Genomic DNA, 72,089 nt, shown 5'->3' on the forward strand with positions numbered 1-72,089 from the left:
AGCCGAGTGTCGGCCGTGTAGTGGAGAGAGTTGTCCCATTTGAAACCATGTCACTCCTTCTTATGGTTATATATACTTTTGAAACAGTATTCCCACCTTTAAAAAAACAAATGTGTTTTCTGCATTCGCATTTGCGTGTAACAATGCAATAACAGGAATATAACAGATTTGATCCAACTTTTTGTCTATCTTGTTTAAACATGTTTAAATATTCTTACGCATTTCAGACATGTTGTCACTAAAAGCACGCGCAGTAATGAGTGTAATGTGTTTTATCGAGATATAATATATTATGTTTCATAGTTTATTAAAGAAAACTCAGCCGCAGAAGACTGCGTAACAGGAGCATATTATGCACAATATAAATCACAACATATTTCATAATACAAACAGAATACATTTTTAAATTATACATCTTCAGAGATAAATCTTTGTTTATTGCAGTTTTAAATCAGAAAAGCATCTTTTCTACCTTTTGAATAAAAATTGACAGCTTACACAGCACATTATTATTACAATATTTAAGCATGCCCAGTACTTTTTTAACATTTGGATATTTTAAATAATAAGGAGGTATGAACTTCCCCCTTAAATCTTTAACTTTATAATTGGTACATATACATATATAGTGGTACACATCCCCAAGATGTGCCTCCAGATGTATGTCTGGCAATCGCACGAATGAACTCCTTTGGAATAAAATAAGATATAATTTACCATTAAACATAAGCAGAAGATTCAAGATGGTGAAAATACCACACCAAGTTATGATCATTAGAAAGGGGCGTCGAGTCATCATACCATTAACTATCAAACTGGGTACTTGTTTAATCTGAAATACAACAAAGTTCTTTTTAACTCGTCATGAGATATAACTACTACTAATTCACACTCAATGAATTTGCATCTATATCAAAAATGTTTGTAATTCAATATGAAAATATGATATGCAAATGCACCTACTTGTTCTTGCGCAATTACTTCGCGGCGTGAAACAGTGATTTGTTTTTTTTATAAATTCACCACTGTCTAGTATGAACAACTTTTGAATTCTTTTAAACCTGTATAATGTCATTCCAAACGCATTTCTGCCTCGTAAAACCTGAAAACTGGTACTGAAACGTTTCTTTCTGTACTGGATGAGTAAACTTTTTCATCAGGACCTGTACTAAAAGTACGAGCACTACCATATTCAGTAAAAATAAAGGTTATTAAAGCGGGACGTAAATAGCTTAACATACTTTGTGTAGTCTCATATTTCGGTAATGTCCGTCTGTAGCTAATTTGATCCCAAAATATACCTCAGAGGTATTCTTATCGTTCGGCTGCTGTCCTATTGACGTATACGCAATATCTCCGTGTTTTTAAATCCTCTGGATCATAGTGGGTTTCATATTTCTTATTAGTTTTTTGATAAAACGTGCCTTGTATACAGAAATACGAAGATGAGATATGAGTATGAAACGTCGGAACTGTCTTATAGTGTAAATATTTAATGTGTTCTGTCACTTTGTCTTTACGTCCTGTCGTTTCTTCTTTATATTATGTGCAAATGTCTGTATTTCTTGACACGGCATCTCTGTGTTATGTCAAATTAGTTATTTGTTTGTTCAAACAGTAGTATTATATGTCATTGCTAAACTTTGTTGTGTACAATAGGCATTACATCATGCTTTTACTACTATATATTCTGTGAATACTTCGAAACTTTATGATCAACCACCTTTACATTCTCTCATATTTTACCTATGTTCTGTCTATTCTTCTTTTACGTAAGTCAGTTAAAAATTGCGTCCTGCCTCAAGTGTTATTGTTATGCCGAATGTTCTAAAGGTTTTGTTTTGATACACCTTTGTTCTATGTAAACCTCATGATATTATAGTCTTTTGGCGTTATGTTGTGTTAATACATATGTATCTCCAGTGAAAAACACAACACATCATGGTATAGTTCCTATGCGTTTTGCCGAACAATTGATACTCTCTGTGAGCATTCATTACGTCATGTGCAAATGCCATTTACATTATGTGCAAACAACTTATACGTTTTGTGCAATTCTCGTTTATCTTATGAGCAAACATCGTTCCCCTTATGTGCAAACATCGTTTACCCTATGTGCAAACATAGTTTACCTTATGTGCAAAGACCTATTGCGTTATGTGCAAACACCGCTTACATTATGTGCAAACACCATGTAAGTTATGTGCAAATGCCTATTACATTATGTCCAAACATCTATTACGTTATGTGCAAACACTTATTACGTTATGTTCAAACACCAATTACGTTATGTGCAAACACCTATTAAGTTCTGGTAAACGCTTTTTTGACATAGATTAAAACAAAACGCATCAGTGATATACACTTTGAAAATTAAGAAAATTATAAGTTTTAGCTTTCTAAAAAGCTCTGAATTACTTCGTTGTATTCTTTTTCAAGGTAATATCCATTGGATGCTGAATGTGAACTGAAGGTTATATATGTGCATCGGGATGTTGATTTAGTATTGGAAATGTAGTATTTTTATATATTGATTGATATAAAAATGTTATATAAATATTTAGTTTTTTGTTCTATTTAAAGAGTGTGCGTTATACATCCATTCTTTTTATATTTTGTTCACTTTACTTGTTGAAAATTAAAATATTTACAAATATATAGACACGATTCTCGAGGTGTGTCTCTCTGGAGGTATGCCTAGATTGACAAAAGTCATAAAATACATTTAATGCATTTTTGAAAACATTGTACAGGAACATTTTTAGCAAACAAATCGTGCATATTGCAGGTTAGCAAGGCATATAAACACTTATTAATGATTGATATTTCAATTTTCAATTTCAGAGTGTAATATATATGCATAATAAAACGACCATGAATTAATAACATTTGATCTGAAATATAATACACATAGTTAAATTTCCGGCATTTGATGGCTTAATATCCTCAGAAGAGAACAGTTTGTAATTATTTATCGCATTAAGCCACTAGTTGTTGCTAAATATCAGCCACATCATAAAGCAAACAAACAGAATTTATATGTGACAATTTATTATTTCAAGATGGCGTGTATATAGACTGAAACTAAAACTCTGTCCTGTTATTCGAAGCAAAAAAAGCTACATGTAAAAAACAAAATGCAACCTCATTTCTTTACGGAAAATGTGAACGGAAAATAAGTTGATTTAAAAAAGAAGACGTGGTATTATTGCCAATGAGACAACTCTCCATAAAAGACCAAAATGACACAGAAATTAACAACTTTAGATCACCGTACGGCCTTCAACAATGAGCAAAGCCCATATCGCATAGTCAACAATAAAAAGCCCCGAAAAGATTATGTAAACCAATTCAAACGAGAGCACTAACGGCCTTATTTATGTAATGTTCTCTTTCGTCTGCACCAAGCGGGTCATTTCATAGGTCGCCATATCTTGCATACATATTCATAACATATGGTTTTAGAAGGCGCCGAATTACACTTATGAATTATAGACTTTTGACAAGGTCAACACATTATATATGTGTCTATTCAGATGTTATTGACCGAGAACGAAGATATTTTCCCGCCACCTCTTATCTTGTATTTGTTTTTTTGAAGCAGCAGGGAGTTGTGGCAAAACTGAGCCCAGAGTCCCCTCTTAATCAAACTGCTTACAGAACCAACAAACGCAGATCCATTCTTTTCAAAATTCTGGTTCCGCCACTGGTCATGGAATAGGAAATCAAAAAGAGAGAAAAAAAATAGGTCCGTGTGTTTGTTTATCTAATGATATCTTAATGAACAACTTCTCTATTCATTTTACATCGGATGACCGTGAGGGCATTAATGTGTATTGCTGTCGCCCAAAATTACCATTACGTAACCTTCGTTTTGAGATTGTAACCGATCTATAAACATGATAATAATAAATACGCGAGTGCAAAATTACATTCCTTATCACTTGTTCTTAATTCATTTCAAATGGATACTCCTAAAAATATATTTTTTTGAACATAAATTAATGATATGAAAATGTCGTTAAACTCGTTAGAAACATAAATAAAGTAAAAAATCTTTAATATTTATAAGAACGTTTGCAATCTCCCATGCAGAGTTATCTGTCTTTGTTCCTTCTCTCTGCGTGGGACATTGAATGTTTTGCTGGAAAAAATGAATGCCCACTCAAATTCAATCTATCAGAAAAATCGAATTATTACAGCAGAGTGTCCACCATACACTTGTACAGCACTATAATTAATATAGTGCAATATAATGATATACAAATGGATAAAAATTATATATACCTATAACTGTAATTTACAAATATTAAAATAATGTATAACAAAAAAAACCCAGAGTTTACTGATTTGTATCACTTCTACGATGAGGTTGAATTTATCCTCCACGCACAGAAAAAATATATATCTGTACTTTAACGTCACTTTCAGGTAAAGAGATGTGATTTGGTTTTCTTAGACAAGTGCTTGTGACCGTCCACTAGAACTTGCGGTCATCCGATGTTCAGTACTTCAGTACTTTGATTAATATCTTCAACCTAAAGATGTTCTCAAAAATTGATAAAACATAACAAGGGTTTTATATTTTTTATAAATGTCTTGTTATTTTTATTTTATCTTGATTCATTTTGAGAACTCAAACCGTATCAATGACATACTGCACATTTAAAGATTTTTGAAAACTGGGAGTAAGCTGGCAATTGTTTCATGGTGCTTTAAACGGATGAATAAGAGGGTTCCGAAATTCCAACACTACAAAACATGACTTTCTTAATTTATAAATGGTAGCAGGAAAATTACAAAAGAATTTAAGCCTTCCCTTTCGTGTTAAAGTCTTCACAGTTTTCTTTTCGTTATATAGGTGATTTTATTTTAAGAATTTTGACTAAATATGTTACGTCGATTTCAAGGCGAACAAGATTGCATCAATTCAAGATTGTTAACGCACTTTGAGGATAATTTGGATTGAATCATATGAACTTCATGCCTCACTACCTATTAATAAAAAAAAAAACGTTTCGCTTTAACAGTAGCCGAGAAAAGGGGGACCGATATATCTAAAAATGGCAATATTTAACGGAAACTGTCAAAACATATTTTAGAATGATAACATTTAGATCCAAAAGAATATATTTGTATGAAATTTTATATTTTTTAACAGAAAATTTCTTAAATAATGATGTACAGTAAATCCCTATTATGAACATTTGGCTTAATTGTGTATTTAGCTATATTTATCGAACCATTCGCGTTCATTACTAAACGCATCGAAGCTTACCGTTTATACCGTATATCCCGCAATAATATTCATTGAATTTATGACTCTCCGTTCGGAAAATAGGTTGATGTTTCTAGTTTATACGACGACATTCGTTGAAATATTGAACAAAAAGATGAATGTATAGCAACAGGCCGTACGGTGACCTATAGATGTTTTAATGTCTGTGTCATTTTGGTCTTTTGTGGATAGTTGTCTCATTGGCAATCATACCACATCTTCTTTTATATATATCAACAACTGTGGAATAATGTATTGATTATAAATGTACTTTGTCGGTAAACGTGAAATTTTTTACTACGAGCTTTAGAAACAGGACGAAAAGCGAGGCTTACCGAATTTTCCCCTGTTTTGCAGCGAGAACTAATACATTTTATATTTTTGACAATGTACATATATTGTTTACAATTTACACCTGATATTTGAGCATAAGTTGTTTAAATCTTAACCATTGTCTTTGATTTTTACAATTATTGAAACGCGGACTCGAAGAAAACCCCGAAATGAAGATTGCATCTTACTTTATTAAGTATTATTTCAAACGTTCTCTTCTTCTACACTTAATCTCCTCAATTTACAACTTCTAAAAAAAAATTCAACAGGAAAAACGTACGTCAACGGGAACTGAATTTAAAAAAAAACCATTAATACAGGTCATGTACTAACGAATTCGTTGACTTTCATTTGAAAGAAAAGTATATGTCAACTATTTAAATTTCAATAGTTGACATATACTTTTCTTTCAAATGAAAGTCAACGAACATTAAAAAAAGAAAATTGTAGTTGATAATAATGTGTGTAAATAAATGTGTACACCAATTCGTTATATGGATTGTAATTTGGAAGGTGTACTCGATTAGCAAGTGATGACTAATAATCTGCATTGACCACTGTGGATAGTAAACTATCAACTTATCATAGTACATAGTAATTGGCTAAAAATACCCTGTACCCAAGTATTTCTGATTAAAAGTGGATGAGAATGTCTATTTACATAGTTGTTACATTTTTGAGACAACTATAATGTCACTTCAGTCTTTACGGGAATTTTCTTTTTACTCGTATTCATCCGATTAGAAGTAGATTCTAAAGCTATCGCATATATTGATTGAGTTTCAATTTTTGTCTCGCTTTGGAGGTATATATATATATAAAAGTGACAACTATGCGACAGATCCAATGACAGGATCACCAGTGAAGGTGTTACACGACTGAAAAAAATAATTTATATTCATGATTATATACTTATATATTGGATTGACTGGTAGCAGGCTAGCCTCGAATACAAATTCAATTATTTTGTTGGACCCCCTGATCGAATGACTTTAAGACTGTATTTTACGGCTTCTCCACCAAGCATGATGCATTCACGAGCAAGAGCAGGTATTGGTTTACTCGTAAAAAGACTAATGTGTCTTGATAGTGGTTACACTCTCTTGTTACCTAGCATATGAAAATGCGACTCTTAATTGTCGGGCATGTTAAAAAAGGTATATGTATTAATCATTATAATTAATTTTCATCATCCTCAATATATATGTAATATTTGTCGCTGGATATAAGACATACATCAGTATCATCATCATCATAAGTACTATAGCTTGAGGCTTAATCTTCGTCGTAAGTACATGTATTATATATAGCTGTAGGCTTCTTCGTCGTAAGTATAACGTGAGGCTTAATTCGTATCTAATATTTTAGCCAGATTATGTCGAGACCTTATTTTACGCATGCATCTCTATGATACATAGTTTTTATAAATATCCAAATTAAAGCCAATGGAGATCGTTTATCAAATGATCTTGTCACAATTAAAACAGATATATATATAGAAAGGAATTGACTCGTGAGACTGAAACGAAGCATAAAAACAGCTAGCCATTTCTAGTATTTCCAAATAAGCTCCATGTACCGAAATGATAGTATCCACAGCTGCTGAACACTATCTTAAAAACAACTACAAAAAATAATTATCCCGTTTATAATATTGATCAACTATGTCGTACTGTTACACCATTGTCCTAGTATGGATGTGACTGTCCCAAGTCAGGAACCTTTAATTCAGTGCTTATCGTTTGTTGTTGTGTTTTCATTGATTTTTTTTAACATTAATTTGGCTGATAGTTTTAGTTGTTTTACATTTGTCATTTTGTGGCCTCTTATAGCTGACTATGCTGTATGGACTTTTCTCATTGTTGAAAGCCCTTCGTTGGACTATAGTTGTTAAAATTTCTGTGTAATTTGGTCTCTTGTGAAGAGTTGTCTTATTGACGAATCGATCATACTACATCTTGTTTTTTGTACATCACAAATTAAGAATAAAACATTCATAGACAGTCTAGAAAAGCGAGACCTTTTGTCATGTCAAAAGTACAGAGGACCATTAGTGGTCATAACTGTTTAGCAGATTTTATGTATTGCCCATGTGTCCATTAGATTACACGTCAGTTTCACATGTCTGTGTTCAGTGAGCTACTAAATCACGGGAAAAAAATCCAATTCAGTATGTAGTCTTAAACTTTTAAATTACATGCGAGATGCCTAATGTTCAGACATTGTTGTTTTTAAAAAGTATTTATCAAAGTCAAACGACAATCATTTAATGTTTTTTTTCGTGCAATACAATTTGTGATCATGGCCGGATCCAAGATATTTGAAAGAGGGTGTAGTTTTCTATAATAGAATTTATACTGACGAGCGGAGCGATGCAAAAATCAATTTGGACAATTATACGCTAGAAATGATATGGATTTTAAAACTTATTTAGCGATCGAAAAGGGGGAGTACGCCCTCTACCCCTGTATCCTCGGATGCAAGTTTAGGTATACTTAAACAAAAACCTCGCCCCATAATTTGGTATAGGTAAAGACGAAAAAGTACTTTTGAAAAATATATCATTGATATGAATTTCTGCCCACATCAAATTATCTTCAGTTAAATTATAAAAAAATATTTTTTTTTAAAAGTCAAGTACACCTTTTACATTCGGGTGTGTTGGAATTTACTTTAAACGTCAAATCTTTTTAAAACAATAAAAAGGCAACCTTCTCGCTTCGGAATTCGTTATTTTAATATTTGCGTGCTAAATTTCGTCTTGGTAGTTTTTAAAATTCATAATTTGAGAAGAACTAAAATATGGGTCAAGTGAAATGACAAGAAATGATGGGTGTGTTTGATTACAAGTTGCTAATTTACTTGTTCCATTATATTATTTGTGTCAATAAAATCATTCAAAGTTTAATGACAAAATATTTAAAGAGTGAATAATTAGTTGGGGTTGATTTTTACTGACGGTATATTCCAGCAAACAATGCTTGTTCAAAGAGCAAAACATGCATGCAGTGTATGCTCCCCTCCGTCATGCTTCAATACAGTAGGACTAAATACGTTGAATTAAGTCGGTTATGTCGAGTAAAGTCATTTTATTGGAAATCTCTAATAGGTGTTTGCACATAATGTAATAGATGTTTGGACATAATGTAATAGGCATTTGCACATAACTTACATGGTGTTTGCACATAATGTAAGCGGTATTTGCACATAACGTAATAGTGTTTGCACATAATGATGTAGTTTTTATACATAACTTAATAGGTATTTGCACATAACGTAAAAGGTGTTTGCACATAAGGTAAACGATGTTTGCACACAGGGTAAACGATGTTTGCACACAGGGTAAACGATGTTTGCACACAGGGTGAACGATGTTTACACATAAGGTAAACGAGGTTTGCACAAAACGTATTAGTTGTTTGCACATAATGTAAAAGGCATTTGCACATGACGTAATGAATGCTCACAGAGAGTATCAATTGTTCGGCAAAACGCATATGAATTATACCATGATGTATTGGGTTTTTCACTGGCGATACATATGTATAAACAAAACATAATGCCAAAATACTATAATATCATGAGATTTACATAGAACAAAGGTGTATCAAAACAAAAGCTTTAGAACATTTGACATAACAATAACACTTGCGACAGGACGCAATTATTAACTGACTTACGTAAAAGAAGAATAGACACAGCATAGATAAAATATAAGAGAATGAAAAGGTGGTTGATCATAAAGTTTCGAACTATTCACAGAATATAAAGTAGTTACAGCATAATGTAATGCATATTTTACACAACAAAGTTTAGCAATGACATATCATACAATTGTTTGACCATACAAATTACTAATTTTACATAACAAAGAGATGCCGTGTCAGGAAATAAAGGCATCTGCACATAACATAAAGAAGAAATGACAGGACGTAAAGGCAAATCGACAAAACACATTAAATATTTACACTATAAGACAGTTCCGGCGTTCCATATATGAGTGCCAAATGAGGTATCTCTCCATCCAAGACACAATCTTTTAAAGTAAGCAATTTCATTTAGGTTCAATGCTGAAAAGAAAGCTATAAAGGACCAAAAATAACCTGTGTAAAACAATATAAAAAAAACACGCAAAAACAACACCAACAACGGCTTTATTTAATATACAAAAGAAGAAGAAATGTATCCAATAAATAAAAGAAATATAATAGCTTTATTTCCAACGCTGCAATTTTCACAAAATATATCAATGCTACCACCTTGACGCACATAAAATGGATAACATCATTAAATAGGTACAGTAATGTACGAGTCCGTTAAAAAATCCAATGTCTCTATCAGAAAATAAACTGTTATCACAGAGATATGTCTCGCCTTTTTGTAATTTTGATTCTGCAAATGTTGAAATCAAAATAGCAATACTTTAACATCTTACACAAGTTATGAAAATATTCAAAGTCAATGAACCATGACTGAGTAACACGGCTCAACAATCTCCATGTAAATAAAATGTGCCAATGATAATATAACTGCATACCAAATAACATTGACTTATTATAAGTCGTTCCCAAACCTAAATACAAACGTTAACTTGTAAACTATGAAAAGGTTTCAGTCATTGAACCATGAAGAGGGGGTGGGGCTAATAAAAAAATCCATGGAAACAATACTTGCAGATGTCAATAAATATAAATACCAAATATCATTGACTTAACATTAGCAGTTCATCTTAAACTGATCTAATCACAAACTAATACATGTAAACTAAGATAAGTTTCAAAGTCATTAGACTGTGGATTGAGGAGCGAGGCCAACTATTTTCCATGGAAATGAGATGTGCAAATGCTTATACAACTGAATACCAATTAGTTAACATTGGCCTTCCACTAATGATTCCCCTTGAAATGGCCTAATCACAAAATAAGACTGATCACTTTGAAACATTTTCAAAGTCAATAGACCATGACCGAGGGGTGGAGCCAAATTATCTCCATGGAAATGAGATATGCCAATGCTTATACAACTGCATACCAAACACCATTGACCTATCACTTGTGGTTCCACATAAACTGACCTAATCACTAACTAATCCATGTGAAATAAGCAAAAGTTTCGAATTCAATAGACCATGAATAAAGGGGCACCATAAACTAGAGCTAATCACAAACTAATACATTATTGACGCCATCGCCGCCGTAGGCTCCGCCGACACCGGAAACAGCATATCTATGTCTCGCCTTTTGACTCCGTCAAGGCGAGACAAAAAACGAACTTTGCAAAGACGAAAAACAAAATGACACTACAGTTGCTGCTTCATTACCTTCAGAACAAAATGACCAGTTTGAAAGTCCCAAATACAGAAATATGTCAACAATCAATTATACCTTTAGATTTTGTTAACATGTCAGACAAGAATTTAAAAAGTTCTTCTTTAGTTTCGATGAAATATGATGAATGATATAGGTTTTGTGCATGTTCTATACCTTTTAAATTCTCAAAATGAAAAAAATACTTATGATAGTATGATACTAAACCCCTAACGGGAGGGATTGTACCTGATATTCATATGATGAAGACATAATCTTTCAATCAGTTTAATTGAGGTCTGGAGCTGGCATGTCAGTTAACTGCTAGTATTCTGTTGTTATTTATGTATTATTGTCATTTTATTTATTTTCTTTTGTTACATCTTTTGACATCAGACTCGGACTTCTCTTGAACTGAATTTTAATGTGCGTATTGTTATTGTTTTACTTTTCTATATTGGCTAGAGGTATAGGGGGAGGGTTGAGATCTCATAAACATGTTTAACCCCGCCGCAATTTTGCGCCTGTCCCAAGTCAGGAGCCTCTGGCTTTTGTTAGTCTTGTATGATTTTAAATTTTAGTTTCTTGTGTATAATTCGGAGTTTAGTATGACGTCCATTATCACTGTACTATTATGCATATTTTAGGGGCCAGCTGAAGGACACCTACGGGTGCGGGAATTCTCGCTACATTGAAGACCCATTGGTTGCCTTCGGCTGTTGTTTGCTCTATGGTCGGGTGGTTGTCGCTTTGACATATTCACCATTTCCTTTCTCAATTTTATTAGTGTTCAACAGACGTTAGTAGATATATTTCATAATGGAAAAGCAAACTTTCTGAAAAATGTTTGCAGACAAAAATAAGGAGAGGTGGTATGATTGCCCAATCTCAAAGCCTAAGCTCAAATGAAGTGGATGTAAGTATTGATAGGCATCTGTAATGCCTTCAACAATGAGAAATATCCATACCGTATTATCGGCTATAATTGGCTCCGACTGATAAATATTCCTTGTTGTTTAAGACAAAGAAATAAACACATTCTTTTCCTCGATTTAAATTACTTTTTAATCATAAAAGAAGGTACAATATCATAAAATAAATTTTGTGAAATCTTAGAAACTTTTGTACTTTCATCAGATCTTTAACAAATCTAAGACTTCGCCTTTTTACGAACGTAAGGGAGTGTTCCCGACCTTTTGAAGGGGTGCAATTGTTGCTCATATGAATACCGACAACTCGTCGATGAAGTTTGTTGCCGAATGTATATATAATTGTATCAAGGAGAAAATAAACAGCTATAATAATGTCATCACATCTCAAGTAATTATATCTAGCATATTTGCCTTTCTCATTAGAGAATACGGCTTTAAAAGAGTTGCATGACATTTATTTACATTCAGATTTACCAACGATTATTTAATAATGTAGGAAAACTTTTGTTTGATAAGATTGTGTGGACGTGTAGTGTACAAAATCAAATGTGTCAACAAAATTAAAAGGGCCATCTAAAGCACGTAGTTCATCAAAGAACTTTTTTACACTCCAAAACAATTAAATCCACTATTTTCACATATTCTTTTACAAGACATAATAAGTTCTTTGATAGTAGTTAAGTGACTAGTCCAAATCACTGAAAGATTAGTATTAGAGCATTTACTAGAGGCTGAGATAAAACGATGTTTTACTGGTTTATTTTATGTAGTTTTGTTAACCGATACATAGAAGGCACCTTAGTCCACAAGGGTATCATCAGCTAAGTAGTCAGTACTTCGATACTGACAGGATTTAACAAACTTTTCTAAAATTGTCCGTTTATAAATTTTTAAGTTATTAAGAAACTAAGGTTTCAGCTCCCTCATGTAAAGTTGACTTTAGATGAATTTGGCTATCAATTTAGGTATTTTTGTTATATAGCTCTTTAACGGTTTCGGTACTTATACGTCCTCTGGTTTCAAATGTTTGGCTTTGAGCATTTCTGATGAAGGGAAATCCAGAAAAACGCTTCGGATTCAATGAAATTTTTAAACGTGTTGTTTTCATTTTATTCAAATATTCAGAAGATACTTAAAGCTGTGATGTGGTTACTAAATATTTGGTGACTATATGACTCTTCGTGGAGCACACAGACCTGAATGTAGATGAATTTAAAATTTCATTCTTAAGAAAGTCTTGGAGTATTTACGGCATACCACCACCACATTGTTGACTACTTTGTCGGCTAGCAAAAACAGAAACCGCTTTGAAATTTTTGAAGTTTGTTTCTTATTCTGGAAAAAAGCGAGGTATATACTTTTGTATTTATTTCTGGGATAATTTTCAAGTATCCACAACATTCATAAAATTGAGAAAGGAAATGGTGAATATGTCAAAGCGACAACCACCCGACCATAGAGCAAACAACAGCCGAAGGCAACCAATGGGTCTTCAATGTAGCGAGAATTCCCGCACCCGTAGGTGTCCTTCAGCTGGCCCCTAAAATATGCATAATAGTACAGTGATAATGGACGTCATACTAAACTCCGAATTATACACAAGAAACTAAAATTTAAAATCATACAAGACTAACAAAGGCCAGAGGCTCCTGACTTGGGACAGGCGCAAAATTGCGGCGGGGTTAAACATGTTTATGAGATCTCAACCCTCCCCCTATACCTCTAGCCAATGTAGAAAAGTAAAAGAATAACAATACGCACATTAAAATTCAGTTCAAGAGAAGTCCGAGTCCGATGTCAAAAGATGTAACAAAAGAAAATAAATAAAATGACAATAATACATAAATAACAACAGACTACTAGCAGTTAACTGACATGCCAGCTCCAGACCTCAATTAAACTGATTGAAAGATTATGTCTTCATCATATGAATATCAGGTACAATCCCTCCCTTTAGGGGTTTAGTATCATACTATCATAAAATATATGAGAAGAACATAACCCGTGTCATGCCAACAACTGTTTTTTTAGAAATAAATGTGTTTAGTTCTGATGCAAAGACCCTATCAGTGAATCAATGTTAAAGCCAAAATATGCAATCTTTAATGACCTGACAACAGTATCGTAACTATATCCCCTTTTAATAAGTCTATTTAAAGGTTTTGTTAGTTTCTGAGGAGAATACTGACATTTTTGTGCTTTATAAAGAATATTTCCAAAAAATTTTGGATGTGAAATACCTGAACGTATAAGATGTCTGCATGTTGAGTTATATTTACGAATTATTTCCTTATACCGGTGATAAAATTTAGTAAATGTTTTCACCAGTTTGTGATATCGAAAACCCTGGTGTAATAATTTTTCAGTAATACATAAATTTCTCTCGCTAAAATCTAATACATTGTTACATACACGAGCGAAACGTACAAGTTGAGATATATAAACACCATAAGATGGTGACAAGGGAACGTCACCATCTAAAAATGGATAATTAACAATAGGAAATGAAAAATCATCTCTTTTATCATAAATTTTTGTATTAAGCTCATACATATTTTTAAATAAAAACCAAGAGATTTTTATCAGGTTTTTCCTGTTTGAACCATTTTATCCAAAAACTAGGGAAAAGTAAAATAGCAAAAATACATAACTCCGAGATAAATTTAAAACGGAAAGTTCCTTATCTAAAAATGGCAAAATCAAAAGCACAAACACATCAAACGAATGGACGACATCTGTCATATCCCTGACTTTGTAACGGTATTTTGATATGTGAAAATGGTGGATTAAACCTGGTTTAATAGCTATCTAAATCTCCCAATCTCACAGGAAGAGCAAGTTTTGTTTCCTGAAGACACTGTTGTCGATTTGTTTTTGATAGAGGACGACACTTTTTTATTTAAATTTTTAACCAGTGTGTCTTGGACGATATTAACGTTCCCGTAATAACATGGCCAAGGAATCATAACGAAACTTCGACAAGACATTTTAAAACTAAAGTATTACATTGACGTCTGATGTTATTGACGTATAATTTCAAATTTAACTTTTGCTGGTTGTTTGTATGTGAACTAAATAATAGGTGGTTCTGTGTAATCAAAATTGTATTTTAACTAAAATCAGTATAGGCTTACCTGTAAAATGATTTTACAAAATGCATGAAAAAAACTGATTCCAATATATGCATAAAATGAAAATAAACATAAAATTAGTTTATCCTTGAATCACAAAAAAAGAGAAAAGATTATAAAGATAAAAAAAAACACATGGTGGCATATCACTTATTAATAATCAATAATTTTTAGATTATATGACAGATCGATTACAAAAGAAAAGTGATTAAAAGTATATCATAGAAATTAAGAAGGGTAAAGTAGAACTAAAGGTAATATGTCATTACTTGTAGATAGGTATTTTGTGGAATAAGTGGTGTCTGTTCGTTTAAAAGAGTTTTGCATGAATGAAAAGCTTTATCGTTGGCATTCATTTATTTCAAATATTTGTCATGTCAAAAGGTATATCGATGTAAAAGAAATCTAAACAAGCGGTATAAACTCTTGTACTTCAAGTTATATGTACACAGAGGGACGTATGAGTAGGCTTAAAAAAGTATATTATAAAATAAGAAAGGGACACTGACAATTTTCTTGTTTATTATACTGTATATCGCTTTTTGTCCTTCCCACTTTCTAAAGTTTACCCCTCTCCCTTTCCAGTTACTCCTACGCCACTGATTACATATTAACAGTATTATATTCTGTTTCAATTTGTCTCAACTATCACACTAAAGTCATGATGACATTAAAGTCGAAGGAATTTAATATGATCAAAAGGTATTCGAATTAATTGTTAGACTCAAATCTTAATTCGTAGAATATCATTATAAAGATGGCTTTGTGTAGATTATTTTGACCCTGAAAGTAAATGATTATCTGTGATGATTATTTTTACACGGTCCTTTATTGAAATGACTGATCTATTTTATGGTTGTATGTAGTGATTACAAGCTGTTCAACCGAATGTAAATACAATCGATGGATTGTCAAATAAAGAAAACCATAATCAAGATTTAAGTACTTTTTTCTTGCAAAATATTAAATTTATTATATTTTCTCAATTACAGTTTGAATTGATTTTTATATACGTATTACACTTATCAATTAATAAAATGCTATTTTATTTATTGTTAAAACTCCTCGGAAATCTTCTTTAAACTCAACTTTTATTTCGTGTTTCTTTTCATTTTTTCCCGTAAAATGTAAGAAAGATTTAGGTGTATGTGCGTTTTTTTTTTTTTAATAAGTTGGTTAGGACTCATGATAACGATAAAACAACTGATGTACTTCATGTACATACAGTTCAAATAAATCTAAAGTAATCTAACGTGTGTATGCAGTGGAATAAGACTTTGCAAATATAGTGATTTAATCCTGAAAACAACCCTGATCCTGATCCTAAGGTCAATAATTGCCACGACTTGTCTCTCTTATACTTTATATTCCTCGTACGATGCACCATCTCTCCTGGTAATTTCTAGCGAGTACTTGAAAAATTAGTTTAGGCGCAGGATCGGGTATCAGGACTTACTAGTTCTTGAAAACGCCCTGATTTAAGTATATATGCCCCTATAATTTGTGCAGTTATTTCACATGTTTCTCTCTTTGATGGTGAAAGTAGTGATTGGATATCCAGTGGGATGTGAGCTATTTCCAGTTGTCTTTTTAAGTCCTCTCCTTCTTGGTGTTATCTTGGACAGTATATCAGGTAGTGTTCTGTTTCTTCTATGCATTCGTAATATGACGTGAGGGATTGACCTAATTGGTTTCTGTATTTATTTAGTCTGCAGTAGTCTGTTTTTAATTCTGATAGTATTAGTCCAACTTGAGTGTTAGGGATATCTAGTTGAACTATTTTTCCAACAATAGGTACCATATCATATGGGTGTCTTCCTGTTTCATCAATTGTCCATCTGCTTTGCCATTTCAGTTTTGTAGACATCTTGACTGCACTTCTGTCATCCGACAAAGTTATGACATTATATTGTTCGTTTAGTGATGAGGTCTCCTTTGCAGCATTTTTCGCCAACTGTTCTGCTATCTCGTTCCCAGCTATATTAGCATGGCCTGGAATCCAAGATAGGGTTGTTAGTTTACCGTGTCTCAAGAGTGTCCCCATACTTTCTTTAATGTCTGTTATGGTGTATATATGAAGTTTGAAGATTTCCAGTGCAAAGTCAAGATGCCTACATCAGTCTGGCTATCTGATGGTATTTTGACCTCAGAAAACTGGTCCTTAATTGATGTAATACAGTGCTACAGAACCATAAGGATAGCTACAAGTTAGGCAAGAAGTATTGATCCTCTACTAGCTACTGGCCTCGTTAAGCTATTTTCGGAATATAAAATCGCCCCCGTTCCACACGGTCCTGGATTACCCTGACAAGAGCCATCAGTATATGCCACTATAGAGTCGGTACTGTCTCCGAGTAGGTCTTTTACAACCTGTTTAATTTCCACAGTTTGTTTTGCAGTTCTGTTATTTGAACTACCAAGTCGACTCTAGTAGCTTTATGCTCTAATCAGCATAAATCTGCTCCAGCTTTGTATGTAAATTCTGGTTCAATGAGTTTAATATCTTTCTTTGTGGCTTTGAACATGTCTACAGATTGGTTTACAACTTTACCCTTGTGTTGATTCAATGCTGAACATGTATGGAAATTTATAGAAAATCAACAGCATTTATCCTTGTATTCTCATATTTGGCAATTTTGATGACTGATATATATAGGAATACTGCATACAGTGCTAGCATTGATTTCCCTTAAACAAGTTTATTAATGTAGTTATTGGTTACAACAAATTAATCAAAGAGCTGAAAACTTTGAGGTGGAAGAAGGTGAATAAAAGGTAACTTGAATAACCATAAAAGCAGCCCCACTAACCCAGTCTGCTTCGTTCCATTATCGTTATGACGTTTTTTTCTTCAAACAAGAATGTGTCATAAGTACATGGATTGCCCATCCGTACAATCATTTTCTATGTTCAGTGAATGTGAAAATTAGGTAAAATCTGTAATTTAGCAGTAAAATTAGAAAGATCATATTAAATTATAAGGAACACATGTGTACTTAGTTTCAAGTTGATTGGATTTCGACTTCATCAAAAACTATCTCGGCAATAAACTTTAACCTGAAGCAGGACGGACAGACAGATCAGAAAACATAATGCCCATAAATCGGAAATAAAAATAGTAAGACTTGTTATATACCCGCCAACTTTTGAAAGTTTCCATGGCGGTTTTTAGTGCGCGACAAAAAAGTTAAAGGTTACAATTTATAGCGAAGTATTTTGCACGATCTGGATTGTCTAGAAAAGGTGTCATATTTGTACGATGAACTTACATGCCATTTTATTAAGTCTGTTTGCATGATTCTAGTTATTAAATCGGTAGAAAAGATGAACATGTAGCTAGATGACCAGGGTTTATTTGCTTGTGTAAGAATATTAGATGTTTGTGGAAATTTCCAATTTTTAATAATGCACAAAGATGGACCTTTAACAGGTTGGGAACAACACTCCAAATGAGGGGTAACCCTCATTGGAAGAACATTACAACCCACTGTAAAAAATTAGCACCTTTGTATTCATATTATTTGATGGAACTTTTCACCAGGAACTATGCATCTATCAAGTATTAAATGGTCAAAATATGTCAAAAGAATTTTTTGATGTTTCTAAACTTATATCTTCTCTATTAATTTGACCCCTCATTTAGAAAAGTTGTTCCAAATGTAATGAATTTTCCCACTTTTGAATTAAAAATCTTTAAAATTTTCCTTCTTTTTTTTCAACAGTAAAATGACCCCTTGTTTTAAGAACAGTCCCTCATTTATGGGACACCACTCATAATGGGGAGCACAACAAACTGCTCAGAGTCTGAATTGACCAGTTTTTGTGCTCGACCAGTAAAATCAAGCACACATTTTACTCGACTGTACTTAACTGTACTTAAGTGTGTACTCGACTAGGTCTCGACTTTACTTAATTAGTCTGCTTCAGTACTTGATGATCTTTGTGTAGTCTGAAATGGTCTTGACCAAGGCTCGACCTGTCTTGACCTGCCTTGACTAGTCTCGACCTGTCTCGACTAGTCTCGGTTCAGTCTTAACCAGTCTTCACCTGTCTCAACTAGTCTTGACCTTCAAATTTAGTTTTGACTGATGTAAATCAGCCCATCTTACTAAATTAAATATTGATTTTACAAAATTCAAGCTTATTAGGTAGTTTGATTTATTGCTGTGAAATGAAAGAATTTAATTTTACAATAGGTAGAAATAAAATTATTATATAACTTCAGATATGCATCTTTAATTCTTTTTTTAACTTTTTCAAATCAACTTGGATTTTCATCAAACTATGCAGCTATCTTAGATATATATTAAGCTTACTGAATTCCATGTCATTCAGTTTTTTGTTGTATTGCTGTCAAATTTAAGAATTAAATTAATCTAGGTCTAAAAAGCTACTTTCACTTCTCAAAGTTTTTCTTCTTCCATGTGTAACCAAGAAATCCACAGTCTAAAACTAGGAGACTGATATGAGGATTCGGTCACAACTAAATGTTAAACCTAAAATAACCATGCACCATAAACTAGCAGTAATACACAGAAGATGAATTCAACTTTATTTCCAAGACTGATACTTGTCACCAACGCTGTGACTTCAACACTTATATCGTTTACAATCATTTTACAATATATATATATATATATAAGAATTAAACAATTAGCTAAGATCAAATATAAACAGATTCAGATTCAGATTCAATATTTTATTAAAGTCTCACTACTTGCAATACATAAATATACAGTACATACAGAGTATATACACACTATAAAACAGACAATACACAAATATAAATTACAAGTACCATTCTATTAAGAATTATGAGAGACTATAAAACAATTTCTATATAAAACTAGTTAAAATACATACGATTACAAAAATAATTTCATTTTAAGAATATAAAAAGGTATTTCTTCTACTTAAAATATCAAAGCAGGTTTTGGCAACCATATCATAACAATTAATGTTTTTAAATAAATAAACAAATTTATCATCATCAGACAAATCATTAAAATCTACATTATATTTCATAGCTTCGCTATATAAACAAAAGCGCAAATCTGCATATAAAGGACATGATAGTATTACATGTTTTTCGTCTTCTATGTTATCATTACACATAAAACACACTCTTTCGTCTACATTTTTATTTTCATACCGCCCTGTTTCAATTCTCAACGGAGCTACTCCGCATCTAAATTTAGCAAAAGCACTTCTATATCTATAAGATAATTTTTTTGATAAATATAATTCACTTCCATAACTGTCTTTAAACAATTTATAAGTCCGCAATTTTTTACCAACATATTGTGTTAATATTCTATTTTGCCAGTTTTCTATATACTTATCAAGTAAAAATTCTTCTATCTGCATAATACTTTGTTTACACAGTACATTATTTAAATCAGTATACAAATCTAAATTACATTCTTTAAACTTAGACATAATCCTAAAACACCAATTTCTTCTCTTATTAAGAGCATTTCTATAACACCATTTAAATATTCTATAATTTAATCTATCTGTGCACATTATATTACACCTAGCCCAGTGTCGAAACACACAAGTCCACTGCTTAACACTTGGAGGTCTCCAGCCCATATCCCCTTGAATTGCATCGTTTGGGGTATATTTACCCACACCCATAAAAGACCTGATAGCTCTGTTCTGGACAGCATTTATACATGAAAAATCTCTGGTGCCCCAAATGGCTGCACCATAACTTATTACTGGCCAGACCAGGCTATCAAATAATTTAGTAAATGTACTGTACTGGAAACCTCCATGGGCCTTACTCTTTACAATAATCAAACTTAATGCCCTGTTCGCTGATTTGGCTACAGCTTTAGCCATTACATCATAATTTAAAAATTCAGTTAATAGTAAACCCAGATATTGATAGCTTTGTACAATACATATCTGCTTATCATTGAATAAAAACAATGTTGTTGTCTGCTGTACAGAAGGATTTCTAAAATGTACAATTTTAGTTTTCTCATGATTAACATTTAATAACTTATTTTTACACCATATATTTAAAACATCTAAGAGTAATTGCAAATCGCTTTCATTCTCTGCAATCAATACAATGTCGTCTGCATATAACAAAATGCCAACTTTTTCACCATCAATATCAATACCAATATCTAATGCTTTAATATTTGTAACTAAGCTGTTTATAAAAATATTGAATAAAATTGGCGACAAAACACAGCCTTGTTTTAGGCCTGAATTTACACTAAACCATTCAGTCATATGCCCATTTAATTTAACAGCACATTCAACTTGAGAATAAATAGCTTTAATAACACACAAAAAATGTTTACTTATACCAAGATCATTTTATCAATTCTCTGTAATTATCAAACAATGTCAATACTGGCTGGCCACACTACCTTTTCAAATTTCTTTAAACTTATTGTGTGTAGTCACACTACATTACCATTAATGTTTTCAATAAAAAAAAATTACCAAGATGATGGGTTGCTATGGAAACGGTGTTACCTATTTTTCATACAATGGCCTCCTGAGAAAAAACACAAAAACTGCAATTCTGACCAATTTAATTGACATAATATAGTATAATATTTACAATACAGTGGAATATGCTTTATTTATCTTAAACTACTGTATTTCAAGTTTCTTATCATATAAAAAAATATTCCTAAAAATAATTTTGCATAATTCAAAACGGCACTTTATATATACAAATTTTGGCATTTTACCAAATCAAGAAAATTCCCTTTGGGAGCCTATTTTGAATAGATTTTTTTTACCTTTGCACACTGATTTGAAATTAAACTAATGGTAATATACGTAGATGATATATAGTTGGATTTAAACCCCCCAAAAAAATTGTGGGAAATTTCAAGACCTTTCTGTACATAAATCCTAAAAAATGACAAAAAATTGCAAAATATGCATATTTCCATGGAAATGGTAGTTCATTTCAAATTGCAATATATTGTCTCTTGGCAAAATATTTCACTAAACAATCAACAAAAATAATGATACTCAGCCACATTTTATAAAGGTTAATTATTTTTTTTAGGTTTTCATTAAGAAACTTTTAAAAGGGTGGGGGTGGGGGAGAAGGGGGTGCAAAACTTGAAAACTTGAAAATAGCATAATTCTCACATTTTTTGTTCAATTTAAATGAAAATTGAAGGAGACTTTTGTTTTTTAGTACTGAAACACTGTGTAAAGTTTTAAATTAAAGGTTTATCTGTTTTCAATTTGTCATCTGGACCCTTCCAAAAAAGGGGGAGGGGGGTCAGATGCAAAACTTAAAAATAGCATAAATCATAAAACTTTTTGTTGGATTTAGATGAAAACTGAACTTGATCTGTTGTTTATAGGATTAAAACACTGTGTTAAGATTGTTACACATTTTTTGATTGGTTCTCAAGTTATCATCTGGATTCATCAGGGACTGACAAACATAACTTCAATTAAAGTTTGTCTTCGTCTAAAAACATGTCTCCTTCCGTTTAGTAGTATCAGAGGTAAAGTAAGTTCAAAAGGGCATAACTTCAACAAATTTAGCTGATCAAAATTTCCTGTTAACATGCACAACTACATACCAAGTTTCATCATAAAATTCAGTTCTTTAGTTCAACAGGAGTTGCACTGATAAACTGTGAGACGGACAGACAAATAAGCCAAAACAATATGTCTCTCCATTAAATTTGTGGTAGTGGGGAGAAAAAATATATAAATTTTCGGGTTAATAGTTTTTTTTATCTTTCAGTGCCCTTTCCCTGCCAAAAATCAGGGAAAATGTCATGATCAGGGTTGTGTTTTTATGCATAGGTGTTATAAAAGGTATACTGAAAATTAAAAAATTATTGTAATGTTTTTATTAATGCGAAAAATGTGAAAAATGTAAGAATCAGGTTTGCAATAACCTAAATTGGCATTGACATTTTTAGTGGCGATTTTCCTATACAAAAAAGTTTGTCACTGGTCAGAGATTTGCAATAATAAATACATTCATTACTTTTTGAATTTACAGTTAATATAAATATTAAAACAAACAAGTATTTTAAAAAGACTTATAAAATACAGATATTTCACTGATAAACATCTTAATCTAAAATTATAGAGAACATTCTTTCAAAACCTTCCTTTTCAAAACAGAACATTTACTGTCTGCAGTTGCAGCTATTAAATCTGTTTCATCGATCTTCTTTTCTTTTTGCACAAGTCTTGAGAAATAGCTAGCTATTTGTTGTGAGGTTAGATATTGAGATCTAGTGAACCTGTTTTCTTCATTTTTTAAGACATATCGCATCTCCTCAGCTACTTTTGATGGGTCCTCTTTTCTTCCAGTTGTTTTCCCAATCATAAATTTTTCATGCAAGTAAGTCTTTTGGTCTAATGTAAAAATGGTTTTTGGTTTGTTCACTTTTAATGCCCATCCTTTGTTTAGTTTGTCAGTAGCAGCATTGTTGTTGTTGTCAGATTGTTTGGTAAATGACACTCCTAAATTCCCATCTTCCAACTTCTGAGCATATAAAACCTTTGTTCTATCTGCCAGGCTAAGTTTTTCTTCCTTCACATTACAGTTCCCCACCATGATGTGTTGATCTAGTGAAGATGAATGTTTAAAAGAACGTGTACATCCTTCCTCAGGACAAGTAAAGATTTTTGATATTGTCCGTCTCTTCTTAGGAACTGGCTCTGTAATTTTATCTTCATCATTACTCTCATTTTGTGTATCTTCATCTTCATTATCATCCTCCTCATCATCATCACCATCATCATCCTCTACAAAAACATTAATAGAAAATTAAGTGTTTTGTTATACTAAACAAATCATAATTTTCATGGAAAGACATCATGCAAAATATATAAAAAAATCCATCATAATATAACATAAAAGTTGTCTATACGTGACCTTGTAAGTGTTGTGCCATTAAATGGTTGTGAAGGTGTGAGCTTTTGTTCCATGTTGAAGGCCTAACTTTATTACAAAAACAATAATAAAAACACTTTTTATTTGTTTTTTTTTGGTCATGTATGTACAAGGATTCTGTATCATGAATTTATATGTTAAAACTTTTTTATTGTATCTTTTGAAATAATTTCACAAAGAAACACAAATTGTTACATATACATTGTACACAGTTTTTTCAATAAAACATAACTACCTCTGTCAACAACTACTGAACCCACGGTAGCAAACTGGGTATACGACCAATCATGATGAACAAAAAGCTGTATCACAGGAATTTTCTTATCAATAATGCTGTTCCATGATATCAACTTTCCTAAAATGCAAAATATAAGCAAATAAATTATTTTATATAAATTAATCAAAAGGGATCTTGTATGGATGCTAATATCAATATACTGAAGTACATATAGCTCAGGTGGTCGTGTGGTCAAGCAGGACAGCTACAGTGCAGGCGATTTGGTGTCACGATATCTCAGTAGTATGGGTTCAAATCCCAGTGAGGGAAGAACAAAAAAATTCTGAAAGCAAATTTACAGATCTAATATTGTTGGGTTGATTTTTAGGACTGTCAATTACAACGGAATATTGTATGAAACATGAAGATTCATGTATAGAGCAAAATTTCTTTAGTTGTGAATTTATAACAGATACATGCTGAAGGTCAAATGACATAACCCCTAGGGTTTTTTTTTTAACTGGTCACCTGTAGTATCAAAAATAGACATTATTTCTTCCCTTTATTATCTATGCAAGCCATTTTAGTTATGATTTTGTCAATTTGGTTAAGAGATATCACATTGTGTAACAAGATAGAGGTACCATTATTGATTAACAAAATAACATTATGAGAGGCAACATATTGTCGTTCACTTAAACTATTTTTCTAGAAACAATTATGTGGGTAGCAGAAATTGATACAGTTGAAAATCATAATAGAAGGAAACTTTCTTCCATTCTCTGGAGTAATGAAATATTCTTGAGAAATGTTAACATTGATATCCAAAGTGAATAAAATGGCTCTTCAAGCTACAGTTGAGCTGATAAGTAAATCATAAATTATATTACCTTGACCAATATCATAAGCTCTCCAAACTTGCAATCCATTATCAGTAAACTTAAAATTATGGAGCATAGAAATCAATGGAATACTTCTAAGTGAGACCTTATCATCATCAGCATTAAAAACAGGACTTATCACTTTCACCATGTACTGGCCTCTTTGTTGCGAATCAATTGCCTGAAAAAAAATAATAAAAGAAATAAAATTTCACGAAAAGAAGTTATCTTCTTTGGTCCCTACACTAGGTGACATCATATGTATGCTTCCGACGTCAAACATAAACACCAGGCGTTTTCTGGCTTCTGCAGTCAGAGCTCAGACATAAATAAGTCTGAATCTGCTTTTGACTTATAGATGTCTAAATTTGTAAGTTTTAGGATTTGTCTCCCTTTAATGCAAGACAAAATACGACTTAAATAAGTCAAATATTGTTAAGCAAGAAATGATTGACCAGAATCAAAAAGTTGCAAATATCAACTCCTACAAGTCGATAAGTTACCAAAATTGGTCAACTTCAAGACCCACGCATACTTATAAAAAGGTCATGCATCTAAATCAAATAATGACAACATTGAAAGCCAATGCCTTGTCTTCTAAAGAAAAATATGAATGAGAGTCTGAAAAATCGGGGATCATGTTAATTAACCTTACAATGCAACCACCTGGATCCACACTTAATGAGGTAAAACATCTGTGTTTAGTAAGGATGTTCAATTAGATAATTAAATATAGACATGATAGATAGATCAAGTCCTTGTGAACTCTCAGACAGGTTTTTACTGTCAAAGGTGGTGTAGTTTGGCCACCAAGTCAAGTTAAGTTTTTTCATCAACATAAATAGACCTAAACAAGTCTGTCATTTTGTGACTTAGATAAGTCTAAAATTGAAAACACATTTTTATAAAGAATACATGTTTTGACTTCTTTAAGTCAAAAACAGAAATAGACTTGTTTATGTCTGAGCTCTGACTGTTCTGTGCAGCTTCAGAATGTAATAAAATTTTATAAACAGAAGATTTTGAGGTGCAACATGTGAGGTTTTGTTTTGCTTATTATAGTAGAAATTACATGTCAATACATTCAGCAATTCAAAATGTCGGCTTTCTAAGTTACAGACAAGGAGATAGAGAATTTTACGCTAACTGTCATCCAATCAGATTCATTAATACAAAATAATTGCATTAGAATTTGGCATGCACTTGATAGGTTAAATACATTTTGAGTGAATTTTACAAGTCCAAGGACAATAACTCTGCAAAAAAAATCATCAGACTGTAACTTGTCATGGTTATACTATATACCAAATATCAAACCAATATCTTCAAGCATGAAACGTGTGGAAAGCTGGTTTGCTGGACTGACAGACCTCATTCAAGCTTTCTAGGGTTATACTTTGACTTTAATTGCATATCAAATATTCTTAAACTCATTACTATAATTAACATACCAGTTTCATTTGGTGTGCAGTTGTCACATTATTGCCCTCGTTTTTTCTTTTTATAGCCGACTTGATATGGGATGCCTTCCTGTCACATGCGCCCTTCCCATCCTGAGCCTCACAAAAATTGTAGGATTTTATTTTCTTGTCTAGCTCTTGATGTAAAGTAGCAATGGTCAATGTACTTTTGTAGCAACCAGCATTATCTGACCATATGTTGACCTTTTTGACAGATGGAATATTTTGAACCACATCGACAAGAATAGCTCCAGTTGTAGCTGCATCTTGAGGGGTTGGTTGTTCAAATATATGCACATGTGTAAGAAATTTCACACTTCCCTCTGATTTTAACATAGTAACAGTGATGTGCCAATTAATGCCTCTCTTTCCAAACCAATCTGTCTGGCCCTCTCTAAACTTTCGCGGTAAAAATTTCATGGCCCAGTCAGCTACCATGAAAGCCTCATTTTCCCCAAGACAGTTCACAACTGCTTGTCTTGCCTTTTCTTGATTTTTTGATCGAAGGATATGACTCTTCCATTCATAGATATCAGCTATTGCTTTTTCAACCTAAAACAAAAACAATTTTGAACTTGTTTTTGTAAATTTATAAGAACAAAATACAATAACACTTGTGCTTATGTTCAAGTTCATATTCACCTCATTCTCACAATTATATCTAGAATTTACAGTAGAGGCTCTAAAGAGCCTGTCGCTCATCCTTGGCCTGTGTGCAAGTAGCATATTAAACAAAGGACACATAATATAGAGGAGAATAGAAATGTAAAATTCATGATCAAATTTTGTTTTGGTGATGATAATAACAAAAAAATGCAAAATTTTCTTAAAATTACCAATTCAACTGGTTTGTCTAAAAATTTCAGGGCGGTTAGATCTTTACTTAATGAATAATTTTACTAATATCAAATTTGCTCTAAATGCTTTGGTCTCAGATATATATACTAGCCAAAAACTGCATTTTACACCTTATGTACTTTTTTTGGCTAAGTTGGTCAGCTCGGTTGGTGGGCTGGGTCATTGGACACAATTTCTATACTAGATACCCAATGATGATTGTGACCAAGTGTGATTTAATTTGGCTCAGTAGTTTTGGAACAGATTTTTGTAAACGTTTGCGGACCACGGACACAGGACGCCAAATAATGAAAAAAGCTCACTTCGTCCTTTAGGCCAGGTGATCTAAAAACCAGAGAAATGTGTAATGTAGGTCAAATTTACATGTTTTGGAAGGATGGTCTCAGACTTGCGGTGCTGCATCTCCTATACCAAGTCGCATACATGTAACTTTTTTCTATATTTAGTACTTGAGAAAAGATTGGATCTATCTACACTAAAACCAAAAACTATCATGAGGAATAAAATTTGATAAGATGTTGTCTCACATCTGTATTAGTCACACAGTAACTTAGTAATGAAGAAGTTGATATTTTATCGTATGTTTTTCTATGTTGTGATGTTATGCTATTGTTTCAGAAAAAGGGAGAAGGTTTGGATCCATTAAAACGTTTAATCCCGCTGCAAATGTTTGCACCTGTCCTAAGTCAGGAATCTGATGTACAGTAGTTGTCGTTTGTTTATGTAATATACGTGTTTCTCGTTTCTCGTTTTGTTTATATAGATTAGACCGTTGGTTTTCCCGTTTGAATGGTTTTACACTAGTAATTTTGGGGCCCTTTATAGCTTGTTGTTCGGTGTGAGCCAAGGCTCCGTGTTGAAGGCCGTACTTTAACCTATAATGGTTTACTTTTTAAATTGTTATTTGGATGGAGAGTTGTCTCATTGGCACTCACACCACATCTTCCTATATCTATAGGACATAACATTTTACCAGAATTTAAAAATACCTTAAAGAGCACAGCTTCAGGATTATCCCAGTGTCTTTCAATTGCACTCTTTGAAATAAAAGATAGTGTTTCATCAACAAAACTACACTGTTGGCATTCATCAGTATGTGAATGGTTATCACATTTTTGGCAGAAGGGTCCTTTTTCTTCACTCAAAGCATACGAACAACAAAGGTCTGCTATGGATGATGATGTATTTACATGTAGCTGAAAAAAAAATTAGTTGATTCAATCTTTGGATTGGTTTCTTAAAAGATATATATATATATATATACCCTTTCTCTCTCTATATATATAAATATAAAGAATAATATAAAAAAGAAGATGTGGTATGATTGCCAATGAGACAACTATCCACAAAAGACCAAAATGACACAAACATTAACAATTATAGGTCACCATACGGCCTTCAACAATGAGCAAAGCCCATACCGCATATAGTCAGCTATAAAAGGCCCTGGTAATGCTTGCTTTGAAAGTCATATGCCTATACACCCCCAAAAACTTTGTATTGAGGGGGAAGGGGACAAAAGTACTATATCAGACCTTGGCATATAACCAAAGTAATATGCCAATAAAATGTGTAAACATTTCATAAGGCTCTATTAATTACCCAAATTAGACACAAAACCATAATTTTTATGGATGGATAACAGACCCATAACCTTATAACAATGTACAACCACAAAATATTTTGAAGTCGTATGAAAAAGGGAATATAAAAACTAATAAAAACCTTATAATCTGTTTTTAGGTAATGCTTTGCTACCACCAAATTATCCAGTGTTTTCTTCTTTTCATCCAAGGTTAAATCTAACTGTTCTACAGTTTCTGTGAGATCTGTAAATGCTCGACTTCCCTCAGAAATATAGTAGTCAAGACCCTCCATAGACTGTCTGACTAAAGCACTGCAGTCGGTCAAAATCTTGTACATAGTACTTGTGCCTGCAAATGGAATTAAAATAGTTTAAGAAGAAAAAAAAGAACACCAATCTTTGACATTATTTCACATGAAGTGTATGTATGTAATGAACATAAATATGAAATGAAGCCTGCTTTGTACTAGTCGGACAAGCTGAACCTGATCTTTAACTTAATGCTACCACACAAGGTAACAGTCTACAGGAAGACATGCCACCCCAAGGCGAGCATGCTACCACCAAAAAGGGCGGTTAAAAATAAAATGTTTTTGGACATTATATTTTAAGGTAATCCAATGAAATGGGATTAGCCAGAAAACCTTAAATTTTGTTAACAAAATGGCTGACGTCATCAGCAAACATACTAAATTCATAAAATTCAAACTGTTAATGCAGAATTGTAATCCAAATGAAATAAATACCTAAACGCTGAATGTTTTCATCCTCACAGAGCTGTGCATACTGCCTGATGATTGTTGCAGGGGCAATACTTCTGATTACATTTGGTGTTTGAATGAGTTCTCCAGTTGAAAGCTGTAATGTTTTTTCTCCAATTGGTAAATCTTTGATCAAGTGGTTTGAAGTAATGAAGTCTAAAAAATGGTCAAGCTGTCCATCATTTATTTTTGAACGAGGAATCTTTGATGTTTGTGCAGGAACACCTAAACCAATATTTTGTGCATGTTTCTTAGCAGAATAAAACTTGTAGTGAGATAATCCTGGTATACTGGCACTGACTTCTGCAAAACTGTAATCATTTGTTGCTATTGATAATAACTGTCTCCTCAACGTTGAGGTGTTTGCAACCATGTATGAGCTGACAATAGCATCCAACAAAGAGCTTGTGGTTTTATTTTTGTCATTTTCTTGCTCTCCAAAAAGAGATTTTTTGATGAACTCAGAATCATCAGGACAAATAGTGTTCAGTAGAGCAGTTATACAAGTATTTGCTTTTGATAAATATCTTCTTTTTGTTCTCTCACTTGACTTCTCTAAAGATTCAGTTAGACACTTTACAGGGCTTATGTCACATGTTTCCAAGAATTCATTGAATTTTCCAAGTCTATCAATTCTGATAACAGATGCTTCTGTACCCTGACTATCAGTATTGCAGTAACTTTCAGTTTCAACATAACTGGTTGTTTCCTGACTTGATGATGTGGAAGCATGTACAGCAAACTGAAAATAAATGTTATTTTAAAAATATAAATAAAAATTCACAAATTTTATTAAATGTGTGCCTTTGAATAATACAGACAAAATAATTTTAATGCTATATTTATTTAACATGTCATGTGTTTAATGGGATTTGAAAAATTACTGCTGAAATAACAAATGCATGCTTTTCTTACTATGAAGCTTGTATATAAATTGGAAGTCAATTAATTAACAAATAAAAAAGCTAGAATGTTTACAAATGAAATTCATTAAAAAAAACAATCAAAGGGCAATAACCCCTATAAAATAGGAATTTCCCAAATTTGAACTTGGCCAAGAGATTTTCACTTAAACGCTTGTTTGTAAGTTTAAAGTCAATCAGTTAAGAAATAAAAATTCTTGAGTGCTTACAAATTCAGGCAAACAGAACCCACATTTCCATATATATCCTCTACATTGCACAATAATTTAATTTTGGATGTAAAGTGTCTTCTGATTGGCTGGCATAATTTTGTTATGAGCCTATAGACATAATTTAGTCATTTGACCGTAACGTCATCAACGTTTTTTCATGGTTTTCAATGTTTAAAATGGAATCTGAATGGAATTTAGAATTAAATTATAAGAAATGACTGTAATATTTTTTCTGTCTATTCAAATAACAGAAAAATTTGGTGCACACTGTTAAATAACCTGCCACACGTGTTATTCAGTGTGCACCAAATTTTTTATGTTATTTCTTCAAAGACAGACAAAATATTACAGTCATTTCTTAAATGTGCCAGGAACAAAAGTCAGATTGAATAAACAGCCTTTACGATCAGAGTGATCTCAAATGAACCAAATTATCAAATATGCAGTTAGTACATTGAAAGTTCTTGAAATCTTTTAGTCTTTAGTCATGACGAAAAGGAGATGCTTCATCTTGTTGTATAGGGCTAAGATACGGTCTGTGGTCTCGTTATGTAGCAAAATAAATTCAGAGTAACATTCAACATATAGACAATTTTTTATATAACTTCCTATTCAATAGAATCAATTCAAACATCATTTATTGAAAACATGATGTCATTCCGTTAACGTGGACCCAACCAGCGTAAGGCTGTGAGTGGGCCTACTTTATCGTATCTAGCTTTAATACTGCAAATTTTGATATAAATGAAATTTTCAATGATACTTACATTATATCCACTATTAAGTCGATGAGGTCTGAGATTATACTGTTCTTCATATTGATAGCTACACGTGTCACCAAGGTTGTCACTGTTCATCAAACACTGCATAAAAAAAATGTTTACTTATATCAGATGATAACTGAGTCTTTAAAAACATAAACCACAGTAAGCTTATCCATTAACAGGCTATCAGGACTCTGTTAATTTTACGTTTGTTTTTGTTCCATCATATGTCATGTATGTGTTCAACCCTCATGTTCAAATTCAACAAAACATTTTGATGAGTTTATTTGTACTGAAAAAATGGGATAACACAATTTGCATAATGATATATATGCAATATATATATGACTAGAGGTTTTAAAGTACTGAATGAACCCACATATTCAATAATAATAATGTTAATATTCTGCCATTGCTTATTGCACTAATATTGATTGTAATTTGTACATAGTTCAAGTTTTCAATAAAACTATGAACTGTAGAAGAAATTAATACTACATGTACTATGCACTTTAAAATAACACACATAAAACTTGAAGTATATTTTTTTTTTCTCAATATATATATTAAAAATGCTGAAGTATACTGAATGTCAATAGAAACACAACACCTACATGTACATGTATGTTGCATTGAATAAAAATTCACTGTCAGATCTTCTAACAAAATTCGCCTGTATCTGTCATTTTTCTCAGTTCAAAATTGATAGAAAAATTAACCCAACCAAATTTTTGTTTAACTTTAATTCAATATTCAACAAATATTTTAATATCTTTTTAATAAAAATAAATTGGGAGAATCATTATAAATTATTTTGGTATTCAGACTTTCAGTGCTAGGGGTAAACTATTTTAATGTATCATGATGTTTGATATACCCCTTTATATGACATGTATGACAGTCGGACTGATACAATTAAGCCCATTAACAGATAGAGATATGATACATACATGTACATTGACTCTGAATAAAATAATAGCATGTACTAGTATTATAACTTACATTTGTATTTGCACAAATTTCAGCCACGCTACATGAAGTGGATTGCCCACAATAAAGGGTCTTTCTGCATCTTGGACATATTGCTGAAACATACAGTTCAAATTATTTTTTTTATAAATAAAGATACATTTTTAGTATATGCAAATTAAATAGATGTTTGTCCCATAAGAGAAAAAAAATGAATTTAGGAGAAATGGATTCTTATAAATTCCTTATTAAGTTTATAGTACACTATTGATTGTGACAAATTTAAATATTTCGAAATAAAACCTGTCAGTTTTTGCTGAACTTATTCTGTACCTTTGTTGTTGACAGGTTAAGCTACATGTTTTTGGAGAGAAATTCTGTTTCTTGTTTACTTTCTTCAAACATCGGTAATATTTTGGGTAGGGGAAAGAAATGGATAAAATCATGCAATTTAAAGGTGTTTTTCCTTCTTTAATAACTTTAGAAACTGAAAGATTTCAGCTATTTATGCAATATCCTGACTGTTCCTTGTAAATTTAATAATAGGTCTCTTATTTTGGAAATAAAAGACATTTTGATTTAATTTATAATGGTCCAGTATTGCCTGGGAGGTGGGTTGGGGTCCACTTCAATACTTAATTGATAGGGGGTGCCGCTGGGGTTCTGTTACCCTACCCTTTTCATATAATTTAGAAAAAACTGAAATCAAATACCCTTTGCAGGGTCGGTTCCAGCCATTTTAAAAGGGGGGTTCCAAACCCAGGACAAAGGGGGGTTCCAATTACATGTCCCCATTCAAATGCATTGATTGTCAAAAAAAAAGGGTTCCAACCCCTGGACCCCCCCCCCCCCCCCTTTTTCTGGATCCGCGCCTGCTTTGTAGGTTTTTTATGTGGAGGGGGGTAAACTTCTGCAAATTTAGTATATCTAAAATCAATTTTTACATATATATCCCTATTGTTCAATCAATTTTGCCCAAATCAAGTTAAGAGGGGGGGGGGGGTGGGGGTCAGTGAAAAAAAACACTATGTGAATTAAGTTTTTTATCCTACATTGAACTTTTGATGTTATCCCCATGCTGGTTAATAAATATAAATAACAAATTATGATACTAAATTATAAAAAAAGAAATCATTTTAATTATTTTACTTACGAGTTCCAACTGGAACTATGATTCCTGTTCTAGCATGAATCTCTTTCACTTTTTCCAAAGATCATTTCTGTCTGCCTTTACCCCATACCATCCTCCATATATTTTGTTGTCTTTGTTGTGAGAGGAAATTATATCAGGTATTCCACATATCTTTGATTTGCAACCTGCTTTGTTTTTATTCAAAAACCTGTGAAAATGTTCACTGCACACTTGAAACTTCTGTGTAATATCACTTGGCAGTAGACCAGCCTCAGTAAGAACAATGGACTGCAATTCTGATGACAAAGAAGTCAGTGGGGAATTTTCACCTACACATTCACATATCTGTGAGCTTTTAAAGCTACAGAAGGACATGGTTATTTACAGACCATAACTATTGTTTTAACACTGACTGTTGATCACTGATATCGTCTGCAAAGTTTCTCCCATTTGTGTATACTTCCTGTGTACATGTGTGCTTTAGATCAGAAGAGTTCTACCAGGGGAGATAACTCTATATTATCAATAATGAATAATGAAGATTTTCTAAATACTTTTTTAAGGACATGGTGATGCTTGAATATCCCATTCAATTTACAAGTTTACTTGGTTATTTTTATAATATAGATTATATTTAGGTCAGATAGTACTTTGAAATCAGTGTGGAAAGGAATGAAAACATCTACAGATTTTAGGGATCTATGGAACACTGTAGAACCACTAAATTCTTTAAAATGTAGAAAACCTTGATAAATCTGCATATTGGCCTATCAAAACTTTTGAAAACATTAAAATAAGCTTGGAGAACATTTTTCATGACATTAAGCAGTCTTCAAACAAAAATTTAACAATATTTTAATTACCTTTATTTTTACCTGAAAAGTCATGTTTCCATGGCAACAACAGGGTGACACATTATGATTATGGAGTGGCAAATATTTTTTTTTGAAAATTAAGACATTAAATGTATTGAGGCGAAATTTGGTGGAATTCTGTATCATGTCATGGCCAGCTCATTTTTATATTTACAGAGAATTGATATTAAGATCGTTAAACAATAAATTTCTATTAACCGTGTCATATGCCTTTTTAAAATCTACAAACACTGCAAACGTAGATAATTTTCGTAATTTTCTGGTTTCAATAATCGATGTTAGCGTACTCAAATGATCAATAGTACTTCTACCACCACGAAAGCCGTTTTGCTCATCGTGTAAAATATTTTTAGTTTCTAACCAAGATACTAGTCTATTATTTAAAATGCTACAAAATAATTTATAACTACATGGTGCCAATGTAATGCCCCGATATGACAAAGGATCCCTAGTGTCTGCTGTAGAACACTTAGGTATAGGTGTTATTATCCCTTTACTCCACATAGATGGGATTTTATCACATTTAAAACACTTATTAAATAAATTATGTAAAACATATAAAAGTATATCATTTCTATATAATTCTATAGGTATCAAATCAATACCTGGCGCTTTGCCATTTTTTGCTTTAATCAATACATTTAAAACTTCATCAATAGTAATTTCACAATCTAAAAAATCATCTGAAATATTATTTGTTATACTTTCATTCGGCAAGTTATCTTTATCTTTACAATTCAATAAATTATCAAAAGAAATTTTCCATTTATTTAGAACTACATCAGTATCAGTACAAATTGAACCGTCATCATGTAACACTTCCATAGGAATGTTCTTCTGTCTTTCATTCCCAACACCAATTCTTCCTATTTTCTTCCAGAACTCCCGGGGGTTACCATTTTGGACGGCACAAAGTTCTTCTTGGCTACGATACCAGTATTGTCTTTTCGCTTGTTGGCAGTTTTTGTCAAAAGTTTTACGTGTCTTCACAAATAGATGACGTGCACTTTTCCTTTCGTTACGGTTAGGATTTTTACGCCAAATACGTTCAGCTGCACACACTTCATTCCATAGTACTGTTAGGTTGTCATTCCACCAAGGCTTCTTCATCTTCCTTCTCTTATTACTGATACCATCCGCGCAATACACCTTCCGCTTATCTAGTTTGGAGTTCATTTCATCTTGAATAATATTAACAAGCTCGTCGTATTTATTGTCTATTTCTAATTGATTGTTTTCTGAATGTTCAAGATCAAGTATGAGTTGGTTTAACTTAGATACTACTTCAACATCTGTTAACCAATCATTTGGCACATTTCGTGTATCAAATTTCACATGTTCAGTTGTTTCGTTATCGGTCGACTGAGCATGACGAACCATAATTTGGTCATCATAAACTAAAGTATTAAATGTCCAGCATATCAATGAGTGATCAGGAATATGTTTTGGGTCGTACGCTCCTGTGGTAAAAGTACTATTAACAAGGCTTTGAGCTCTAATAACTTCGAAATCTACAAATTTATTCAAATATTCATATGGCACTATACAGTAATCAACGACAGATGTTCCTCTAGTAGATATGTAGCGGAATCGGTTTTTATATATCTAAAATTATATGTTAGATTGCTTATTTCAATTTACAATTCATTTTCATTGTTATTATTTTGCTTACATGTTCGTATCTAGGGTAAACTAAAAAGTGTAGTTGATTTCCATTGGTTAATCACTAAGGGTTCTCGGTGTTTTACATAAGATAAATGATAAAAAGCTTTTCTTTCCTTCTCGGTAGTAATCAATAGTTGTTTGGATTAAAATATATTCGAGTGCACCTTTATATACAAGTTTGTATCGAAGTACGCGGTTGGTTAAAGTTGTTATTTCTTCACCTGTAATTAGTATATAAAGTAGATATTTTATTAATTCGGCCGCTTGATCGTATAAAGCCAAGGTCTGTATAAGACATAATCGACATTTGGTTTGAATAAAACCGCCGTTGTTTATCTTTATTATTAAGGGCTTACGGGTGTATTATACCCCGATGTCTGAATAAGACACTGCAACTTGGTTTGAATAAAACCGATATGCTTTATTTCTTAGGGTGATTGTTCGTTGCTTTATTTGGTCCGCTTTTAGTCCATAGCGTGTTCTAGTAAGAATTTAGTAAAGAAGCTTTTATATTTTGGGGGTTTGAATTTAAGATTTAATGAGATTACGATAGAGTTTCACCGTTTAGGGTATTTACGGTAAAATGCCATTTGTTTAGAAGCCGAAACTTAATATTCATTTTACATTTTTATAGGAGCTTTTACATTATTTTACAATGTAATATTTAATGTGACTTTGATACTTTGTATTGTTATTGCAATATAATTTACATCTGTTGATATTTTGAGAGACCTTATTAAATTATATAAACTTACTTATCTCGATCTCTTCAGCCAAGGAGACTCAGGGCCCAGTGGTTCGAACCTTTACATAAGGTTAATAGACGGTTTTATACAATTTATAGTCGGAAATATCAAGTAGACTTGTGTTTCGGGAATTAATCATTTCCGAGCCATAAGATCAATTACGCTTGATTTAATATAATTGTCCGATTACAGGTGTTTCAATTTGTAGTTAACTTAGGTATATTGAGGTCAATGTCAAGTATTGATTTGTCTGTGTACTTAGAGGTAAAGGTGTGTTCGAAGAGTAGACACACGTATTTACAGTATTGTTGATTTGGACACACGATAAAAAGGAACTCGTCATTACAATGTAGAAATACCTGTAGCTTTAGAGGCTGAGTTAACATTATAGCTGACTTTAACAAATAAAACACAGAGTTAATAAAAGAAAGATATTTTATACATAGAAAAATGCTGAGGTTAAACCGTCTCCTGTTACAGATATAAATGTATAATCATTGTTTAAAAAGTTCCTTCCGTTTAAAATACAGCAATTAACATTACTCAAAAACTCACAGAAAATGTCTCCGTAACTGTTGTTTGTAAAATCAACAACATTGCGCTCGGGTAAAATATCTATCCCTTCTATAAAATCCGGCATGTCGGATACTCGACTGTTCCAATCTCCAAACAAATAAAATGGGCTACCATTCGGGATTGTATATATATCGGAAGAAAGCGAGTCTAAAAATTCATAAATATTCACCGATCGTGCGGACAAGGCCGTAACTACCCTTGAGGCAAGTGAGGCAATTGCCTCACTAAAATTTCGACACTGATCATTTTTTTTTATACATATATATAAATATAAAAGTCATTTGTTGTTCTGTCTCAACCTTAATTTCTATAACTTGTCATCATTTCTTTTAATAAAATTAACGGTACCAATTTTCTTGCACCAGATGCGCATTTCGACAATACATGTCTCTTCAGTGATGCACTGTAAATATACCTGACGCCTGACGCGTCCGGACGCGTTTAAAATTTGTACACTGCATGTTCAATATTTTAACGTCATATGTTCATGCTTAGAGACGTGTTCAAAATTTTAACGTTTGTGTTAACAATCTTAACATGTGTGTTCAGACACAGTGAACACCGGTGTTCAAATTCTGATCTAAAAAAGAAGATAATTGTTTGTCCGATTTTCTATCCTTCTAATTGGCAAATTTACAAAGAAATTCATTAAAAAATATGAATGTATACGCAGCATGATGATCTTGTGAATATTTCACTAATAATTTAGTACTTGTGAAATATTAAACTTCCAAGCTGGCATATATGTATAGTTTATGAACTTATTTGATTATTATTAGTCGTTTTACTTATAAGTGACATAATTATGCATATCAATGAGGCCTGTTATGATGATATCGTAATAAAAATATGTCGATGTTTTTCTTATTTCATGATCCGTTCAGTTTATTAACATTACATGTTTAATCAGTGTTCAAATCGTTCGAAATTTTGAACACCTCGCGTTAAAAAAAATATACCAGGGTACCAAATACCGGAAACAGATATCGGCTTGTGATTTAGGCGGTTAAACGAAGAATGGATACACATAAGGAAGAGAGCTTGAGAAGGGACTTCTATCCCACATGAACAGGAAAGAAGTGAGTAACAAGTTAGGGTAATCTCTATAGGTAGTTCGATGGCTTCCTTGTTATTTTGTCAGATATATATTTGTCAAATATTCATAACTGTTATATGCAAATTTTCAATATTCAACATAAGACGAATTAAAGAACAGGATTTAGATTAAGCGTTAATAACTGTCAGCTTTGTTCTGATGATTTCCTAAACTGATGAATAACCAGTCTGTGATCGTCTGTCTGTTATACGGAATAAAGTTAATGATGATTTTTGACATCCACGTATATTAGCTGAACACTAAGTGTTAAGAACTCTAACATCAAGTGTTCAAAAATGAAACACAAAGGCATTAAAAACTGAACACCACACATTAAATTGATGAACACTAAGTGTTAAGAACTCTAACATCAAGTGTTCAAAAATGAAATACAAAGGCATTAAAAACTGAACACCACACATTTAATTGATGAACACTAAGTGTTAAGAACTCTAACATCAAGTGTTCAAAAGTGAAACACAAAGGCATTAAAACTGAACACCACACATTCAAATAATGAACACTAGTGTAAACATTTGGAACACCATTTTTGACTTAGAAAATGCATTCGGTTTTTTTTTATTTGCAGGAATCGTTAGATTGAAATGTTTGAATTAGAAACCGGTAGCCAATAATCCCACAAAGGTCATTTCTGCATGCTATAAAGTGTTGGAAAAAAGAAAGATGTCAAAAAGGTATAACAATATAGATATATATATTAGCTTATGTAGGTGTATCATTTCTATATCTGTCAAGAAATCGACTTTTGTAATTTATATTGTCAAAACTTGCATTTCACTGCCATAGACTATCAATTTGTACTTTAGTATATATCGAAATTAAAGCATAACAACCATTGCATAATTTGATGCTTTATGAAATTTAAAACTTTCTTCTAATAATTTTAAATTTTATTTTGCAGGATATATAGGCTCATAGACATTACTTGTTGTGGAGGATTTTGACATTGGAAGTTGATAACAACACTTAAAATGCCACCCAGTTGATAGCTTTAAGTGAAGACGCACTGAAAATTGGATCGTACAAGAACTGTTGGAATTTGCAAACTTTTAAACTTTCATTGTGACAAATATCTATATCATAAACTATCTTCTTATCACATTGACATGCTTTTTTGGTTAGGATACACATGATGTAGCAACTATCTTGTCATGTACATGTAGGGGAAAATCATTATTTGTGATATATTTAAGTCAGCCTAAAATCATTATGTATGTGATTTCACTGACTGTTACTTGTGATATCATAAGGTATTCTTGTGTACTTTTCTTACATATATGCTCATTTGATTATATAAAGAATTACTTGTTAAAATATGTTTTATTGTTGTATTTTGCCTGATTGAGTATAGTTTTTATAACAGTTTAATTAAGTTTAATTCTTATGGAAAATTATGTACGCTCAACAATAGAACATGTTCCACATTTGAACACCATCAATTTGAACACCTATGTCAAGTGTTCTGAATGTAAACGTCTGGTGTTCTGAATCTTATCATTTTGATTTTTAAACATGTTCTGTGTGTTCAAAAAGTGTTACATGGCTGTTGAACGCGTCGACGTATGAAGATTTTGAACATTCGGACACGTTAAATCGTTGAACACTAGTGTTAAGGTCTCTAACATCATGTGTTCAAAAATGAAACACAAAGGCATTAAAAACTGTACACCACATATTCATTTGATGAACACTAGTGTAAACATTTGGAACACCATTACACGTTCAAAAAGTGTTACAAAAAAGCGTTCAAGCAGTGTTCTATTTATTAACACTTAGATTTACAGTGTGCTCGTGGTCAAAATATTTGAAATCCAAAGCTTATATAAAAGATGAAGAGCTATAATCCAAAAGGTCCAAAAAGTATAGCCAAATCCGTGAAAGGAATTAGTCTAAGAGCTTTTAAACTATTTTTCCTGGATATAACTCAGCATCTCAACGGGTGATGTTTCTCGATAACATTAACTTAGTAACGATAATCATCATGGATCTGTAGTAATAAAAACAGGCTCTTGCAGAAAAAGGAAAAGTCACTGAAGGTAAAGAAGGAATAATTCTAGTAAACTAGTTTTTTTTTGTGAAGAGAGTCTGAGTATTGCATATAACTTCATTAGAACAATCCAAAAACGATAAGTAGACTGACAAATCAAGTACTGGTCTTCGGAAGGGGGCAGTCCTGTCTGCGTATTCATTTCTCTGTTTCACCAACTTTTGACAAATCAAGTAATGGGCATCGCAAGGGGGCAGTCCTGTCTACGTATTCATTTCACGAACTTTAATCTTTCTCTTTACAGATAAATAAAACATAAATAACATGAAACATGCATGGATTAGTTTTTATCCATGTTTCTTTAACCTTAAAAATTGAAAGAATATCCCATATTCCAATTTGATATCATTGAGGAATGGTAGAACCTTTAACACAGGATTTTGTCTTTACTTATTCGGAACTACGGAATTTCGTTTCTTTATATTCGGGGTTTCGGAATCGGACACCCCCAACGATTCTGGAACTAAAATACCACCAACTATTTCCAGAAATAATTACGGACCTACTGTCACAGTGGCGGATCCAGAACTTTTCCCAAGGGGGGAGGGCGCTGACTGACCTAAGGGGGGCCCCGCTCCAGTCATGCTTCAATGATTCCCTATATAATCAACCAAATTTTTCCAATGAAAGGGGGGGGGCTGGATCCGCCTATGCTACATGTAAACGTCAAAAACTCCATTCTAATTCCCCTGTACCCATATCATATATACTTACTCTATAGATATAATCATATACATGTATCTTATCTCATTCTATCCCTAGTTTGTCTACTCTTTGTCAGCATAAAAGCAAGTTTAATATTTTGTAACTGCGACTGTATGATGGTGCTTACAGGAAAGCTTAATTCCCTTTTGCAAACAAAACTGTTACTACCGATGCTGATACCGAATTGCTGATGGAGAAGGAATTGGAAGAAGACATTGATCATTGTGTTGATGATAATGTGCTACCTTTAGAAACAAAGACTGCCCTGAAACGACTGAAAACTTGGAAAAGAACATGCATGAGTGGCGAGAGAGTGTGCGGTTTTGCCATGCTCCATGTTCATCGCGATAAGGATATCAGCAGACCAAATTATGATTCTGCAGCGATTTGACTGAACCAGCCATAGAAAAATTTGGCAAAGTCTACTGAATCGATGTTTGTTCTATTTTCTGGCAGCAGACTCAAATCAGTGATATTTGGATGATAATCTTACATATAAATTTAAATAAAGTTGTAAAAAAATTTGGTGTTAGTAAAAGTCTAAAAATATGAAAAATTTATATAAAAAGTGTCCAAATTCAAAACATTATCAAACTCTCTAAAAATGCCTAGAATGCAGGATTTTGCACCATTCATTTCATACCCTCCAAAAAAATTTCGCCTCGCTTCGCTCGGCTCAATTATTTTGCCTCACTAAAATAAGATGCCTAGTTACGGCCTTGGCGGAGTTTTCTGGTGTCAAATATATCACACATGTATAAAAGGACGAGTCCGGGTTGTTTTTTAGGAAAAACGTATCCATAAAATCCCATCAACAGAATTGCTCACTTTATCAACATTATAATTCACTAAAACATCGTTTCGTACTAATACACCAACACCTCCCGATCCCGTTCTTGCACGCACGTGTATATGTTTACGGTTATGTCCAAACCACGTGTAACCTTCGATATCAACAACTGATTGACCAACCAGGTGAGTTTCGGCCAACCCTAATATATGCAAATTACTCTTATGTATACATGAAGCTAGCATAGAATTCTTTTCACTATTTATAGTTTTGCTCCACCCATTAATGTTCCAAAACCCGCATGTAAGCTAATACCACTTCCCACGACCACGCCTACTGTTACCTTCGTAACTCTGTCGTCCATCCGAATAATCACGGTGTTGATCTCGATCATTATGTCTATTTCTATCGGTACGGGAGCGTGGATAATTGTTTGCTCGTTGACCGTTGACCTGTGGCAAATTGTGAACACTAGTATCATCAGACTGTTTCCTCACTACACGTCCAGATTTAATCATGAAATCGTTATCCCTGCCTAAGGCTTTTAATAGTGTACGATTGTTATTGTTATTAATTCTTTGTTGGAGTGGTAAATCGTTCTCAATATACACACGTGAATATTTAGTTGAGTTTTTCAGTACACGTTTAGCTTTCAATACACCTTTCTTGTGTTCCATAGTAGCGAAAGTTATTACCACAATACCCGGTCTATCGTCAGATCTGCTTGTTTTCCTGACTAATTTAGTTACATTTATATCTGCCAGTTTCAGACCATCCTTAAATAAAGCTGAAACCTTGTTTTTTAGTATTGAATTGTCATTTTCTTCTCGTTTGTCGAAGGGGAGGTTTTTCACAATAACATTAAGCTGATGTTGGTCTTTTAATTCAGAGTTAATAACCTTACCGCTAGATGCCGCAACTTCTGCATATGATTTTCCTATGGAAACAACCTTTTCTTTCAATTCATTAACTTCACTAGAAATTTGGTCTTTCAATTTACCTACTTCACTTTTTACTTTATCATGAATAACTTTGTCGAATTTAACAGTTAGGCGTTTTTCCACATTTCCCTCAATTTCAGACATTCTGCTCTCTAACCTGCTAGCTACACTATTAAAATTGTCTGATAGGTTGCTTATCATTTGAACAATTGCATTAAACTGGGTGTTGTCAGAGTTCGGTAAATGCGTGGAGGGGGTCGCGGAAATACTGGAATGCTTCATCTTCTTATGTTCGACCTGATCTTGGTCTGTTTCTGATAAATGACGTTTTCTAGGAGTATTTGTTGTCGTTATTATCCAGTTAAAGAAAGATAAATAATTAAAACAACTCTTTTAGCAATGTCTCTAATTTAAGAAGGATAAAGGATTAAGCCCTGAAACATTATTGTCACTTTGATTATAATGTCCATTATCAGTTAGATATATAGTAACTTATTGTCTAGGTAGATAATATAATATAAAACATAATTAATGATAAATTCTTTGAGTCTCAAACATTAGCATTTAAAATCTAAACACATCTGGAAGTCATTTTTAACTATTTCTTAGATGTTAATCTACAACCAGATCAGAGCCATATACATAAAAAGGCATAACAATATATTTATTATTCACAGGCAAATATTCTCAACATTTTTAATAAAACAATATCTATACTATATTGATAGTTTTCTCAGTTCAAAACATTTATTAATATAAATAGCAATATTTTTCAATACCTCTAGATTTTCTTGAATAAAAAGTCAATTAAATTTGGCACTTGTGCTAACTTTTCAAAATTCTTACAACCTACTGAAATATTATCATTAAATTCTTTTCTTAAAGAGTTATAAAGGGGACACTGACATATAAAATGTTCTTCGTCTTCAACTTTATCTAAGGTGCATTTTTTGCATAATCTTTGTGATTTATCTATATAGGTTTTATCATATCTATCTGTCTCTACTTTTAGGGGATGTGCACTTATTCTGATCTTGCACAGTGCTTGTCTATCTTTAAATTCTTTTAATTTGCAGATATTTTTTCTGTACAAAAAAAATGTTTAATTGGAAAATAGGTCAAGAGTTTACCTCTACCTGATTTAACAGTATTTTCTCTAAATTCTTTCCAATGATTATGAAAACTTGTACATAATTTAATCTTAACTATAGTACATAAACGACCAACACTTACATTTTAGTTTGATAAGTCTAGTTCTTTCATATATAATCATTTTAACAAGTACATGTATTTATATTTCTTGTAACATGTGTATATTATGTTTGCATTTTAACCCGTCAGGTCAATTAAACTTTAAACATGTCTACATCTTATGAAGTAAGTACCATAAGATATTATAAATCAGTCGTGAAGTTATTTGAAAATATTCTTTTGACAAATATTGATTTTAGTCGAGATGATAGGACATTTTTTTTAGTGAGAACTCATTTTTAAACATTTTAAAATCATGAAAAATTATACCAAATAATATGAAATAAAATACTATTTACAATGTATAAAGAAAATCTTTAATAACAAGAAACATATAATACATGATTATAAAAGTTGATAATAATAATAATATATATATATATAATGACTGAATAAATAGTCAACGATAAATCTTATGGATCATATAATTATGATACATATAGCCATAGATATATCAATATATATAATTATTGACCAATGTACCTTATTTTCGCAATTCCATTAATATATAATTACATTAGATGTATGTTTCATTATAATACGTTATTCTGATTGGCTAACTGCACAGCACGTGCTATTCCTGAAACGTTTGCATTAGACAGTAAAATGTATCATTCATGATGACACGAAGTCCCACAATAAAGTGCACAGGTGAATAAAAGGAAAACTTTATAAAAATTGTGTTTTCATGATCCTAGCTAAGAAATGTAATTATAAGTATTGAATTCTTCTTTTTGTAACTTTATAGGGTTGTAAAAGCGTTGACCGTGCGCCCATTTTTAGTATGAAGCGCTTCCGCGCTTCATACAAAATGTACTTCGGTCAACGCTTTTACACCCCAATAAATTTACAAAAAGCAGCATTCAATTCTTAAATAAAAGTTTTACGCCTTTTAAAAATCAAATGACCGGTTTTTGCGCACACACTTACCATATTTACATCTGATAATAAAAACACTTTGAGATTATTTTGGTCGTCAATAGAAAATATGGTGCAGTATTTAAATCAAAGCGCTGTAAGCGCTGAAGGCAGTTAACCAAAAACCAAGGCAACCGTAATTATGAAAACTGTGGCAATGTTGCCTCAACATTAAACATTCATATATTATAATAGTACATTCATGTTTATCTAATGATTTATTTATTAAGGCAAATAATTTATATGTTATCAAGGTTTCAAAAGCAATGCATATATCAATGTATATTTTTTATGGTGAGTCTGCAGTGGTACAAGTTCCCAATGATTGCAGTTGTTCTACTTGGTAGTTAACCTTGGTTTTATTTGACTGCTAGAAGTTCAAATTGACGTAGTATGAACATGTAATAGTATGAATGGACTGGTTTCCCTGGAAAGAAAACTGAGTATGTGTTCTATAATAGTACAAAAGTTATGAGACACGAATCAGACAAATGTTCACTACAACAGGGATCAAAGATGAGGTCTGACTGACTTGCCCATAGTAAATGTAAATGATTTGTTATTTTGTCCCCCACATATGCATATATATAATTTAGGGGTGGGGATCTCAACGATTTTCAAGTTCTCAAACAGGTAGGGGTAGGCAAAGGATTGAGGGGGCAGGGGGCCCGGCCCCCCTTTTTGGGAAAAAATTTGGTTGCTTATATAGGGAATCACTGGAGCGGGCCCCTCTTAGGTCAGTCAGTGGGCCCCACTTATGAAAATTTCTGGATCCGCCACTGGGGGTAGGGTGACCCTAGGGACTTCCCCTACATTTCATTTTATTTGTTATATTGTCCCATACATGAATATATATGGTTTAGGGGTGGGGATCTCATTGGTTTCCAAGTTCTCAAACAGGAAGGGTAGGGTGACCCAAGGGACTCCCCCTATATTTCATTTAATTAGTTATATTGATCCATACATGAGTATATATTGTTTTGGTGTGGGGATCTCGACCGTTTCCAAGTTCTCAAACAGGAGGGTTGGGATGGCCACAGGGACTTCCCTTATATTTCATTTGATTTGTTATATTGTCCCATACATGAGTATATATGGTTTAGGGGTAAGGATCTTGACCATTTCCAAGTTCTCAAACAGGAGGGTGAACAGTGACCTCAGGGACTCCCCCTATCTTTCATCTGATTTGTTATGTTGTCCCATACATGAATATATATGGTTAAGGGATGGGGATCTCGACCATTTTTAAATTCTAAAACAGGAGGGGTGGGGTGACCCCTAGCGACTCTTCCTATATTTCATTTGATTTTTCATATTGTCACAAACATGAATATATATGGTTAAGGGGTGTGGATCTCGACCGTTTCCAAGTTCTCAAACAGGAAGGGGTGGGGTAACTCAAAGTACTCCCCCTATATTTCATTTTTTATTTATTATATTGTCCTATACTTGAATATATGCAGGGGCGGATTCAGATGGGGGAGGGTTGCGGGCTTGTTGTCCCCTTAAATTTGCAAAGCATGGGTTGTTCTCAGCTTAATAAAGAAAATTCCGATAATTTTACCTCAATTTTTTTTTAGCCTCGATCTGCTCGGCGAAAATTTAAGTTTGCGCCCCTCCTAACCTAAAATCCTGGATCTGCCCCTCATATGGTTTAGGGGTGGGGAGCTCGACCGTTTCCAAGTTATCAAACAGGAGGGGTAGAGTGGCCCAAAGAATGCCATCTATATATCATATGATTTACTTACTGTTAATTGACCCTTCAAAATTGAGAAAAAACAAATAACCCCTCGAAATTGCAGTAATATGTTTACACTTTAAAAGCATCTCACATGCATTATCATCATTTATCATTTATAAAGAAAATTTAGACTGTGACCATGAGCATGTACATATTGTTAGATATACTGTTCCCAGCTGTCACGTTGTATTGGATTTTTAAATTAAAATTTATCAAAAAGTAATTTTTAGTTTCTGAATAAAATATTTTTCTGCTTTTTCTTTCTTTTACATAAATCTTTTGGTTTACAATACTAGTGTTTATATTCATTTACCATGCATAGATGTATTTTTTCACCTGCTTGGATTTATTTTGTAAATGATCGTCAAACCCGGAATTACCCTAACCGCTTCCGGAATCGGATCCGATTTTGTAAAATTTTGTTTTCACGGCCACCATTGTTATGTGTTTACAATGTTGTTTTTGTCAATCAGATACGATTTTACTCAAATTTATACAATATTTGTCGGCAATTTTCTGTATAAAGCTAGCGGTTGAACAAAATGAACATCGCCGTCATGAATAATAATGATAAAAATAAGTTTTTAGCTCGTTTAATTGGAGACTTTGGTGAACATGGTGAAAAGGTTTGCAAAGTAATTTCTTATTTTCTTTCAAATGTAAGGCGACTACGTCGGGCGTAGCTAGAAACCAACTATCCTAGTCGAAATTTCGCTTGCAAAAGTGGAAGGTCTCGGACCACCGCTAATTTGCACACCTGCCTCAAAATTGAAAAGCTACGAAAATTTCTTTTTCTAATTTGAAATTGCCGCCAACAGCATGAACAGTTGAATTATATAATAGACTACTGACGTAGTTGTTCTACGTACATGTATTGATGACAAACAGTATTCCTACGACTTTTGTCATTTGGGAAATCTAAACTGCTTGTCTTCAGAGATTTTCGGCGATTAAATATTTCATACAATTGTTCTTTGACATCTTAGCTAAAAGCACAAGTCATAATGAACTACACAAGGATTTTTAATAAGCACTACTTCCTCTGTGTAACTTTAAAACTTTTGGATAAATCGACGATCATTTAAGGTTTTTCTGGTCATTTTTTTTGTAATCCAGAATAAAAAGTATTAAAAAAGTGTTCAATTAGTTATATATAACATAGTAACAAGCTAGATAATAACAATGGCAAGTATTTCAGGATTTATTGTGTAGAACACAAATCTAGGGTTCTCGCATAATGCAGCTTAACTGCATAAAAATCAAGGTCAAAGGTCGCATGCCGTTTTCAAGGAAAAACAAAATTGAATATCTAATTCCAATTTGAATAATTACCCTTTTTACAGTAGAACGATCGACAAATTGAATCTTTTTTCTTCCTTATTCAATTTTCATCCAAAAACTTTAAAGTGGAAATCTATTAGATCAATTAATGAGTTTTTTCGACTACACGTATGCGACTTTACAAAAAGGGGATAGTTTTCAGTTTAAAATGATGTATTTTTTTCAAGTTATAAGAACATCGGACGTCAAAACTTTACAAAATTGATTGAATATTACATGTAAAGCTAAATCCAGTATTGTCAAATATGGATTAAATATGTTCAATCCATTTAAACTTATGCAATTCGGATTCGTTCGATTTGAACATTGTATGGTACAAAATGGAAGAAAGTTTATGATAATGGCAAATAATTCGGTTTTCCTCTTACAAAAGGTAACAACCTTCGTTTTCGACAGATTTATTTTTAATTTCCATTGTAGACAAAAAATTTCAAACGCTAACAGAGCTTTGATAGATCATAGACAAATGCTTATGACATTTGACCTCGAGGCTTTGCAAGTGGGGAACATCGTTCTCTAAAAAGAAGTCTTCAAAATCATTTAAGTACACTGCAAAAAGAAAGGGTGAAAGGTTTTCTCCTTGCCGAACTCCTTTATCGCAATTAAAATATTATGACATTTCGTCACCGTCTACATGATACAAGATTTGACATCGCTATACAAATTATGGGTGACTTTCAAAACACTTTACCTGTGGTTTCTGATGTCCGTAATTTGATCCACAATTTGGACCGTGATAGAGTGCCAAAACCTTTGAAAAGTCTTCAAAAGTACAGTGAAGTTTTTTTCCAGAAACGATTGGTAAATATATATCGGGGAATACAATTCGAATTTATAATCGTATGTACAATGTCCTTGTCTAAACCTGTTTGAGCTTATGATATTAGTTCAATTTCATCAGATTATTCTATGATTCCTCCATTTAAAGCAGCTGTGAAGGTTTTCCCGAGACACGAAACTAGTGTAATGGGTTTACAAGACTGTTCGGGTCAGATGTGTCCCCTTTATTTTTTACCCCAATATCACGGTCCACTGAACAAAGAAAGAATGCCCCACCTACAATAGTAGAGGGACATTATGTTTCCTAGTCTGTGCGTCCGTTCATACATCCGTACTTCTGTGCTGCTGTACGAACGGACGCACAGACCAGAAAACCATTATGCCCACAAAGGGGGCATAAAAATAGGTCGAAAAGGGCTGAACTAATCATATCGATACAAACCACACAAACTTTTAACACAAATACACACTTATTTTTCATTCAAAGATTGGTTCCATGAAGAGAATTATTTTGATATCATTGATTTTATGAAAAGGCCGTTTATATTGTCAAAATTTAAAGAATTAAGATAAACATGTTAAATCTTAAAAATTGTTTTAATGTTAACACAAAAAACTTAACTATAATGGAAACAAAATGATGATTGTATTGGTAGTTCTTTTGGTTTATGTAAAGAGCAGGTCTTGATACTGTTTTTGATATCAATATGTTAGTTGTTATTTCTATTTTGTTTTGGCTCCGACTCTGACTGAGGCTTATGGTGATATAATAATAACTATATTATACTAGTATTGTTATATCTTAATGTTGACCCAATCTATACCCTATATATAGACATTAGACATTAGACATTATTTTATTTTTCCAATCATGGGCCCTTGTCAGGCAAGATACAAAAACATCATAATACAATGATTATATAAACATTAGTGAAATACACAATAAGTAATACACAAATAATAAATTGATAATATGAGTAATGTAGGATATAATTATAGTAAGAGACATTGAGTGCAATGAGGCCAATTTAATATTAAAAGGATATGATATTAAGTTTATTTTTAAATACGGAAACTAAAAAATAGCAAAAATAGAACCGGGAATATAGTATCTCAATCTGCAGTAGTTCTCCTCATGACCAGTGCACAGTAGTGAGGGACTTCATCACAACAATGCAAAGGTCATCAAGGGGGGATCCTTCAGAACTAGCTACAGATACATGAGATTACTCCAATAGTGATTCTCCTCATGACTAATGCACAATAGCAAGGGTTAACATTGCTACTGGACAATATTCATCAAGGGACGGTGCTCTAGAACTCACTATGGAGAAAATATAAAGTTCAAATTACAAGTAGTAGAGGGAAATAAATCCCATTAAAACTTTTCATATTTCTTAATGAACATGCATAATTCTGATAATAAATTCTCATCTTCATTATTCATTAACCATATCAGTTTTTGTTTAGGGTCAAGATATTGAAAATTCTTGCAGCAATTATTTATCATTGTTATCATGTCTTTCCTTTGATCTGATAAACTATCACAGTTAAAAAGAAAATGTGTTTCATCTTCGACCTCATTACTACAACATCTCTTACATACTCTATTGTGTCGGGGAGTATTACTATATCTACCTCTCTCTATAAGTAAATGGTGAGCAGATATGCGAAATCTTGTTAGACTCCGTCTATCTTCAAATTTTTTAACAATATCAAGATATTTTTCACAACCAAAATTTGCTTTAAACGTAACATATGTGCAAAGTTTTCCTTCTGAGTGAGTTTTGAGATTCTTTTCCCAATCTTTTAACATGGCAATTCTTAGTTTTCTGTTGTCAATTGGTTTAGCCATGTCTGAGGATATTTGATAATTATTAATCAGTGAAAGAAGTTTTTCAGATGACATATACCATGATGGTTTCTTTGACTCATACAATTTCTTTGATTCTATAAATGCATTATATAACAATGGAAAGTTAGTGTCTGACTTTTCTAATCTGTAATAGTATTTAGTCATTGCTTTAATCATGTTAAAATATATTGGTAGTCTTCCCAACTCAGTTAATACTGCAAAATTGGTGCTTTTTTTTGGAGCTCCAAGAATAAATTTACAGAATTTAGTATGAAGTTTTTCAGCAGGTAATTTAGAATAAATATGGTCAAATGAAAAAATTCCATTTCTATATTTAGACGACATAGGATTAAAGGCACCCCATATCTCACAGCTGTATAGCAAGATGGGTTTGATGGTATGATCAAAAACATGCATGCTTGTTTTGACTGAAGGATGCAAGGATAAAAAATCTTTAGATAACTTAAAATAGGCTTTTAGAGCCTTTTTATACAATTCATCCTGGGCTACTGTAAAGGAGCCAGATGCACAAAAATGTATACCCAAATATTTATATGTTTTAACACACTCTAGTTTTACACCATTTAGCATAAAATCATATTTGTTAATCAATCTACCTGCCTTGTTGAATATAAGAACCTTTGTTTTGTTTGTATTCACACTTAAGCACCAATCATTGCAGTAATTTTGCAAAATGTCCAATTTTTTTTGCAAACCATTCGGAGATGTTGACAATAAAACAATATCGTCAGCATACATAAGGCAGTGTAAATCTTGATCATTTATTGAAACTGGGTCTTCAGAGTGTTTTAAATAGTTTGTCAAATTATTAATAAAGATCTTGAAGAGGTTTGGACTCAGATTGTCTCCTTGTTTCACCCCCAGGTGCGTTGAAAAGGAATTTGTTAAGTTTTCATTTACCTTTACACATGATTTACTTACTTCATACATGCTTTTGATGATGTTGTAAAAAGAAGATCCCACCCCAATATCTAGTAGTTTCAATTTGATTCCAGTGTGAATAACAGTATCAAAGGCCTTTTTGAAGTCAACAAAGCAGGCATATAGTCTACCACCAGGGTTATTACAATATTTATCAATAATTGTCTTGATTACAAACATGTGGTCAGAGGTCCTAGCTTTTTTTGTGAAGCCAATTTGGCAGCCATCAATTATTTTGTGTTCGACTAGAAATTTGTCTAGTCGGGAATTTAAAATAGAATTAAACAATTTTCCTATTGAACTAGTTATGGTCAAACCACGATAGTTATTAGGATCAAGAATATCATTAGCCTTATGTAAGGGTGCTATATATCCTTCTGCCCATTTTTCAGGATAAATGCCATTACTCAAACAAGAGTTGAATATTTTTTTGAAGCAACCAACTAAAATACTTTGGCTGCATTTAATCATATTATTTGTAATATTGTCCAAACCAGGGGATTTATTCCACTTTAATTTTGAGATGGCAGTGATAATTTCATTATCAGTTATTACAAAATCTAATTCATTAAAACATTTCGGGGATATCTCTGCAGATTCTAAACTCTCCTCAAGATGTTTAACCCTATCTAAAAAATTATCATTAATCTTATTTAAATCTTGAAAGTGATGAAGCCAATCAGATGGTGATATATTGTTAACTGAAGAATCATGATTTTTGTCCTGTAACTTATTAATCAATCCCCAGTATAATTTTGGATTGTCCTCATGAAGAGTTTCTAACTGTTCTAAAATATCTGCCTTAAAAACTTTCTTTTTGTTTTTTCTGCATTTGTTATATTCCCTATATAATTTGTAATAATGATTTTTAACCATTGGATCTTTCGGGTTAGAAGAGTAAATTTTTCCATAATTTATAAGATTCTTTCTCATTGAGTGCAAATCAGAGTCAAAGAAATTTTTGTGTTTCTTTTTGTTTTTCCTATATTTAGGTGTTTTTTTCAAAGATTGTTCAGCAGCCTCAATGAAAATGTTAGTTAGTTTAACTGAGGCTTCATTTATCTCTATTTTGGAAGTAAAATGCCCTTTAAGTATGAAATCTGATATTTTTTCAAGTACAGATGGAGAAGTTAGAGCCTCCTGAAACACTGTAACTGAGTTCTCTGACCACATGTATCGAGAAGGCATAGTATGCAAATTATGATCAATACAATCATCTCTTAAATTAGCACTAAATTGGGCTGACATTTCCCATTCAATTTTACAATGACAATCAGATAATGTAGGTACAAATTCAGCAACTCTAAAGTACAAAATATAATCAAGGGCACTCTCCGACACAATAGAATAGTCTACAACACTTGCTCCATTAGGAGTATAACAGGTAAAATTACCATTTAAATCACCAAGTGTACGCCCATTTAAAATTCTAAGCTGATGAGAAATACAAAATTCACATAAATCTTTCCCTCTACAATCAAGCTTTTTGTCTCTGTTTTTACGCAACATAATATTTTTATCCAAAGGATATGTATTGTATAAAGGAAGAAAATCTATTTCATCTTGTATAATTAAATCAGGGTGTGATCCAGCTCTGGCATTAAAATCACCACAAAGAAGTATATCTGCATCTTTACAAAATAATGTGATATCATTTTCTAGACATTCAAAAAGTTCTATGCCCCCTTTCTTTGTGTAAGTTGATGTTACAGGTGGGTAATAAATAACACAAATATATAGGTCTCTGTGAAAGCCAAAGAATTTTTTTTCTAATTTAACCCATTGATAATCAGTGTTAGAATTTTTCAAAATTTTCACATGATCTTTTATGTGAGGTTTTCTCAAAATGGCTATTCCACCATAATATCTATTGTTAGCCTTAGTGATAGGTCTACATACAGGATAGTAGTTAAAAGGGCCCACATTTTTAATATTGCTATTATAACCAACATGGGTTTCTACAAGGAATGCTAGGTCATATTTTGAAATTGAGTCTATAAAGGTTTTATCCTGAGTTTTATCAATGTCACCAGAAAAGAGCCCTCCAACATTCCAAGTACACATTTTCAATGTTGAAAATAACATAGTCATGTCTTAGTCTGTAAAAAATATGTATAACAAATAAAACAAAATAAGATACAGAAAAAAACCTTCAAGTAGTTGTCTGCTACTATAAAAACTAATATTTATAATATTACTTATATATAAAGTGTAGATTGTGTGTATTACTGTTCTATTTTTAAAAGTATATCAATGATACACAAATATAAAGCCTTGTACCAAAATTGCAACATAATTTTTAGATAACATGATTTTATGTTCACAGAATTGTATTGATTTAATTAATTGTACTAAATTGACAGTGCTCCGTTAATAAACATTATATTTCTTTACGATAGCAAATGAACACTTCATTATAATTTATACCGATGACCTACTATCATGATTTTTATCCGACCGCACATACGGACGCGTTGACACATAATGCATACCACTCAATAATTAAAGCACTGCCTTTAAAAACAGTTGTTCAAGCCAGACACATCACGACTACAGATGAAGCCGTCAGAGAAATCCAAGTTGGAAAAACAATCCCTGTCTCCCTTATCTCGACTTTAATCACAGGCAGGAATATATTCTATGAACATTATCAAAACAGTTTAAGAAAGAACAAAGGTCAAACAAGAGTGTAAATAGTGATTGTTTTTGTTGACAGCTTGTTGCATACAGGTTTTACTACAAGTATCACATAAACAAAATATTATTAATGATTATTTATGAATAAAGGTCAGATGACCCCTGCCTGACAGACATGTACACCTTAAAATCAGATCATACACCATATGGTTATCCTACAGTTTGAGAAATATAGATTCGACAACTGCAACAAGTGTGTTACGATATTTCTCCACTCGAGACAGTTAAATTTTAATATTTAAAGTGCGAGGCTTCAGTTTGCCGAGCTTTTTAAATAGTTAAAATTTAACTGTCGAGAGTGGAGAAATATCATAATACAAGAGTTATAGTGGTGGAATCTGTTTCTCTAATGATTTTTATCCTTCTTTTTCAAAGATTTGAAGAAAGTTGTGTACTTTTTATGTGACGTCATCAGACATGGTCGCCTTTTTTCATGACGTCACAATAGGAAAATTCAGAAGAAACAAAACAAATTTAACGTCACAATAAAATTTCGACAAATCATTTGCTGAGAACAAATTTTTCACTAGAGATTAGAAATATTTTTCTCACACCAGTCAGAAAATGTGAAAATAGCATGAAAATTAGAGATCAGACCTTATTACAAAAATTGAAATCCGGAAAGCTGACTAACGAACCATATAACAGTCATTCCCAAAAAATGGGTACAATTACAAAATTTCAGTGTCGCCGGCAAATAACCACAAAATGCAAGCTTAACATATGTCACAGATAATCTTTTTCGTGTTCTAAGTGATTAATATGTATACTAAAATAAAATTACATTCTTTTGTGATGTATATCGTAAATATGTTTGTGTGATTTTCTATTCAATATACGGAAATCACACGAATTCCGAATGTCGCCAAGAAAAACTCCAAATATCGGTGTGAATTAAAATACTTTATTTCATCTAAATCATGATTAGATTTGGTTTTTTTATTTGACACTATATTGATTTTTATCCACAAAAATATTTTAGAATCAAAAGTTATAATATACACTTTGATTTACCCATTAAACCAATGTCGCCGATAAACGTATAACCTACCGTAACGTATCTTTAGGTACAGTCAAAACATATTTATATGATTGGAAATCATGCCCAAAGTGACTTTAAGCAAAGTTGATACATCAAATTTTAAAATCCTGCCTTTAACTTTTATTGCAATGAAACGAAAAATTAAAAAAAATCTTCTCTTTCTCTTTTTTTCGATTGTCGCATATAAGAATCCAACCTACGTAACGCGTATTTTGGAACGCACTAACCAAGAACAAATCAAAATGATGATTATTTCATTGAAAGCACCCATAAAGCTTCTCAATAATCAGTTTTGAGAAAGCAACTCAACAATATTGTTACATATTTCCATGTATAATGTAAATAAAACTAACCTCCGTTTAAATAACCTCCGTGACGCAGTTATTTACAGTTAAGTTGTCAGACTTGTTTTATCAGTATCAGCGACTGCCGACACTGCCGAAAGTCGTTTTTGTAGCAGACATCATTTATTATAAAGAAAACAGACAAACAAAATACAGATTTTGAGAAAAAAAATGTTGTTTTGAGAAAGGTAGATTAACTTGTTTTTTCCCTATTATGTGAGCAACATTATAACGTTTAATAAACGTTATATTAGCCATTTTCTTAGATTTAAAATAGTCTACAACACAACTTGTGTAATTACGACGACGATCATAACTTTAACAGAGGTTTATGGCAAACATTTTCAAGATTATTTAGGACTCATCAATGTAACGGAGGTTATGCAAATAAAAAAAATCTAAAGATGCATGTAAACACGATCATACCAATTGAAATTCTTGTGCATTGTTATAGATACCAAATCAGTTCATCAATTATCACTAATAAAAATCAAAAGATGATGTCAATCATAGACGACATCATTGATTTACGTTACGGAGGATAGAAATTTAAGGAAAAAAAGGTTTTTTTCTCTAACAGGACTTTACTCTTTTTAGATAACGATTTACCAAGAAAAATGTTTAATTCTGTTGTCTTGTTTGTCATTTAATTCCAATATTTACATTCATTAATATGTTTGCTGTTGGTAAGAACTGGAATTGTCCGTTATGGAGGTTTTAAATGTCGTTACGGAGGATAGAAATTTTCGAAATGAAACTATTTTGACTCCAAAACTTCATAGTTGAGTATAATACATACATTATGGTGTGAAGGAAGATGACATTATCTGTATAAAGCTAATAAAATTAAGTTGAACAGTATTCGGTTTAGGTAAAACATATTTTTGAGTGAAAGTTCATGAATCGTTACGGAGATTTTGACAAGAACAAGTCTATTTGACTAAAAGAAACATATAACTTGATAGAAAACATTTTTTTAGTTTGTAATGTCAATAAATTGTTTAGAAAAGCTAGCATTAAAGAGTTAAGTGTTACTATGTATCAGCATTCAGATACTGGTTTGATATCAACCTCCGTAACAAAGATGGGGGTGTGGATTAATACAAGCATAAAAAATACATACAAGTGATTCAAAACATAAATAATAGGGTTTTTCCTTGGAAGCTGTATTATGAAACTAAAATAGTATACAGCATAACATTTCATTAGTTTAAATTTATTACTAAATAAGTTGTGAAAACTTCTTATTTGAATTATTTTTTAAACACTATATTAATTCAGACCTTAAAATTGGTATTTGCTTTCAATATATACAGAATAATACGTTTAAATCAGTTTGCTATGGTGGTAAATGTAACCCATGTCACATGAGCCTGGATTTAAATCTTGTGTTTTTCTCTAATGCAATTTTTAAGATGACTTTATACAACACTAACCTCCGATACGTTCATACTTACCTTGTCTTACAAAAAATGCTAAAACTAGAAAACAACTAAAATGGTGTAAGTAAAAATTTAAAAAATGACAGACTAGATATAGACACAGAAGAAAACAACACTCTCTCTCTGCTCAGTTGAAATTTATTTTTTAACAGTGTCTACATTCGAATTGTACCCATTTTTTGGGAATGACTGATAAATGAGAAGATGGTCAGATGATCCCCGTCACACAACATGTTAAACATATAATATTGTTGACCAATTGTTAGAAGTATCTAGGAAACAGAAATAACCATGAAAATCAAACATTGACCAATCAACCACGAAAATGAGGTTCAGGTCAAATTAACCCTCTCAGAGAGACATTTACAAACTACAATAATTCCACATCAAAGATATTCATATTGTTTATAAAATGTAGTATGTTAGTTATAGACTTGACCTTAATCACTGATTCATAAATAGGGTTGGGATCAGGTTAACCTTCAGTTGTCTGACAGACATGTAGATTGCAAGGATAACATATATGGGCGTTTTTCAATAAAAGCGTATCTTTCAGACCTAAAAAAAATGGAAAATCAACTTGTCTTAAATTTAATTTCAAGAGTTATTTTGAATACTTCTATAATAGACCTGTTTGTAAACAAAAAGTGCAATCTTAAATATTCTTTAAAATGATATTATTTTCATAATTTGTGTACTGTTTCGTAGGGGACTTTTGTCCCCTACGAAATTTCTTCTAAACACACATATTTTTTGCAATTTTAAATGTTTCCTATAGACATTCCAGTTTGTTTACTTTAAATACTAGAAATTTTTATTTTTTTTTTCTGAATTGGAAAACCATTTTTATCGATAAAGATTAGACAGTACTTCACATACGAAGGTTCAACTCACGTTACGTAGTGGACATTCTGATGCGTTTCGTAATGGACAAAACCGTTTCGTAGTGGACAAAAAGTTTCGTAGTAGACATCAACCCTATTATATGTTAATAAAAACATAATAAAAATTACATGAAACTAACCCTTGTTATTTGTTTTGCACGAATATAATTGAAAAAAGATTAAAAAAAGACTCCATGGCAGTGGTAGTGTCCACTACGAAACGTTTTTCTCCCATACTTGTTTCGTAGAGGACCGTTTCGTAAGGGACGTATTCGCATGTTTTATTTTTTCCCCACAATCCCTATATTGCAATAATAACAAGACTGATTGTATTCATCAAAGCATTTATCAAGCTGTACACTGATATATTTTTCATAATTTTAAAACCAGATACTGAAGGAGATTTGACCCGTTTCGTAGGGGACATTTTTCAAAAATACGGTATCACTCTGGTCCATTTGATGTGCTCAATTTTTCTAACCAACAATTTAATTGCCGTTATAAAAGGATCACTTCTTTTGTAAGTGTAAGACCCTAATGTATATATCTCTTGCAAACAAAAATTACATTGATTTTATAAAACTGTTTATTGGCAAATTTTTAATGAATTCGTTTCGTAGTGGACATTTTGTGAGGGACACACCTTCTGAAATTAAAAAACCTATATTGAAATGTGTTTATTAGAATATGTTGGCTCTGAACATACTTTTGAATTATTAAAGAACTTATGTAAAGTAAAAAAAACATTTATTTCTTCATTTTTTTACGATATTTTAGAGTATGAATGTTGAACAGGCGGTCTAGGGACATGCCATTTTGGTTGTTTTGGACCATTCAGGAGTCAATATCTTATCAATCCCTCTAAAAATAAACTGTTTCTTTGCTTAAAAAATGTAAAATTTAATTCAATGTACTGACTGCACAAAAAATTACTTGCAAAGATCAAACACATTTTTTTTAAAGTGGATAGGACAAGAAAATACGTTTTTATTGAAAAACGCCCATATGGAATTTGATGTGACTGTCATACAAGTGAGAGATTTCTGCTGGTGGACTGTTAGTCCCCGAGGGTATAACCAGCCCAGTAGCCAGTACTTCGGTACTGGCATGAAAATACAGACTTTTTGTGTTATTAAAATTTGCTGTTACATAATGTTAGAAATTATTAGAAATTAAGGAATGTATCTCCCTCGTGCAAAGATTTGACGGATTCCTTTCACAGATTTGGCTATACTTTTTAGACCTTTTGGATTATAGCTCTTCATCTTTTATAAGAGCTTTGGATGTCAAATATTTTGGCCACGAGCATCACTGAAGAGACATGTATTGTCAAATTGCGCATCTGGTGCAGGAAAATTGGTACCGTTAATGTTATTAGTACTATAAAACCAAGTTTAATCCATTATTTTCTACATTTGAGAATGCCTGTACCAAGTCAGGACTATGATAGTTGTCCCTTTGTTTGATGTTTTTTTATCATTAGATTTTGCCATTGGATTAGGGAACTCCTGTGTTGAATTTTCCTCAGAGTTCACCATTTTTGTTATATAACTTTTTCCAATAAAGTTATTGAATTGTTCATAATTACACATTTCACCTACCAAAAAGCTACAATTTTGTCCAAGCAATCACTAAACCATGAAAATTAGGTAAAGGAAAATAGGCATATATAACAGATGTCGTTTGTTGATGTGTTGATATTTGTTTTTTGTTCATTTTATTGTACATAAATTAGGCCTTTAGATTTCTCATCCGAATTGCCTTATATTTGTCATTTGGGCCTTTTACAGCTGACTATGCAGTATGGAATTTCCTCATTATTGAAGGCCATACAGTGACCTATAGTTGTTAATTTCTGTGCCATTTAGTCTCTTGTGAAGAGTTGTCTCATTGGCAATCATACCACACCTTCTTATTTTTATTAACTTCATAACATAACGCATCAGTATACAAGTTATTAAGCATCCAGGTTTTTCTATCTTCTGAAATATGAACCTTAAAGAGAGTTTAAGTCACTAATGCTGATAAATAATTCCAGTGTCTCCCATTTTGCAACTTTCATCAGAGGCCAGACTAAAAAGACAATAACTAAATTTTCTATACATATCTTTAATAAACAGTTATATTTTTTTTTAAATTTCAAATATATTTCTTTGCTTTGAAATGTTCATAAGAAATGTTCTATAAAATAAAAAGAAATCCTTCTCTCCAGGACAAAAAGTATATTCAGAATGCAGGCTTTTAAAGTGATCCTTTTGTAAAAGTTAAAAGCATTTCATCTCCTTTTAATTAAGACTTATTTAAAAGTTCGTTAAAGCTGATGTTATCCCTTTCCATGCATTCAACTGTTACAGCTAAGAAATGACTCTTCATGACTTCTACATGTCAAAAATCTCAGGCAAGGTACAGACAGTCATGTAATCCATGTAATCCCTTTATGAATTTGACATACTTGCCAAAATCTCAGTCAATGTATAGACAACCATGTGACTATCATGTGATTTGATGTTGATAACATGCTAACCGTAGTAATGGCTCATACATTTCAGATCTGTCTGCTGCTTTCAATATGTTATACGGTCTAGTGTAGGATATAGAAGAGGTTTCAACAACATTATCATCACCAACAACTTTGTTAAGGTCTTCTCCCTCCAATTGTTTTATAGCATGTATGTGACTTTTTTTCATTTCAAGGGCAGTAAAAATAACCTACAAAAAAAATCATAGTCATATATAAAAATCACTCTAGTAGGTACACATGAAGTTAACTCTTTTCAATTTTCATATACTAACAAAGCCTTTTTAGGTAATCCTACTTGTATATTTTGAGTCTGGTAAAGAATTTGCATTCTGTGATAACTTTAAAATATTTGAATTATTGCCACCAGAAATATATCATAAGAATTGACAATACTAATTTTAGTACCTTTCCTACCAACATAGTCTCCCTTTCAACTCTTCCTGTTGACCTTTTGACAATATGACTGTGTCTATCAATCATTTTAAAAATGCTATTTCAAATTCAAGCCATAATCTTAGTGTTATGATATTTTTTTACGAGATTTTGCAAATTATTTTTTCATTTAAGATATTGTGCATTTAAAAGTCATCATCTGATACAGACTTGTCATGACACCCTATATTGGAATGCATCCCTTTTGTGATGCATACTCAACAGTTTAGAAAAAAACACTAAACAATAAAGAAATAATGGTAGAAGAGTTAAAAGAGGGATAAGAACAGGTGCTATGATCTAAAGAGGTACAGTGTAACCTTCATAATCAGACACCTGTGTATTCCAACTTCTTGCTTTGATCTACACATTAATTTTCATGGTCCTAAAATATGCCTATACTTGCAGGAAAAAAAATGACACCCTGCTTAGTCTGACATTTTTTTCTGTTCCTCCAGTGTATTAGATAACACAGGTAAGACTGTATATGTCAAATCATGACTTATGACTGGTTTTTGGAAATTCTCTCTTGAATCATCTCACATTTATTAGAAATGCAGGTTTACGTTTGGGAACAGTTTTTGTTTATATCGCAGAGGAAAGGTTAGAAATTGAATTCACTTCAAAACATTTTACATTCACACAGCTGAAAATCTTGTTGCCTTGGTTGACTGGACGAGTGTTAAGTTTAGTCCTTGCTTCAGTAGCAATTACTCCATGTCAATGTAACACAATATGATATTCTGATAAAAATGTTACATAATATTCTGACTTTGAAATAGATTGCATTTATAGTTGTTTATTACCATCAACAAAGATGTCCAAGGGAGATGTAAGTCTCCTTTAATTCCTTCATATTGTAACGTTCCGGGGTTTTCTGTCAGGATGTACACCCGTAATTACTTTTGTGGGCCTCTGGTGAAGGAAGTAATAATAAAGATCATAATGGAAGTTCATTAATTGTATTATTTCTATTTAAACAATATATCAAATACAGCGGTTCAAGAAACAAAATACGTTAATAATTATATACAATAAGTAATACGGCAAGGTGCATTACTTGCACTAAGATTAATAAAACAATTGCTCGGTGCAAGAAAATCTACTTGGTGCACGGCATTCAAATACTCAGCTAACTCGGTGCAGCAATTCTACTTGGTGCACTGCATTCAACTTGAATACTCAGCATACTCGGTGCATGTAAATCTACTTGGTGCACTGCATCTAAAAACTCTCACCAAGCAACTTTACTTGGTGCTGCAAATCTACTTGGTGCACTGCATTACTTGGTGCAGGAATCTACTTGGTGCACTGCATTTAAATACTTTCACCAAGCTTAAGAGAGACTGCTAACTGCATGGAGGTTGTTGGAGAGAATCTCAACGTAGGAACATGCGTTCCTTATTTTATACCATGTGTGACGTAATACACAAGTTCTTCATAAACAAGAACACGTAACGTTACATTTGGCGCGCTATACTGAAACTAAGTATAAACAAATACAAAATGAACAATTACACATAGAAATAACGTCGATATATAGATTTAAAGAAGTCAGTATATAATATAAGGTCAAAGTAAGCTATATCTTCTGTAAAATACGAATCATAACACAACAACGGACATCTGCGTGTATCAAGTGTGGAACGGAGAACACGGTAAAAACTATGTTAGCTTTCAAATCACCGGGGCGTAACACTACCCCCTACCTTATAGAAAAAGGATTTGTCCTCAAATATGAGAGTATGTATGTCCTGCAGATGTCATTTCATAATGTAATATAAAATAAACACAAAAAGTCTCGCTTCGTAAGTCTCTTGGTGTAAGATAAAACAATAATGTTTAGTAAGAAACACTTCATAGAAATAGAAACATAATAATCCATCATTCAACCATGCAGGTATTTCCACTCTTCAGACCGTCTTCCTCTTCCTGTTCATTGTCTTCTGTAAAATGTTTAGTATGATTCGATAACATATATCCCTCTTGTGGTGAGATAAAAAGTTCTTTGTTGATATCAAAGTTCAATAAAATATTAAATCTGTACAAATGTCTGTATGGGTATTCAATGAATGGTTGACTCGCCGCTTCAAGTCTAGTAAAAATCAGTTCATATACAATTCTTCTTGTGTTGACACAAACATATATACTTATGTCCAGTCGCTGATATTACAATTCGATATCCAAATAAGCAATAGTATTCCACAGACAATATACCAGTCACAGGACCATACTAAAAATCCCCAATACTCCACAGATATTCTCATCACAGGACATACGGGTAACACCCTTAAAATATATAAGTCTTCCACAGACATTCTTTCGTCACAGGAACCGACTTCAAAAACAACATAAGCAACAGCATACCACAGACAATATACCAGTCACAGGACTATACTGCTCTTAAAATATGGTATTTCACAGATACTCGATCACAGAATATACACATACAAAATCACCGGTACTCCACAGATATTCATCACAGGACGTACAAGTAAAACCCTTAACATATATAAGTTTTTCCACAGACATTTTCTGTCACAGGATTACTTACAAAATACAACAGCAAACCATTCTTCTAATTCATGATAACATGAATATATATCAGCGACAGCATTACTAACAAACCATTCATTGACTTGTATTTAGTCCATGTAACTTACATCCGATACAATAGCATAAACTTTTGTCCGGTTCCATGGCTTCATTTTTACTCATGGAGTGTGAGTTATGCTATTATTTCCGCATCGGGTATAATTACACAGATATTTAATTATTTCAGCATGTGTTATTACCATTATTATGTAGTAGTAGTTTAGATCACTACTAGTTCTCGCTAATTTTAATTCAACAGCATTATATCAACGACAGGAAGACACCAGCAACTAAATTGAACGATTCAACAAGCTCTTTTTTCTACTTTTCAGCATACTTCTGCATTACATTCAAGAATTAACATTTTAAACAGTTTTAAACATAATAAATAAAACAAATAAAACGAAAACAATATTTATAACTTTATAAGTTATTCTCTATAAGGACAATCTTTTCTAACATGGCCTTTTTCACCACAGCGAAAGCATTTATTCTTTGACTCAATGAAAATTCCAGCGACAGCATTATTTAAGGTATGATACCTTATTCTATCTGCTTGGTTAAAAGCATCATATCTTATAGCTAAAATTTCAGCTTCGTTGATATTTTTAGGCCTTGCTTCTCTTATTCTAAGACGCATTTCAGGGTCATTTAATGAATCTATAAACCGATCCAAAGCCAGTATATCAGTCACAGAGGAAGGGGCACCAGGATAAGCACAGCGAGTCATTTTTTTAATATCTTGACTGAGGGCAGATAGAGATTCATTATCTTTTCTTACTCTAGTCTGTAACTGAGCTCTGAATATCTCAGACCTATGAACTGAACCAAATCTATTATGAAGGGCATCAACTAGGCTATCAAAATCTCGCCTTTTAAACTCGTTTAATTCATTTAAAATGGCTCTAGCACCACCTTTCAAACTGCTAGCCAGACATAGTGACATTGTACTATAGTCCCAACCATTAACTTCAGCTAAAATTTGAAACTGGCTGAGATATTCTTCAATATCATCAATACCATCATAGGGTTGCGGCTTCATATTTACTTTGTGTTTTTGTGTAACACCAGCATGATATAAACTAGGATGAGATTGCATACCCCTTGTATTTTGACTATTACTAGTATTGTAATTTTGATAACTGCATGTTTCAGATATTGAAGGTATACATGTTGTATTCTGTGGCAGTTTTTGTTCTTGTACTGCATGTGTTTTTATAATTTGAGCTTCCGAAGCAATTATTTCTGATCTTTCAGATTGAATTTGGTCAGATTTGGACCTTTGTTTCTTAAATTCTTCTCTTAAATTAAATATTTGTTCTTCGAAATGATTTTTCACCTGCATGATTTGATTTTGAATTTTTTCTTCCATCATAGACAGATTTGCTGCATTTTGTTGTGTTACCATATTAAATGTATCTCTTATTTGATTTGTAAGTGATTCAAATATGTCTCCTACTGCAGGTGAAATAGCTGGTAAACTATTAGATAGATTGTCTGTTTGGGTAGACTCATAAGAACTCTGCGAACTTGTTCTCATTTCATGTGTATTATTCACCACTGTATCATCACTAGCAATTGATAATCTATCTGTTGGATAAAATTGAATTAAATCTGACTGCAAAGAATCATCCATTTTAAAATGATTTTATTTTTCAAACTTCACCAGATAATTTTTTTAATTTTTTAAATTATTTACCTTTGTGGGCCTCCGGTGAAGGAATTAATAATAAAGATCATAATGGAAGTTCATAAATTGTATTATTATTATCAATATAAATTCAGCATAAGTAATTCATGATCACAGAAGATACAGTGGTTCATAAAACACATGAATAGAGTTATAAACAAAGATACATTTTATTCTTAACTGCAATACAATTTAGTCGGTGCAGAATCTAGTCGGTGCTAGAAATTAGTCGGTGCAGAATCTAGTCGTTGCTAGAAATTTAGTTGGTGCACACCGAGCAAATAATTTTAGATACTGCTTGGTGCAGGTTATATATTGTTAACCTCATAATTTTAGAAGGATCATAAAATATTATTATTTAAATAACTAGAAGCTTTTTATATTAAGAAAAATACTTTTCACCAAGTAATTCCACTTGGTGCAGCACCGAGCAAATCTGCTTGGTGCTAGCCAAAAATTATGTCAACACCGAGTACTCTACTTGGTGCACTACGGCAGACGCAGGTTTTAATAAATTCTCCGAACAGTGAATTAAATTCTCTTTACAAATAAAAATAAACAATTACCAATCTCGGTTTGAATCTTAAGTGATTTTGTGTCATTTTACTGCATGAAATAACTGGTAAACTATTAGATAGATTGTCTGTTTGGGTAGACTCATAAGAACTCTGCGAACTTGTTCTCATTTCATGTGTATTATTCACCACTGTATCATCACTAGCAATTGATAATCTATCTGTTGGATAAAATTGAATTAAATCTGACTGCAAAGAATCATCCATTTTAAAATGATTTTATTTTTCAAACTTCACCAGATAATTTTTTTTATGAATAAAAATTTAAAATCCCACTTCTGACACCAGTGTAACGTTCCGGGGTTTTCTGTCAGGATGTACACCCGTAATTACTTTTGTGGGCCTCTGGTGAAGGAAGTAATAATAAAGATCATAATGGAAGTTCATTAATTGTATTATTTCTATTTAAACAATATATCAAATACAGCGGTTCAAGAAACAAAATACGTTAATAATTATATACAATAAGTAATACGGCAAGGTGCATTACTTGCACTAAGATTAATAAAACAATTGCTCGGTGCAAGAAAATCTACTTGGTGCACGGCATTCAAATACTCAGCTAACTCGGTGCAGCAATTCTACTTGGTGCACTGCATTCAACTTGAATACTCAGCATACTCGGTGCATGTAAATCTACTTGGTGCACTGCATCTAAAAACTCTCACCAAGCAACTTTACTTGGTGCTGCAAATCTACTTGGTGCACTGCATTACTTGGTGCAGGAATCTACTTGGTGCACTGCATTTAAATACTTTCACCAAGCTTAAGAGAGACTGCTAACTGCATGGAGGTTGTTGGAGAGAATCTCAACGTAGGAACATGCGTTCCTTATTTTATACCATGTGTGACGTAATACACAAGTTCTTCATAAACAAGAACACGTAACGTTACATTTGGCGCGCTATACTGAAACTAAGTATAAACAAATACAAAATGAACAATTACACATAGAAATAACGTCGATATATAGATTTAAAGAAGTCAGTATATAATATAAGGTCAAAGTAAGCTATATCTTCTGTAAAATACGAATCATAACACAACAACGCACATCTGCGTGTATCAAGTGTGGAACGGAGAACACGGTAAAAACTATGTTAGCTTTCAAATCACCGGGGCGTAACACTATGGACAAAAATAGGAAGGAAAATTTTTCTTCGGAAAAAATTTGTAAGGGTTCCGCAGAACCCAGTGTCTTGCCTACTTTTGGTGAAAATCGCAGGCTCAACAAAAATGAGGAAAAAAATCAATTAAAAAAATCCTCTTGCTACTATCTTATGATTGTAAGAAGAGTTCTGTTTAAGTTTGGTAAAATTCCAGGATAGCTTATGAATCTAATAAATGTTTTAAAAACTTTAACTGCAGACTGTATGTAATGTTAACTGGAAGAAAAACTAAGTCCATTTATAAGTAAAATACAGATACACAGGTACAAAATATTAACAAAATTTCCTCCTAGATACTAGCTTTTGATCATATCATAAACAAGCTTCTGTCCAAGTTTGGTACAAACCCAGGATAATTTAAGAAAGTTATTAAATTTTTAAAAAATTTGTCCACAGAGTGAATGTGTTGTTTCCTTGCAGAATCCATTTTAAAAGTCCATTTAAAAGTAAAATAGGGAAAAAATTGATTTATTTTTTTACAAAATTAACTGCTGTTTACTATCTTTTACTCATAAACAAGCTTCTGTCCAAGTTTGGTATAAACCCAGGATAGTTTAAGAAAGTTATTAAAATTTTAAAAACTTTAACCACAGAGTGAATGTAATGTTTCCCATTTATAAGTAAAATATGGAAAAAATGGAATTTTATTTTTACAAAATTTACTTCTCAATACTATCTTATGATCATAAACAAGCTTCTGTCCAAGTTTAGTAGAAAGCCAGTACAGTTTAAGAAAGTTATTAAAATTTCAAAAACTTTAACCATAGAGTGAATATTTGTGGACGCCACCGCCGCCCCTGCACCGACGGAATGTATGTTCGGTTAGTCTCACTTTTTCGACTAAAGTCGAAGGCTCAACAAAAACAGACAGGACAGATAAACTGATGACCCAAACAGAAAGAGAGAAAAAGGAAAGACACACAGCACTGAAATCATAAATTTGCATTCTATGATAGAAAGAATTTATACAAATCCTTATAAATTCTGGTGTAAGCTAAAATAAATTTATTTTTAGTCTAACATGCAACTTATTTACATTTTGTCCTGTGATTATTTCAATATGTCTCCAAATACTGTGTAATATTTGTAAATTCTTGTGGGCCCCTATTTTTGCAGTTTGAGGAAATGTTTTATTTAAATTGATATTTGATTAATGTACTCGGTTTAGTCAAAGTATGCTACAAGCCAATAAAAAATATACAACTTTGAAGATTTAAAATTTGGGGTTTACCTATAATCATAGATGTAGTATTACATCTATGCTATAATCTTGAAATCCACAAAAATTGGGATCTCAACAATAAAATGGGTCAACAGTAATTTATGTACACTTCAGTTTTATCATTACCTGTGTACCAACACATATTGCTCCAAAAACAAAACTTCTTCCATCTTCTTCATCTCCTGTTTTCTCAAAACATGAATCTTGTATTTCAAGCAACAGATTGGCTCCATGTTGTCCAATTATATCATATGGATTAAGATCTTCTATCTTAAAGTCATGAGCACTTGGTAATGTAACTTTTCTTTGTTTTACCTAAAACATATGAACCATTATTGTTTATTATATTTAAATTATATTGTTAAACTTGAAATATATAAAGCAACCTTTTAGTCAATATAGGAAAAATGTAGCTTTTCTACATTGGCTAGAGGTATAGGGGGAGGGTTGAGATCTCATAAACATGTTTAACCCGCCGCATTTTTGCACATGTCCCAAGTCAGGAGCCTCTGGCCTTTGTTAGTCTTGTATTATTTAAATTTTAGTTTCTTGTGTACAATTTGGAGTTTAGTATGGCGTTCATTATCACTGAACTAGTATATATTTGTTTAGGGGCCAGCTGTAGGACGCCTACATTGAAAACCTGTTGGTGACCTTTTGCTTTTGTTTTTTCTATGGATGGGTTGTTGTCTCTTTGACACATTCCCCATTTCCATTCTCAATTTTATTGCATATTAATGCTTTATGATTTAATTTGTTATACTCTTTGCTTTGTTTTTAAAAGTTAAGGTTAAGAACATAAACAGTATACATTTCTTCAGTGGGGCGCCAGTATGTATTTTTCCTCAAGTGGTTCAGGTTGTAACTCTGTGTTACACAGGTGCTTGGAGAAAGGGGTAACATAATAAGAGAAGAACAAAACAATCTAATGATTAAACACATTTTTTAGAGTTTGTTATATATTTCTTTTGTTTTAGTGGTGTGAGTTTAATAAAATTATGCAAGTTGTAATAATTAGTGAGAGTGTTTGAGTGGTGTAAGTTGGCCGTACTGACTCACGAGTAACTCCAAGTCTGAGTTGTCATCAATTCAAGACAAATTGAATACAAATCATTTTCGCCTGCTTGCAAAACATAGACTGTAAGGAATCAGCTATAAAACTTTATTTTTAATTAATTAAGCTATGCTAATCAAAGCAATTACTGTAACAAACCCAGGGTTACTATAAAACTGTTTAACTCATCATTCAGGAGGAGTGGAATCAACGGCATTGTGGAGAAACAGATTTGTAATAAACATAACAATGATATTTATTTTAGTAGTATTTTGACTTCTTCTTTCAATATAATAAACATCAAATACACATTCATCATTCAACATTCAACAGATAAAGCAATACATCGGGTGGTCAATATAAAAGGTAGTTGACGGTTCAAGAGATTGATTCAGAATGACATGTTGTTCTACAGGCTCCTATTTATGTGTTTTGGCACTTACTATGACGTTAGAGTAAACATCTAATCGTCCAATCAAAAGCAACGTTTCTTACGTCTTTTGGCTTGAAACGTTCAAGAGGACAATCAGATTTCGTTATTATTAAATAAATACTCATTATTGGCTTGTCCTCATTTTGTCCTTCTTGTCCGAATTATTTTTAAAAGCAAATAAAACCAAAAGGACATTTTTATATAATACTATAATGAAACGGACAGTAAATTCCTTTCTCACTACGGCGTATGAACTTATGTGTAATTTACCTAACCTTACGCATTAGATATAATGCTTAAATGAGATCAATGAAAACCCTGTTCTATCATAAATAAAGACACTGTTAATGAAAAGGGAGGCACAAACATAATAAATACGCAATTTATCCGCATTGATAAAGTGTTAACTTAAACAAATAATGATATTGAGATCGCAAAGTGAAAGTACAGAAAGGTGTCATGGCAGATGTAAACAAGTTGAATCTCACGACGATATTTGTCAAAATAAATCACTATATGACGGGATAATCCAAGTATTTCATAGGTAAACATTACCAAGATATACATATAAAACTGACCCTTATCGATTGCAAAGTACAAATAGTTTAAATCATGAGTATGAAAGTCAATGCATTTATCAGTGTTTGTGCACACCCGAGAAGTTGACCACCCGGCAATATTCAAATAGATATATGTAATATACAATAAATAATAGGTTAAATAATAACAATTATCAGTCCAGATTTGTCACAATTTCCCCCACCCAAGTCTTAAAATACTCCTGTATTTTCTGGAGGTAACAGTATACCAGTACTTTTATTCTTCACTTATAGTCTCTATGTTCTTCAATCTTTAATGGAATATATTCACACAGTTTAATTATATCATCCACACTTCTGTGTCTTCAGGGAAATCATCTTTCTGTCATCTGTAGATAATTTTCACTATTACACTCATAGCAATTTCTGATAAGACATCGGACACATTTTAAAAACCATAGAGAAACACTAGAGCCATTCACGAATTTCTTCAACTTATTTACAAAACACTGTATCACTTTCACAAAAATAAAATATACCATGACAATTGTCACTTCAAATAATAACTTCTGTTGACTCTGCAACTTTATAAACTACTTTGGAAATATCACAATAAACTTCCAATTTTCACCAAATTTTCTAGAAAACTCCCTCTTTTCAACCAACTCTGGGGTGATCAGTCCCTTTAGGCAAATCTGGGCTACGTTTCTAGAAAGTATCACATAACTACTGAATGCATTCACAACACTTCACCAATACTTCTTCATAAACACTATATCTCAACACATGAATAATTTTATTCATAAAATAAAAAATAACAAATGATACACATTTAAACACATAAGCACAATAAATTTCTAATGGCATCTGTTCTCTTCTTTGGTTTTAACTTACTTTACTTCTTGCTAGATTATGAGACACTTTCTTTTGTCACTTTAAACTGTTTCCATTATATTCTGCGAGTCTATCTATGTGAAATACTTTTCCTGCTTTCTTTGTCACTTCAATATTCCGTAATTTATTGGTACTGCACGAATTTAAATAATAAATCTTTTTCGAAAATTTGATCAAGGTAATATCACAAATAATCACATTATTTTCATAAAACATATTATGCCAGAGTTCTCTTATGTTTGTCCATAAACTGAACCATGCATATAAAATCCATTGTCGGTTATATTTCCTAGTCCCCCTATTTGACCTATTCTGCTATTAACAATTTGAGTCTGAATTTCTTTTCCAACATGTTTAAAATTATTTAACAAGTCCCGAGGCCCTTCTGTAACCGTCAACTCCCGACCTATTGAATCAACGGATGGTCGTTTCCCTGAACTGGTTCCAAAGTTGTATTTGGTCTGAAATTTCTGAAATTATGGGAATTTGGTGGTTTATTTTCCCTAAATTTTGGACCAGTGTACATAGAACATTGTCTATAAAAATGATCAGGAGAGTCACAAATGAAGCAGGTTCTTTGATTCTGTGTATTTCTCCCATTTTGATAATTTTT

At 32.3% G+C, this 72,089-nt stretch overlaps 2 protein-coding genes and 2 long non-coding RNA genes across 4 annotated transcripts in view; 1 reads left to right on the forward strand and 3 right to left on the reverse strand.

Moving 5' to 3' along the window:
• Positions 1 to 23,072: 23,072 nt before the first annotated feature.
• On the reverse strand, positions 23,073 to 31,611 carry LOC143056173 (uncharacterized). Its single transcript, XM_076229255.1, has 8 exons — positions 31,556 to 31,611; positions 29,639 to 30,395; positions 29,033 to 29,241; positions 28,297 to 28,503; positions 26,441 to 27,001; positions 24,999 to 25,170; positions 24,127 to 24,246; positions 23,073 to 23,743 (listed from the first exon to the last, which is right to left on the reverse strand). Exons 2-8 carry the CDS (start codon positions 30,024 to 30,026, stop codon positions 23,073 to 23,075), a joined length of 2,328 nt encoding a protein of 775 aa, XP_076085370.1. The 5' UTR covers positions 30,027 to 30,395; positions 31,556 to 31,611.
• Positions 31,612 to 31,623: 12 nt separating this feature from the next.
• LOC143056834 (uncharacterized) lies at positions 31,624 to 33,736 on the reverse strand. Its single transcript, XR_012972530.1, has 3 exons — positions 33,675 to 33,736; positions 32,555 to 32,637; positions 31,624 to 31,651 (listed from the first exon to the last, which is right to left on the reverse strand). It is a non-coding gene; the product is annotated as an uncharacterized LOC143056834 (long non-coding RNA).
• Positions 33,737 to 38,302: 4,566 nt separating this feature from the next.
• Positions 38,303 to 39,946, forward strand: LOC143057590 (uncharacterized). The gene is made up of 3 exons (XR_012972746.1): positions 38,303 to 38,594; positions 39,201 to 39,306; positions 39,534 to 39,946. It is a non-coding gene; the product is annotated as an uncharacterized LOC143057590 (long non-coding RNA).
• Positions 39,947 to 60,524: 20,578 nt separating this feature from the next.
• LOC143055861 (uncharacterized) overlaps positions 60,525 to 72,089 on the reverse strand; it is a 24,201-nt gene continuing 12,636 nt past the window's right edge. The window contains exons 4-5 of the mRNA XM_076228913.1: positions 68,683 to 68,871; positions 60,525 to 61,061 (exon numbers count right to left, since the gene is read on the reverse strand). Coding sequence (XP_076085028.1) covers positions 60,846 to 61,061; positions 68,683 to 68,871 — 405 coding nt within the window. The 3' untranslated portion in view covers positions 60,525 to 60,845. The remainder of the gene's footprint in view (positions 61,062 to 68,682; positions 68,872 to 72,089) is intronic.

This window comes from Mytilus galloprovincialis, chromosome 13 (assembly GCF_965363235.1).
Source record: "Mytilus galloprovincialis chromosome 13, xbMytGall1.hap1.1, whole genome shotgun sequence".
NCBI lineage: Eukaryota > Metazoa > Mollusca > Bivalvia > Mytilida > Mytilidae > Mytilus > Mytilus galloprovincialis.

Bases quoted from the DNA above. Each gene is read 5' to 3' on its own strand.
- LOC143056173 (XM_076229255.1), bottom strand. From the start codon at position 30,026: ATGGTTGCAAACACCTCAACGTTGAGGAGACAGTTATTATCAATAGCA. The intron at 27,002-28,296 runs GTATTTTTAAAT...TTTTTGTTTTAG, and splicing joins CTGAAGCTGTGCTCTTTAAG to GTTGAAAAAGCAATAGCTGA. The intron at 24,247-24,998 runs GTAATATAATTT...TTTGCATTTTAG, and splicing joins AGCTTATGATATTGGTCAAG to GAAAGTTGATATCATGGAAC.